Source organism: Erythrolamprus reginae, chromosome 4 (genome assembly GCF_031021105.1).
Source record: "Erythrolamprus reginae isolate rEryReg1 chromosome 4, rEryReg1.hap1, whole genome shotgun sequence".
Lineage (NCBI taxonomy): Eukaryota > Metazoa > Chordata > Lepidosauria > Squamata > Dipsadidae > Erythrolamprus > Erythrolamprus reginae.
Genome location: NC_091953.1, coordinates 103,968,813 through 104,028,176, shown reverse-complemented (window position 1 = coordinate 104,028,176; position 59,364 = coordinate 103,968,813). Strand labels below are relative to the sequence as shown.

Here is a 59,364-nt window from a genome sequence, read left to right as displayed (position 1 = left end):
ACAGCAGGAACAAATTTCTTAGTTCAAGCTCTGTTTTGTTATTTTAAAATTATTACTATTTTGGTGTTTACTATAGTAGAGAGCATCAATATTGGAGAATATTTGCAGCTCCAAATTGAAATGTGGTGTCTGAGCTTGGTTGTTTTCTTGTAGATGTTTCATTACCCAAACAAGGAGACATTATCAGTGCTAGTAAGCACTGATAATGCTTACTAGCATTATCAGTGCTTACTTGTCGGAAGAGCTGCTTTTCTACTGTTCTGATTCCTATATTTCCTGCTTCCTGAGGAATTCTAATCTAACCTCAAGGAATCCCTGCATTGATGGCTGGTTTCGTAAGTCCTCACTACTGAAGCACCTGTCTGGATGGAGAGCTTTTTGGAATTGTAAGAATTATATGTCAGGGGAGCAGGGTTTTAGAGAAGCTTAGGTGGGGCATGGCCAAAAAATGGTTGGGAACCACTGATCTAGACCATGAGTGTTTGCATAAGGTAGAGCAGATTGTTTTAAATTCATGAAGCTTTCACAAGAGTTTTTTGTGTCACTAAATGGAAATCCTTTGAAGTTTTGCTCAGAAATAAGTATTCAGTCCCCACAATTGTAGATCTGCCATGTTTTTACTCTTCACTTGTAGCTGAATTAGAAAATCTTACACAGCACAGCATAAATTGTGTTCCTCTCTCTTTTTATACTCATCTCATAAATATTTTCTGAACAGCCTAGTACAGTGATGGCGAATCTATGGCACGGGTGCTGCAGGTGGCACGTAGAGCCATATCTGCTGGCACACAGACCGTTGCCCTAGCTCAGCTCCAAAGTGCATGTGTGTGCTGGCCAGCTGATTTTTGGCTCACACAGAAGCTCTGGGAGGGCGTTTTTGGCTTTCAGAGAGTCTCTGGAGAGATGGGGGAAGCTGTTTTCACCCTTCCCAGGCATTGAATTATGGGTGTGGGCACTCATGCATGCGTGATAGTGCACACGCATGATCTTTCGGCACCCGAAGAAAAAAGGGTTTGTCATCACTGGCCCAGCATATCTCTCTCCTCGACCATTCTGTCTGATTTCAGTCTGGAACTTTCTTATTCCCCTAAAACTAAAATCCTTGGAACCACAGAGTTTTGCCAGCTTTTAGAGAATCTATATAGAACAATTCTCACCCTCCCCTACCCCACTTTTACAAAATGTATTATAATCTTTTGCTCAGGTTAAATATTAGAACACTGCCTACAGTGATAATGTTTTCACTTAGGAACATGGAGCAAGCGAGTAGTTATATTGTTGAAAGGTTGATTGAATTACAAATCTTAACTAGGTTGATCTCGATGAATGCAAGATGACAATGCATTTTAAAACAATCAGAACAAGGAAGTCTTTTGTGCCTTTGCCTTGAACAGAGAAGAAAATAATCAATTTTAAGGGTTGTTTGGTCTTTAAGGTATAGATAAGTCAAAACTTGCTGCAGCTGGGCAGCCAACTCACAAGCCTTTGGTTATCCCAGTTATCTTTGCCTCCTGAGTTAGATAGAAAACTCCTGGTTTTATTAAAAACAGGTTGACAAAACTGAACAAATGTTTCAGTATTAAAGTCATGTGAAACAAGATGTTTAATGAACAAAAGAAATACACTCATAGCCTTCTTGCTACACAGCGAAATAACAACAAGCATTTCCAGTAAACATTTTATCTTATTAAAAAAAGGAAACTAATCTGGTTTAAGGTACACAGAAAATGTTGTTCAGAATTGTCAACTTGATTAGTAATCAGGCAAGCCTTTTCAAAACCAGCTTTGAGCCAGTCACTCTCTCTTTCAGCCCAAATGATCTGAGTTGTAGAGAAAATAGTATTATGTATATTTGCCACCTTGAGTTATTATGTAGTAATAAAGGCAGGTTTTTTAAAAATGGGTTTCATTACTCATTACCCTATATGGAGAAATACAGAGGGGTGCTTAAAATTTGTGAACCTTTTTGAAATTTTCAGTGCTTTTTAAATATGACCTAAATACAGTATGTTGTGTTTTTCTACTAAGCACTAAAGAAAACCCAATTAAACAAGTCAAAATATTATATTTGTTCATTTCTTTACTGGTGAAAATGATGCAGAGGTTCATGTATAATGTTCAATAATCCGCTTCATGAACCACTGTCTGAAGCATCTTTAACCAAAGTCCACCGTGGTTTCAAAAATTCTGATCAAACTACAATTTGGAATTAAAATGATATAAACAGTATTCTCACGATGTAAATATCTGACAGAGAGAAATCAGTGAGACTGTGTGATTGGGTGCACAAAAAGTACGTGGCCCTAGAATGCATTGAATATTTAATGGGACAGAATTAACATTGTTATTTTTAAATGTTAACTTTCTAAATTGTATTCTTAATCAGATTAACCAGCCAAGGGTAATTACATAGAAAACCATAGTAGCTGAACTTTCTAATTCAAGGTATACATTAGTGGTTTTTAAAAACCATATGAAGTGAATTAAATTGCCCTATTCCACAAAACTTGCTTTATGAGATTTCATGTGACACACACCACAGAATACTCTAGTTTTCCTTTAAGAGTTATGCATTTTTAACGTGTTTAAATGTTTTATAGCCTGAAAACATATGTGAAAATCACATCCATCTTCTTATTCCTCCCGTTTACAGAACTAGAGCTATGTGAAGTCTTTGCAATAGCTTCCCTTCTACATGTTTAGATAGGCTTACCTATGCAAACAACTAATTTAATCGTTTTTGTCATACCAAAATGGTAGCCAGCTGACTATGATCACTTGATTCTAATGAGGTTTCAGCTAGTTAAGCCTTCATGGGAAAGTTGTAATACAATTTTTTTAAAAAATCAACGATTTGTTTGGGGTTTTTTTGCATTCAACATCACAGTGTAATGAAGTTGTAAAAGTGTTCTAGTTACTTTTTGTTGAAACACATCCTGTATTCTACTTTAGAAGCTTGAGAGTTATCAATTATATCCTGTGTTAACGTTCTCTCAGGTCTTGCCAAAACTTTCAAAATTAAGCATGATCATCATGAAATCAGTTAGGTCAAAATATAATACATATTTGTATAAAGCAGATTCAGCAGTACAATTGCTAGTAATCTAATATTGTTAGTATTTCTGCCCAGTCTTTAAAGAAATTGGGCGGTACCATTAATCCCAATAATTAATAAATTTTATAATAGTATAGCAATCAAGATTATGGTTCATTGAGTACTTAGATTTTCCTAATTATCAAACTCAATTTCTAGGTACATAATTTGTAGAAAAAAATGTACTAATAAATATTAACTACTAATAAATAATCCATTCATTTCTGAGCAGCTCACACTCCAACAGCAGCCTGTAAAGCAGCTGTAAGAAAACAAATCACATTTTGCCCCGTAACATTTAAGAGGGCGGGAGAGCAGTTCACAAAGGGTCAAGGCTTGGTTAGTGTCACCAGCCTCTCAAACGGCTTTGCAAGAATTGCAGGCCTCTCCAAAACAGTAATTGCAAGAACAAATAATGCAATATTTTTTTTAAAAAAAACCCTTCATCTTTCCGCCTGACTCAGGTAAAAGCTGCCAAAAGCTATTAAAAAAACTTTTTGAAATTGGTAGAAATTATCCTATAAATTATCCTATAATTGGTAGAAATTATCCTATAAATTATCCTATAATTTCTACCAATTAATCCTTTAATCCTATATTATGTTATATTATAATCCTATATTATAACCCTAGAATTGTTTGACAAATATAAATTAAAAAAATAAAAAATCCCAGAGGACAAAACTAGATTTATATTTTCCTTTTTTCTCTTTTAGAAGCAATACTTTCAGTGAAATGTACCTGGAATTATGTGTCATATATAAAGAATTTACGAAGGATTAATTAAAATGTATAATCGTGTATTTTATTGTAATATGGTAATATCTGAAGGTATATTATTTATTTATTTATTCATTTGTCAAACAAGTACTGTATAGTATTATAGTACATATTAACATATGTAGAACGTAGTAATAGATAGGATAATAAGACAGTAGGACAGGGACATTAGGCACATAAGTGCAATTATACTTGGGTATGGATCGACGGAGAAAAAAATAAACCTTTTGCCTTGATATATTTTACTTTGAGGGTATCCTCTATAACCTTATTTATTTGGACAAAATAAATAAATAAAATACCCCCCCTCCCCCAAATCCCTCGAGATTCTAGTCAGCACAACTAAAGCATCACGTGAAAAAGCAGCAACGCCAACCAACCGATAAGCACGGGGGCGGCAGAACGGACTCTCCCCCGGTTTTTTTTGCTTTCCACGGCGCTCTCGCGATAGCTTGCTGTCTCGCGCCGAACCCTCCCCCGCCCCCCGCCCCCACTCCTTTAAAATAAATAAAGGAGGCGGGTTCTTAATTGGAATCAGGTGACAAGCAAGGGCCATAACGACGGCAAGGCCGGGGGTGGGGCCCGAAATCCCGGGTCATGTGACCGCGCCCCCTGTGGACGTTTTCTTCAAGTGCTGCGTGTGGCTGCTTGGCTCTCCCGTGTCCCCTGTTAGCGGCTTCGTTTTGACGGCGCTCCTCTTTTTTTTTTTTTTTCCCCTCGCGTCCTCTCTTCTCGCTCCGTCATGGCGGGCCGAAGCGCGGTGGGTTTCCTTTTGGCGGCTGCCCTGCTCGGTGAGTGTTGACCGTGTGTGGGGGGAGGGAGCGGTTTCTCCTCTCCCTCAGCCCCCCCTCCCCTCAGGGTTATTATATTTATTAATTTATTATTTACTAATTGGGCTTGTATGCCGCCCGTCTCCGAGGACTCCGTTTGTCTTCCCTCACGGTCTTCCCTTGTATGCCGCCCGTCTCCGAGGGCCGTTTGTCTTCCCTCACGGCCTGCAGGCAACGGCACCCGGCTTCCTACGTTAGCCCTGGGCTCGCCTGGCCCTTCCCGTGAGGGAACCGGGCCGCCTCACAAACACACACCCTACCCGGGGGGTTCGGTTTTGCACAAAGGTAGGGCGGCCTTTCCCCGGTCGGCCGCCCGCCTCCCTCCCTTTGCACGACGAGGCGGTTCGGTCGGCCGCCTTTTTGGAGAGAAGGTGAAAAAAGGGATGACGGAGGAGAAAGCGGTTTCCTTTTCTCCCCGCTTGCTCTCCCCCTTCTCTCCCCCCTCCACCCGGTTCACATCCGCCGCTTCTGCTCGACGTCGCTCCGGGTTGATTTCAAAGAGTCTCCGAACCCGAGCGGCTGTTTGTTTTTTAAACGGCCCGTTAAAACAGTGTTTCCCAACCGTGGCAACTTGAAGATATCTGGACTTCAACTCCCAGAATTCCCCAGCCAGCATTCGCTGGCTGGGGAATTCTGGGAGTTGAAGTCCAAATATCTTCAAGTGGCCAAGGTTGGGAAACACTGAGTTAAAACAATTGCGTGATGAGGAGAACGGGAGCGGCTCTTTGTAGGCAGCCTCGGCTTCCTTTTTTTTTTTTCCCCTTTTCCCCGTCCTGGGGTTATTTTGCAACTGCTCGGAAGTAGTGAAATCAGTGCTTTTCCTTTTCTTCTCCTTCTCCTTCCTGAAATTTTATCCGAGCGCTTTGGATTTCTCAGCCTCTAGTGAGCATTTGGAAGAAGTGACTAACTGCTTTCTCTTTCTCTCTCTCTCTTTTTTTTGCCCTTTCAGGGCACTGTAATGTAAAATAGGCTGCTCTTCCACCTTCCATTATTGCTGGAAAATTTAGACAATTTTCCTTTTCTTCTTCCTTTTCCTGAAATTTTACCCCAGCCCTTTGGATTTCTCAGCCTCTACGGTAGTAAGCATTAACTAACTGCTTTCTCTGTCCCACCCCACTTTTGCCCTTTTGGGGCACTGTAATGTAAAATAGGCTGCTCTTCCACCTTCCATTATTGCTGGATAATTGGGAAAATTTTAAAGCTGTAGGCCTCGATTCCTCCCCCCCCTCCCGTTTTTAAAATGGGTTGCTGCCTTCTCCCAATTACAATGTGCTGCTTATATGTTCTGCTCTCCAGTACACTGCTCAAAAAACAAAGCGAACACTCAAAGAATACACCCTAGATCTGAATAAATGAAATATTCTCATTGAATACTTTGTTCTGTACAAAGTTGAATATGCTGACAACAAAATGAAATTGATTGTCAATCAGTGTTGCTCCCTAAGTGGACAGTTTGATTTCACAGAAGTTTGATTTACTTGGAGTTATATTCTGTTGTTTAAGTGTTCCCTTTATTTTTTGAGCAGTATACAGTATTTGACTTTGTATTTCTTGCAACTCCCAAGGTAGATCTGGGATATAGGTGTTAACTTAATGCTGGCTCAATGTTGTTTCAAAGCTTGCACTAAGGGAAATAAGAGGTGATGATGCTAAATCCTTCCCAACCATATTCAGAGAGGGGGAAAATATCTAGTTCCTTTTACTCATTAGAGGGAATAATAGCTCAAGGCAGCAGTTTTGTACCAGGAGGTTGTAACTTCTCCCAGCTCAAAGGGCAACAAACTGTTGGTGTTATGCAACTACCGCCAGGTTCACAGATTTATGTAGACAGCAATAGCATTTAGCATTTAGACTTATATACAGCTTCACAGCCCTCTCTAAGCTGTTTACAGAATCAGCATATTGCCTCCAACCATCTGGGTCTTAATTTTACCCACCTTGGAAAGTTTTTCTAAGTAAAACAAACCATTTAAAAATATTTGGCTGTGTCACTTAAACATGGTTTATTTAGCATATGACAGAAGAACTCTTGTTCCTCACAAATTCTTTTCCCCCTCCTTTTGGAAGTTTGTGGATTTGTGCTTTCCTCTTAAATGTTCTGTCTTTATGATCATTTAAAGAACCCAAATTTTTCACTAGGTGTGATTCTTTGTAGACTCATGTAATATGCTACCGTTGATCCAAATTACAGTATTTATTTTTACCTATGTCAGTATTTGTTTCCAGTATAATTACTATGAATCTGCAATGTTAATGATGGTACGGTAGGTTCCTATACAAACTTGAGTAAATATTATTGAACTCTATGAACTATTTACCCTAATCTCAAACTGTGCAGTGTTGTGACCTTGGAAAGTGTATAAATCGGCATACAAATCTAATTAATAATAATAATAATAATAATAATAATAATAATAATAATAATAATAATTGCCCTGTATGAATAAAAATAATGAGTTCATTTTGTTTACTTTTGTGAGAAATAAATCATATACATTTAATAAATTGTTAATCTGTAGAGCAGCAATTGTAAATATTCCTGACCTTGTCAAATTGCCAGGGCAAAAGAGGAGCATGTAATGAAAGCAATCCACACTTTGACTTCACAAGCAATGAAAGCTTTGTGTTGACAAGTCAGTAGTTGGCTTGTCCAGGCAAAACAAGTAGTGCTTCTGATAGAGCTTCTGCTTTGTGGGTGTAAGTCTTTAGGCTTGTGTATATTTAGGTCTGAAGCTTGACATATTGAGGCTTGACTCTAGCTGTAGTTGGCCAAGCTGAAGAAAATTCTGTAGTAATCCAGGCTTGCATGTTCTTCCTCAGACTGGCCTATAGTAGTCTAGACTCTAGATAATACATAATTTCTTAGCTTGTAAGTAAAATATAAAAGAATACCCATAAAAACTATTGATTTAATAGTGGCTGGTTTCATTGTGGTTCTATAAATGAGATGGATTAAAAAAACCTCTAGAAAATTCCACACAGATCAATTGTTACTTCATTCTTTCTTGCTTTGAAAATATGTCATTTCATTTTATGATTTATGTTTTCAAGAATTTTCACATGCAGGAAAAAAGCCCAACGAAGTCAATATCTTTTTGAGCTTAAATATTTCATAAATATAGCTTTCCAATGCCAACATTCCTTTACTTTATCTGAGTTGAATCCACAAATAATTTGGTTTACAATGTTTTAGTGACATTGAAACAGATTAGGAAAACAAAAGGACATTGTTTAATTAGTGAAGTCAGTCTTCCCTGTTTATCATCGGCAAAGATGAAAATGTTCTCACTTGTTATCTATGTGGTTAGGCATTGCAAAACTAGAAATTTGAAATATGAACTCATAAACATGACTCTGAATTTTGTTTTGTATTTGATACTTTGTTTGAAAGCCAATTTGCTACTTATTATGCCTTATAGAAATAAAATATATACCTTCTTTAAAATCATGCAAATAAAATTCTCTTTTAGAATTCCTTTTGACTTTTAAAAATGTTAATCCAGCATGAAATTTGAACTAGAACACTATGGCTGGAAATTGCAATTTATTGCCATGATATGTGACTTTCATAGCCACAAAAGTTAAAAAATTAAAATTCTAATCCAATGTTATTCTCTATAGAAATGTATTAATTTATGCAGTTTACTTCCCAATCCAGTTTGATTCCAGGAAATATAAAGATATTATTAATCAAAGACAAACATAGAATAATAAATAGAATATAAAGCCCTACATGGCATCGGACCAGAATATCTCCGGGATCGTCTTCTGCCGCACAAATCCCAGCGGCCGATAAGGTCCCACAGAGTTGGCCTTCTCCGGGTCTCATCGACTAAATGTTGTCTGGCGGGCCCCAGGGGAAGAGCCTTCTCTGTGGTGGCCCTGGCCTTCTGGAATCAACTCCCCCCCAGAGATCAGAACTACCCTCCTTGCCTTTCGTAAATTGCTCAAGACCCTCCTATATCGCCAGGCATGGGGGAATTGCGACATCTACCCTGAGCTTATATAGTTTATGTATGGTGTGCTTGTGTTGTATGGTTTTTAAATGGCGGATTTTTAGATACTTTTTAAATATTAGATTTGTTACATTGTATACTGTTGTTGTTGCTACTGTTGTGAGCCGCCCTGAGTCTGCAGAGAGGGGTGGCATACAAATCTAAATAATAATAATAATAATAATAATAATAATAATAATAATAATAATACATTATAGTCAGTTGCAATTTTTCCATATAAAAATTGCAACTGACTGCTCTGTATGCAACTAGGTAAGGTTTTTTTAAATTCTACTTTGAAAGTGACACAGTTTTTATATGGGAAATAGTTGTTTAGTTGACCTGATTTAGAATAAATAAAGGACTGGATTCTCCACCATTTGTAATAAGGTCTTTGCATCTTCCTTTGTATCTCCCTATGAGCTCACTGATGAGGCAACTTAAAATGAGACACACAGAGAGAACAAAGAATTGAAGGATATTAATATACCTTTAGCTATTATGATTTATGTATGGTTTGTTTGGGCTGTATGATTATTTTTATAAGGGTTTTAAACTGTTTTTTAATCATTGGATTTGTATACCTGTACTATGTATTGTTTTGTTGTGATCCGCTCTGGGTCCTCAGAGAGGGGCGGCATACAAATCTAATAAATTATTATTATTATTATTATTATTATTATTATTATTATTATTATTATTATTATTATGGAATAAAGTGGCTTGATATTTAAGAAAACTATAGACATTACACGAGAAATGCCTATTTTTTGTTTTAACTTCCCATATATTTTTGTGCTTACATGAACTATTCTCAAGACACATTTGACACCCCCCCACACACACAAAATACTTTACATTTTGATGGAACCAGGACAGAATTATATAGACATGACAATAAAATACAATTATATGATTTAATTAGGAGTAGAACTAAGTTACAACTTTACTCTTCTGCTCTTTTGGGAACAGTTACATAGTTTCTCCCTAATTTTAATTTTTCAGTATCTTTATAATATTAGTCATTAAATAATGACAATGGATGTTGTATCCCATTAAAGTGACTTCAATTTTCCAGTAAATGAAATAGGATACTTGAAGATAAATATCATTTTTTTAAGGTTGCATACTCTAATGTGGTTGGGATCTACTTGAACAACATTTCAGCATTATATTTTATACTGCTTATGCTGAGAACTATGGAAGACTGGATTTGGTCAATAGGCAGCATCCAGCTCAACACTTATTCAGTGAACTGAGGTCTGGAGTTAGAACTTATTTGATTTCATTTGAAACCTTATCCAGTACTGTGGTAATACAATTTTTCCTGGGCTTCATGTGGTATGCACCTTCCCTCAGTGAGGAAAGATGTGACAGATAACTAGCATTCAGTTTTGTTTGCCTCCTGCCATTCCACCTTTATAGGAAGAAGTAAGTATGAGCAAGGAATAGAACTTTGGTAGAAGGTAAGGTGTGTATCAAAACTGCTTCATCCTGGATTTAATCCATGTTAGCATGCAAGATTGATACATTTTAAAACATAAACAAAGCCAATATCATTTTCATTAATCTATCCCAAATAATTTAGCTATTTTACAATAGTGGTCTGGTTTGCCCTACAAACCCTGCATGGCCAACTATGAAGATGGAAGAATTATCTGCATTTGATATCCTAAATGTCAGGTTTCACTATTGTAAATATCTTGTCTCTAAATCTTTTTAAAATTCATATTCGTTTTGTAAGAAACTAGCCTTCTCTCTTCTTCCATTTTTAATAGTGAACAAAATCATAACAGAAATCAACATATTTGGAGTATTCAGAAGATGCTGAGATGCAGTGTGTATCTTTTCTAATAGGAAGCATGTTACTTGCTGCCCTATAAAATGTAGTTTTGATTAGATATAGAGTTGATGGTATGTACATCCAAAAGCAGAAGGGCAGAGGTGATAATAATACTTCTACTGTAATTTGGATAGAAACATAGAAGAGCGACGGCAGAAAAAGACCTTGTGGTCCATCTAGTCTGCCCTTATACTATTTCCTGTATTTTATCTTAGGATGGATATATGTTTATCCCAGGCATGTTTAAATTCAGTTACTGTGGATTTACCATGTCTGCTGGAAGTTTGTTCCAAGGATCTACTACTCTTTCAGTAAAATAATATTTTCTCATGTTGCTTTTGATCTTTCCCCCAACTAACTTCAGATTGTGTCCCCTTGTCCTTGTGTTCACTTTCCTATTAAAAACACTTCTCTCCTTAACCTTATTTAACCCTTTAACATATTTAAATGGATCTAAGTGGCACACATTTTACCTCTTCCATGGGCTACATGCATTGGAATAGCATCTATATTTAGATGCTACAAACTCAGTTAATTTGGACAAAGGGACAAGGACTTTAAAAAGGGTATAATAAATCCTGTATATAATCTGATGTCAGACTTTTTTAATGTTAGGAAAATCTTATTGGTGCAGTGGCAAGAGTGCAGTACTGCAAGCTATTTCTGCTGATCACCGGCTGCAAGCAGTTTAGCAGAGAGAATCTCAGTAGGCTCAAGGTTGACTCAGCCTTCCATCCTCCCAAGGTCGGTAAAATGAGGACCCAGATTGTTGGGGGCAATATGCTTACCGCTTAAAGAGGACTGTAAAGCACTATGAAGCAATATATAAGTCTAAATGCAATTGCTATAATGCTATTTGGTAGCACTATAAAGTTATTAGTAGCCACTCTTAAAAAAGAAAAAAGGGTGCTACATTATATGCAAATTTGTATAGTATCTAGAAGCTAGACCTAAAAAAGGAGAAGTGCCAGTACAAATAATGGCAATTAAAACAGTTACTGCTGATTTATGATTGTAAAACATTTCGTTTTACAATCTTTTTTTAAAGTAACTAGCATATCAACTTAAGTTCAAAAGTAAGTCTTCATAAGTAAGTTTTCATATAGATGGATGCCAAAAGTTGTGCAATATTATGATTCCAAGTGGGAGAAGAGGGAAGCCTTCTTTTAGACTGTATGCAATATTCACCAGGCCCTTCTGAGTAATTTTTTAAAAATGAGACAATCCTCACTTGTAGTATTTGCACCATTCAGCACCTCAGTTTGCAATTATATAAGTCAGTGTTTTGCTTTGTTTGCAATAGCAGCTGTTCCTAGCTGGGAGTGTTAGAAAATTTCAGTTCACAACTAAATTATTTATAGAGAAGGAAACTTAATCAGGTAAATATTTTTCCCTCTCTCCCCAAGTACAGAGGTCAGACTAAGAAATACCCTGCTGTATAATCCTAGTATTGAAACTAGTACTGACCCCTGTAAAAACAACCGTGTGGTTATAGCTATTTGTAGGTAGTCTGAAGAGTTGATCTAAATGGCATGAGCAGATTAATTAATCTCCCAAAAATCTTGTTTTGACCTACCAGTTCTCCCTAGGGAAAAGCAGTTTTCAAATGCAAAACTTGTTCTAATTGAGTTAACATCTAAATGCTGAAAATGCACTTTTTTTCCTTTCCTAAATATACTCCATAGCCTTCCATCCTAATCCTCATGTTCATTAGTTTTTCAAATTGAAGGAAATCCCATTTGTAAAAAAAGCTATAAGGACAATACTGCCAGAAAATTCTACAATATTCTAAAGTGCTGTATTGTTAGTGGCACATATATAATCTGTTCTGTTTGTACCCTTTTAAATAACCAGTGTTGGTATTCATTATGCATCGTGTATTGACACAGAAGAGCTTTTGCCACTCTCTCTCTGTGTGTGTGTGTGTGTGTGTGTGTGTGTGTGTGTGTGTGTGTGTGTGTGAAGGACTATTTCTCAAGTAGGAATAATGTAGAAAAAAAATAATGTAGAAGAAAAATGCAGCTATATTGTGATAGTAATTTCAAACTTACTTTGGCATATCCTATACTGTTGAAAAATATATATGGTTGTGTATACAAAATTACTAATTGTAAGTTTGGTAGGGAAATGATTTTACAGGGAAGTTGTCTCTTGAGAATTCAGTGCACAAGAGGAGTACAACATTTTAATAATTCAGGTCTTTGAAGAATTGACATATATACAAATTGCCATGTGCTATCACTGAGTAAATCATTAGCTCTTATGGGTGATAATTTGTACAGTTGCTTTTGACAACAGCTTGTAGTGTAATAACAGGAATCATGTTAATGAAGTGTAGCTAAAAGATGAAGCTAATATTACCTGCTTTTAAAACTTTGCCTTCTGCCAAGACAGAAATAATATGCACAATTTTGTAAGTTAGTGTTTCTGACACCAAGAAAAAAAATCCCAAGAATTAATGCTATTTCATTTTTTTTAATCTGAAGGATCATTAACAGGGAAGGGGGGATAGTGTATATTGGATAATTTTGAAATAGTATTTTAACCAGTATGTTAAGAGTTTTCCATACAAATTATGCTTCAGAAATTTTGTTGACAAAAAGAAATCAACTACTCTAAAAGTAATCATCCTGCTTTGATTCTTATAGCCTCCTCAGTATGTTTATCTTTGTGAACTTGTTCCAATACAATACAATAAAAGAGGTATAATTAATATTGAACTGAGATTATTCTTAAATACTAGGCTTTGTAAGTCAATTGTATGTAAACAGGGTAGGATAAATGCATTCGTTTTTAAATCATTTGCTATCTACATAAGAGTTCTATAAAAGTTAGAATCCTGACTAGGTTTTTCTATGTACATAATAAAGGGATTGGATCGCTTGTATAAACTTTATAAAGCACGAAGATCTTCTGAATGTATTTATATTATATTGAATCTCAAGCTACATACAGCTCTTTAAATAATTGTAATCCATTGCTTTGTTTTCCTTTTTTTATATATTTATAGGTTTTTTACAAACAGCGGCATCATTTCAAGTAACAGATCAAAAGGGAAAACTATGCCTATCAGCCAATTTCTCTATGAGGTTCACAGTGGAGTTCGAGACAAAGAGTAGTAAAAAACAGGTAAAACTACTGAAATTTAAAGGGATTCTAACAGAGAATGCATGTCGTTGGAACACTCTGTCTCAGTACAGGTAGTCCTCAACTTACAACCACAGATGGAATGAAAGAGCTGCCTGATGGAAGCTTTCAAGTCTGATCCTGCAACCTGCCAAAGGATTTCCCCCATGCATACAGGGGAATTTTTCAGGGGACTTCAGAAATGGTCATGCAGCCCACGAAAGAATTTTAGTTCTCCATGCATAGAGCTCCACGCGCTCCTTCCTTAGTTCCATTGAGTTTTTCAATACCCCTCCGCCCCCTCCCCTGGCAGCCTTCTCTTCCAGGTTCCCTAATGAATTTTGGGGGAAACTGACAGAGAATTGCAAATGGTTATGACATGATTCTGGGACAGTTGGCAACTGGTGATGAATGTGAGACAATTGCCAAGTGCATGAGATGTGGTCATGTGATTGCAACCTGCAGAAATGCTTTACAAGCTCTAAACCCCCCCCCCCCCCTTTCTGAGGCTGTTGTAACTTTGAACCTTAAATGGTCGTGAATGGAGGACTACCTGTACTAACCCTCTTCTGCTTTTTAGATTATGTGAAAGCAAACTTTGTGAATCAAGTACTTTATATGTAAAAACCAGTTTGATATAATAGTTGGCCCAACATCAACCAGTGACTTCATGTCTAGAGTGAACCTAGAACTCCCAGTTTCTAACCTGGTTCTTGTAGTCCCGCTTAGGCATGAAATCATTTGGTTAAGGCAGTCATTCTTTTAGCCCTAGAAGAAGGATGCAATGACAAGCCACTTCCAAAAATATATATGGGGAAGAGCAGTATGGTCCTGGATTTTCTCCTCTAATACGGGCAATTAACATGGGCAATTCAATTTGCAACTTAACAGTTGCAAAACAGCAAAGTGGGTGATAATAAGAAACATAGTTTGAGATTGCACACAGATTATAGCTCAATCCTCCAAATTGCCAATATTTTTGAAAACCATCTAAATGTATGGCCAACACTGGATCTGATGGTAGCAAATTATGATTTCAAATATGCATAAAGAAATACTTTTTATTGCCCTGACTTTCCCAACATTTTGTTTCAGTGGATACCTTTGAATTCTGTTGTGCCTGTATTTGGGAATTGAGGATTGGGCAGGGTATACTTTCATCTACATTTTCCAAGTCTTCTCTTAAAGATACTGTTTATAAACTAAAACAAACATTACATTTTTGTAGAGAAGCTACTTTGATACTTACCCTTTTTGTTGTCTTATCTATATACAAAACATGTTTTAGTAATCTTATTGAAGGTGGCAGTTAAAGCAGTTACTTCAAATAGGTGTGTGCACAATAGCTTTATTAGATTTGTGACTACTGTATTGGCAGTGTTATTTTCAAGCCATTTATTATTGAGTCCTTGGAATTCTTTTGAAGGAATTTGGTTCTACAGTATTTCATTTTAGTCACACAGAAATTGCAAAGGAAGAAAGTTGGTCTAAAGCGAATTAAATGAGGATTTTATTGTGAATTTTTCCTATCTTAGTTTCAAGCATAAAGTATCTATACTGTTGACATTATTTTCAAATGGCTACAGGGCTCTGAAACATTTTATTAACCTGTTTCCCCCAAAATAAGACATTCCCTGTTAATAAGGCCAATCGGGCTTTTGAGTGCATGGCAATAAGGCCAAGCGCTTATTTAAGGGTTTAAAAAAATATAAGAGAAGGTCTTATTTTCAGGAAAACATTGTAATATAAATCCTACCTATCCAAGATGTTGCATATCGCTCTTTTATTATTTGTACAATAATAAATACACTTTTCCTTGACTAGAAATCCATTCACATTTTATTATGACTTAAACTTGCTTGTAATTCTGTTACATTCCTTAATAACCAAAGCAAACATCATTATTATAAATAGCAAATATTATGTGATGTGACCAGCTACATTATGTATTTAGAAAAATATATACTAGTAACATTAGATAATTCTTTTTTAATATTAATTTTATTAAAAATTACAATTGTAAAGATAAAAGATGCAAATGAAAAAGACAGTGAAAAGTAAGAAAAATAAATAGCTCAGTAAATGGAAAAATGTATAAAGAAACAACATTCTGCTTTATAACACATATAAACAGTTTTAGTAATTACCACCTCTTATTTCAGTTCTTATTAGTAAAAGTCCATTGAGGACTTTCCATTAAAAGGCCAGCGATAATATCTATTTTGACCTTGATAAAATATGTTGTATTCCTTTTTATTTTTAACAATCTTAATCTTTAGTCCCTTTAAATAATGTCCCAAAACTATTTTTTAAAATGTTTTCTTTATAAACATTCTCACAAGCCTCTTTTTAAAGTCACTGTTGGAAAATTATCCAGTTACTCTCTTGGTACATTATATCCCTTTTAATTACCATGTTTCCCTCAAAATAAGGTGTCTTACATTTTTTTAACCCTGAAATAAGCATTTGGCCTTATTTTGGGAGGGGGATCTTTATTATTGGGTATGTGGAACAAGAGGGAGCTCCTTTTGCTGTCTTACCTAATTTCCAGCTCTGTCTCCCTAACTCTAACCAGAGGAAATGGCGAGGATTGGCTGTGCATGTATTTAAATATTTTTGGGGTAAGGCTTATTTTAAGAGGAGAGTTTATTTCGGGGGGGGGAGGGCTTATCTGGGGAGGGTTTATACTTCTGGGCACTCCAGGTAGATTGTTGTTCTCAAATATGACAGTACTGGAAGATAATGGGTTCCTGGTAGTTTCATGTTAGAAATCTGTGGCAATTAAGGTGTGTCTTTTTTTATCAACACATTTCTTGCAACTCTGTTAACTATTTGCAACAAAACATTTGACAGTTCTGTGATCAGGCCACAATATCTTAGCAATTTCAAGAGTGCTGCATCCCTCTGAAAGACTTTTTACAATTTTTGACTTTTCAGAGTCAGTTAAATCTCGTTTAGCCCATTTTGCCTGAGGAATAGAAGCTACCTAATAATTATGTACGTCTTGATATAAAGTGTTGATCTCCTTAGACTACACCCTCCCTCATTACACAAATACACGTCACCTGACATGGTTATGCCAATTAAGCATTCAAGTTTATACAGCTTGGAGGTGGAAAATATTCATACAAAGGATGATATGGTCAAAATACTCATTTGTTTAATAATTGGGCACACAAAGCCCAAAAAAGCTCTTTAGAAGAGCTTTTTAGAGTATAAAATTAAAATTAAATGATAAGTGGTTGAAAAGTTTTGCTCAAGAGCCATCTCAATTCTGTGTATATCTAGAATGGATGTGTATGTCAAGGCTGCTGTAAATACGTGGGCATGTGTTAATCTTGTATGTTGAAGGAATTACATGTTTGAAGTGCTCATTATACTGGTCATATAAAAATTAATTATCAAAAATTGATTTACTAGTTTGAGATTGGGCAGATTTGTGTATAAATCCATATTCACCCATGATATTCTCACAAGATGAGAGAAAATATAGGCAGGAGGTGGGGTAGGTATGTTTGCCAACTTGAGTTATGTGTAAAAATAATAAAGAAGGGATACAAAATAAACACATATTTTTGGATCAGCTTTTATAAATTATTTGTTGCCTTCCCACTCAAATGAATATGTAATAATCTGTTATATACTACTGTGGGCTTGTTGATTGCATGTTAAATCTACAGATGTTAAATATAAATAATTCTCTTATGTCTGCTAGAATGCAACCTTCTTACTTCCATCTGGGGCTGATGTACTAAATGTTAGCACCTGTGGCACCGCGAAACTGCCTGAAGAAATTCTTGCACTTGGATTTGGCAATGGACATTCATTAAATATGACATTTGATAAAAAAGATGGGTCTCACTATGTGATCAGTGTTTTGGCATTCAAATTCAACTTGGGTGATTCTTCCATTTTCACCAATTCATCTGGTGGTGGTAAGTGAAGATGTTTTATTTTTAAGGTTTTCCACTGCACAGGGTGGTGTAATTTGTAACGGAGTTCAATGACGAACAGAAAGTTTGGGGTACTGATCCATCATGAGCTTCAAACACTCCCTGGGTGGTTTTGGGCTAGTCTTTTACAATCTTGGCCCAACCTCTGTATAATGGGGAGAAAAATAGGAGGAGACAGCACTGTATATAGGGACTTGAGCCCCTGAATGGAAGATGACATGGATGGAATGGAAGATGAGGTATAATGTCTAATAAATGTTTAATAAATAATAGTGTCGGCTTCCACTTGTATAGAATTATCTGAAGAATCTTAAACTACTGTCTGTTTCTTGCTACAGAACTTAATGCAACAAAAAAGGGAACTGATATTCAAGCAGAGTTAAATACAAAATATATGTGCCATAGCAACCAGGCAATAACTGCGGAAAAAGTGTCTGTTGTTCTTAGTAATGTTGCAATTGAAGCATATGTTACAAATGGCACCCTCAGCACGAAAAGTAAGTACTTCTAAAGAGTAACCCTACACTAAGTTAAGTCACTGAATGTATCCACTTTCATCTGAGACTATTTGATAGTTTTGTAATTGTTTTAGTAACACTGACTTCTAAGAAAATAACGTATTGCAGGCTTAGTAGAATGCTGAATTTCACTGAATCATCATGTAACTTTAAAACTTACTTTAAAAGCAATTACTATTGGGGCAGATGCACTTGGGAGTTATATGTGAGTGGCATATTTAGGTGGATGTGTTTAAAGAAAAAATCAGATTTTCCTTTTCTGTCACATATTTAAAATTCCAGTTTGGTAATTGTTGTTGAAGGAGCTGTGTGGTTCCATCCATTGTTTTGGGGCATTTAAACATCTAGTAATGTCTAAGTAGGAATTTTTCCTGGCTATTGGAAGTAAACAAGTTCTAGCCTTTTGATTTGTACTTGTTTTTTAGCAACAATTTGTCATGAAGACAAAAGTTCTACTGTTAGTCCCGTAACCACTGCCCACCTATCATCAAGTCACATACCTTCAACTACTGTCGCTACAACTACCAGTGCACCACCCTCATTAAAACCAGAAGTTGGACATTACAATGTGAATGGTTCATCTGGGATGTGCTTACTTGCTTCTATGGGTTTGCAACTTAATCTCACCTACACTGCACAAAATAAGGTATATAAATTGTTAATATACTTTTATACTTTCCAAAAGATGAGATCCTTGCAACTACTAGAGCACCTTTTTAGTCTCATCACTCTAAGTAGTAGTTCTAGCTATAGTTCCTCTCTATACATGTTCAACATTTTTCCATAACTCATTTCCATTTACTTTTATTAAATTTTAAAACTTTCCATCTCATACAGCAATACTGTATACTGCTGTATCGGTGTATGTGTGTGTTTGTGTTACATATAGTATACCTTAAGATAGCTTTGAAAAGTTTATTTTCAACTTTAAAATATTCTTTTAATCATACAAAAGGGTTGAAACAACTGCTTTCAACTGTGAATATTTTAAAAACCTTTACTCAGACTAGTCTATTGTTATAAATAATTGTGACGTATAACAGTTCTTTATTATTTGGATAAATACAGTTAAACTAAAATAGTACATAACAATAATAGCTACTTTTTCTTCTGTGTGAAACTTAAACTTTATATCACAATGTTTTTTTTAAAGACTGTTCTTTCAAAAGTGTTGAATATTCCACCAAATGCAGTTTCTTCTGGGAAGTGTGATAACAACACAGTTAATTTAAACGTAACTTCTGGGAGCACCAAAATTTCTTTCAATTTTGCACAGGTAAGTCTAATTCAATGTACAGCACATTAATTAAGTCCATGACTTTAACCTACAACTTCCTGCCTGCTTCTGATATGCAAAGTTAATGGGGAAGCCGGCAGGAAGTCATAAGTCCTGGGAAGCTTGCAAGTAGACCAATTAAGAAGTTACGTTCACTGAGTGCAACTATATGGGAGATGGCTGCAGTGGTCTGGTATGCATAAGCACTGCTAGTGGGGGGGGGGGCTGCTGCAGAGGGAAACTGTACAGGAAATGTTGGAGGGAGCAGGTTCAACCTGTTCTGTCAGCTTTCCCATTGATTTTGCTTGTGGGAAACTGGCAAGGAAGGTTGCAAATGATAATAGCAGGATGCAGCAATCATCACAAGTGTGAGCCAGTAGCCAAATTCTTGGATTGTGATCAGATGATTGATTGAGGGTGCTGCAATGGCTGGTATTTGGAGGAACAGTTGTAAGTACCATTTATTCTGCATCATGATAACTTTGAACAGTCGCTTAACTAGTGAACTTTTACCAAAGATTATCTGAAAAGTAAAATTTCAAGTCTGTCTACAGATAACTAGAGGTTCTTAATCTGCCCATTGTATATTTCTAAAAGGTTTTAGTTAGTGCTACTAGACATTTGCATATAATTTTTCAAACTTCACATATTAGGCATGTGTCCTCTGAATTAAAAACTGGAAATTATTTGAACTGTAAACTTTTAAGTAGCTTTTGTTAAAGAAAAATGAATTAATAAGTCATTAAAATTTGTCTTTTTAAGAATTCAAGTACTGAGAAGTACTTTCTGCGTGGCATTTTTATGAGTGCAGAGCTTCCTTCTGAAGCTACAGGTAATAAATTCCTTTATAAAATGTTAATATTCTAAAGGTTTAAAAATACATAGTGTGTTTTAAAAGTTAAACTTCTCAATTAAATTCCTTTCACATTTCCTAAATTAGCACTAATGTACATTATTTATTCCTTTTCTCCAAATAGTCTTAACAAAGCCTTTAAGAAAACCAAATATTTAAGCTGCAGACCCTTTGATCAAATTGTCAATCATGATTTGATTGTTTCTAACTAAATTAAACATGACTTTTGAACTAATTGTTTGATTGAGGGAAGAACATCAGCAGCAATGGTTGACTGTTCACTTTTAGTTCACTTCTACATCCTGCTCTCACTAGTTTTTAAACCAAGTTTTTAAACTAGTTTTTAAACCAATTCTAACTTGGATTGTTTCTGTAAATCTTTTGCAGAAAAAAGTATCAATGTTGCCAACAATAGCCTAAGTGCTCTAAAAGCCACAATTGGAAAATCTTACAAGTGTGTGGCAGAAGAGATAATTCAGGTTTCAGACAAAGCTGCTCTCAATATATATAATGTTCAAGTTCAGGCTTTCAAGATTGCAGGATACAAATTTGGAGCAGGTAAGGTTTATGGATACAGATTTAAAACATAGCTTATTGCAAATATGCATTCCTAAGAAGCAATTGAAATGTTTAAATGTATTTTTAAGCAATTTAGACCTATGTTATTTCAAAACAGTGTTGAAAAAAGTGTTCTAAGAATCAACACTGCAATTCATGTGGTATGTAGACAAATTCTACACTTTAAAAAATAAAACAGAATGGGGAATTGAAATTAATAGCCCTTTGATCTTTCTCTTAAGAATTGGCACATGTTTATGGTAAATATCTCTCTGCCATTTCAAATTAGAAACTAACTCTGTGCCTGGTTTCTTCTGGAAGATAGAATCTATAGCCGGGCAGAAAACTTCAATTTTTGAAAATCAAAATAAATTTTATGTGGCAGAACTGCCTAAAGCCAAGATAAGGACTTCTACCACTAAGATCATTAGAAAATTATAAATTTTATTTGATCATTGGCAAGTGAAGTGTCAAATTGCATTTCTTTAATTTGAACAGAAATGACTTTTTTCCAAACAGATAACTCCTAGGTTGGTTTTGCACATTGTTTTAAGGTATATAATCTATTTGTCCTAATATTATGAGAATGCTATTTTATTCAGTGATTATAACCAATCATATTCTAGTCTACAGTATGAGAATCCAGTCTATTTGTAATCTTAAAGTGTGTAAATCTATAGATTTTTACACCACTGTATTCTAAGTGATATAAACACAGTTCTCGCAGATGATAATTTTTACACCTAGTGTAATAAATAGTTTTGTAGTTTGGTGTTCAGTTAGATGCTTTGACAAATTATAATATTTCTTTTGAAAGAATTACATTGTATTTGCCTTGCTCTTTTATCTATTTAAAATTGAATTAAATTTATTTATTTTTCTTTCAGTGGAAGAATGTCAGCTGGATGAAAATAATATGTTGATTCCTATTGTAGTTGGTGCAGCCCTTGCTGGACTTGTCCTCATAGTGTTGATTGCATATTTAATTGGCCGAAAGCGTAGCCATGCTGGTTATCAAACCATTTAATGATTTGCACTGAATTAAGCCAGCATGGAAGAACAGCAGTTGCAAGAAGCAGAAAATTGATTCCCCTCCCCCATCTTCTCCTCAGTTAGATTTATGAGGGAGCACAATCTTTTCCTTAAAACTGTTTCTTGCAGTGTCTGCTTTACTAAATGTGAAATCCATCTTGTGGCATTTAAGGATGCACAAAGGATAACTTTAGTTCTGTTTAATTTTGCTAATGGGTTAAATATTTGCCCATCTAGAAACAGGCTGAAATTTTATGAATGCTTTTCTGAATTGGCATGGTTTATAATGTCAACTACTTAAATGAGGATGATATAGTTACTTCATATGCCACTTAAATTCAGATTAATTGTATTTAACAAAGGGAAATTTCCACTTTCTGGTACTACCAACCCATGCTGACCTACGTTTTACTGCATTTACAGTAATGATTGACCAACCAACCTCTGCTATTCCCACTTTGCCTCTACCTAGGTGTGTATCATTAATCTTTAAATGCTAAGCTTGGTATATGCAAAGTGTGAAAATAAAATGTGGCTAACTCTTGATATATTTTTGGTCTGTCAGCTTAGTAGGAGCTGGCCCTTTTTTACATGAAAATGGGTGTTACTTTATTTTTGGTAAAGTGAATTTCAGTCTCTTTTGTTGGAAGTTCAAAGGAGATCCTGTTTCTGCACATGTGTACAATAAATTTCAATCTGCTAATTCTTGCTTTGATTCTGGCTGGGACTGTACACTGCAAGGATCAGTTATGAATGCATTGCCTGTAACAATGCTAATAAAGACTTTTCTGTATGTTCTCAGTGTTCTTTTAAGCATTTACAAAGCTGCTTTGATTTTGAAGTTAATTTGTTTGTAAAGTTTGGAGGGTAACTCTTACCTCAGATTCTTAGTTGTAAAGTGTAAACCTAAAATATTAATCCATGTTTTGTATTTCAAATGATCTGCCTTCAGTCCTTGCATAGTTGATTTTTTTCCCTTTGGAGATGGGGGGAGGGAATTTACCATTAAACAAGTGGGTCTGTTTTTATAGAATTTCCTTGTCACGCTGGAACTAAGTTCTTGTGTTTGCTATAGATTTATCCATAGAGATTCTCCCACAAATGCCATAGCAAGCTAAAATGTTACAAAGTAGTAGATTAAATAAGAAAAATAACCCACAACTTGGTTATTCCTTGATAGAATAAATTCTCATTCACAGCACATGGGATTACATAGGAGACTGCAGCTGTTGTACAACTGATTCTGGGATGAAGCAGGTTATTCAGGGCATAGCTTCACATTAAACATTGCTCACTACAGTTGCATGCTGAAATGTAGAAAGAAACATAAAAAAAATATTTTCTAATTTGTAAGGGGTAACGCCTAGTGTTTTTTATTCTATCGAAGTTCACTATTCAGAATGTAAGTGTGTGCGTGCACATATAAATTAATCTCATGTATCAGAGCCAGACAACAGGAAAAGGTAGATATGCTGTTCTTAAAAAATTGAGATTAAGTGGAGCGCTCGTTTTCTAAACAAGGATTGCTACTTAAAGTCCAGAGCCTTAACATGGTTGCAATTCAAAAAAGGATAGCTTCAAATATACTTTATTATATAGTTTTGTATTCTGTTATTACAAAAATGTCTGAAAATATATAGTCCATTTGTTGAAAAGGGATTACATCTACATTACATTTTATTTACATAATTAAAGTGTTTGTGCTTTTTTTTAATAATAAAAAAATCCCATTGAACACATGAAGGTCTGGGGCTAATTAGTGAAGTGTCAATGGCCGCCTGAGACAAATTGTATCTGAGCAAGTGAAGGAATGTTCCTTTATATTGAAGCAGTCAAATTTGCTCTACATGTATCTCGTAGTTTGGTTATCGTAGCCATTCCCAGACTTCCAGGTTCCGTAAATATTTTCTAGAATTGAAAATTAAAGTATTAGCATATACGACAATGCAAAGAAATATCTGAATGTGTGCTTCATGATACAAAACGAGCAGAATCGCACTGATCAGAAAATACAGTCAAGTCCCTCTTTTCTAGAATGGGATATATGAATTATTAAATAATTATAAATGATTAAACTTACAATTGTTTGTAAGATTGTTAGACATGAGTATTAAGAAATACTAAAGATTCACTTGCAGTATATTGGAACATGAAAACTAGTGGATCTTGTACTAATTTGGTCAGATAAATATAAGGCTAATTTTCCTCCATAGCTAATTTTCCATATTTAGAAGTAGTCCACTTCTAAATGCCAGTTAAACTTATGAGTTAAACTTATGCTGCAATTGTAACTTTCTCAAGGTAATCAGGCTGACCAAAATTTAGATGGGTCTTAGAACCAACCTCATCCAAAGTTTAGAGAATTTATATCTGACCCCAGAGATTTTTAATTGACTCAAAATAAGAAGGAATTGTGTTTGGGATTAATACTAGGTTACATTTAAAAATAGTTTCCAAAAAACCCCTATAAAACCTATTAAAACCTATAATTAAGTGTTGTACCACATGATTCTTGACAAATGTATCTTTCTCTTTTATGTACACACAACATATGCACCAAGACAAATTTCTTGTCTGTCCAATCACACTTGGCCAATAAAGAATTCTATTGTATTCTATTCTGTCTAAAAAACACAAAGCAATTTTACACATGAAAACTCCTAGCTTTCAGAATAAAAATTGATAAATGTGACATTATCAATATCCAAAAAAATATATCCATAAAATCCCCTCAGAATGAATGACCTTGGGGATATTAACTAAAATTAAAGGGAGATTCAAGATTTAAAGACGTTCATTTGCACAGCATATTGTTTGCTGACATCAGTTGCAATGGCCATCAAAAATCATTGTAGAAGGGAAATTAGACAAATTTATACAAATCAGTCTGTTGGTAATTACTAAGCTGGATGGTTGCATCTTGACTCAAAAAGCAGCATGTTGGCTGATAAAACTGTTCCTCACTTGTTCTTGTTTGGAGATTTAATTTGCCACAGTGAGGTAGGATGGGAAACTAAAGAGATCTTTGAGATACTCCAAGGCTCTAAAGCTTGATGAAAAGGAGGATATATCTCAGTTTTCTAGAGATTTAATATTATTCAGTATTTATTTATGAAATATAGGGCTGTCCCTCATCTGTGAAACATCATATGGCTGTTCACATTGTGTGAAGCTAATGAAACTAAGCTGACACTTAACCCTAGAGAAAAATCATGAATATAAATGAATGTTAAGCTTTACTAAAGCAAAGTGACTTTTCAAAAGTAAGGGCTCTTGTAGGCTTAATAAACAATTCCAGAAGTTCTATAGAAAGAATACCAATAAGAGTTAAATGGGATTACAGGTATCTGTATATCCTTAGCTGTTTGGTTATGCAGAGATGAGAGAAACTAGGTGATTCTATAATGCTGTGAATCATTTCCAACACGATCTGTGCCCACTGCCAAGAGTTTGATCCTAATTGGCTCAAGGTTGATTCACTTTCCATCCTTCTGAGGTCAGCAAAATAATGATCCCAGATCGTTGGGGGCAATATGCTGACACTGAAAACCACCTGAAGTGCTATAAAGTACTATGAAGTGGTATATAAGTCTACTTGCTATTCTAATATTTGGGGCAGGGTGATAGTTGAGCCCATTGGATGGAGCTGTTTGGTTTTACATATTTCATGATCTTTATTTTTTGTTTTTATTTGTGAGCCTCCCAGAGTTGTTGGGCATTGTGCAGCCTACACATTGTATGACTAGATGCAACATATTTTAAAAATGATGATTTCATAAAGCCTGATTAAACAATCTTATGAACAATAATATCAATATACGATTTTATAGATTTATAGTTTTCTACAGTGACACCCACCTGCATAAATATGTGACACTCGGTTACGAATGGTCCTGTAGTAATCTGCTTAAATTTTTCACAGATTTCAGGAAAATTTGTAGCTTCTAAAATGAAATCTTGATGTTGCTTAATTAATGTTAAGGCCACACGAAATATTATTTTTGATCCTTCATAAAATAAACAGTCCCAAATTCGAAGCACAGTCTGTAGAAGAATGAAATCAGTTACTGAGTGTATGAAACACATGCACTAGAATTTGTATAATTATATAAAAGGCAATTCAAGTTGGTATCAGTTCTCACTTGCCTCTACTGGAAGAATGTCAATGAATAAACATATAAACCAACGGGATGCCACCAAAGTCCACAAGTTGCCATGTTTTTCCATTAATTCTGCCACAGCTGGAATCTTCATTTTCACAAGGAGTCCAAGAACATCTTGATCTATTTTCAGACCCATCATTTCGGGACTATAGTAATCTTCAGAAAGATGAAATGAAAACTTATGTCATTGTTTTAAATGTATATATCTATCTTCTGTAAGATATATCTAGCAGTAAGAAGGATATCTCCTTCCAAAGCTAATTTGCATCTTGTTTGGTCAATGGTGGTCCTGTGAAATTATATAAATTCTACTAGGACAGCCGAAAAATAGTATTACAAATTTCGTCTGAGGACAATTTGCAGGAAAAATACACTCGTTTCCTCTCTTCACAGACATGGACAGAGAAGAATGGCTAGCAAGAATAGATGATACTGGAAATAAGTTGTTTTTTTATTACCACTAGCTGGATCTCAACCAGCATAAAATGAATTTCCAGTGCTACAAATTTTGAAAAGTTATAGATGTTGACTTTCCATAAAACTACAGACAATTTTACTGTATATCTTCAAGAAAGTTTGTTCTATATTGAAGAATACACTGGCATGACACATCTACAGGTAGTTTCAAGGAGGACACACACAAAAGCATTCCATCATAAGTCATTTTCCCCCATAATGTATGAGAAAGTAAAATGGTCACTCCAATTCTTAATAAAGACACCAGGTGGCGCTACATAACTTGGCATTCTTTGCCATGCTGTAAATTCCAAGTTTGTAATCTTTCCAGGATCAGTGGAAAAAGAACAGTTGCTGCTTTCAATCACCAAAAGCAGAGCAAAACCACAGACCAGAGTTATTTGCATGAATAATGAGGCATTATTCCAAACCACTAGAAATGCTACAAGATCAAGGTTGGACCTGCCACTACTTTGCTTTCTTGATTGTACAATAAGCCAACTCCAAGAGAAGAATACTTTTTTGTTTCTTCAAAGCATTTATATAGTCATCCATCTTCTAACCGATTCTGGATGGTTTCCAATCAAGAAGTTAAAACAACATATACAATCATGTTAAAATTATAAAACTAAACACATTAAAAACAACAACAATCTGGTGCCAAATCAAGCTTCTCGTGCTGTCGTTCAAATGTGATTCCAGCGCTGGAGAGAAGCGCGAGAGCTACAAAACTTTATAAACGGCTCTGTTCCACGGGGCAGGGGCTGCTGCAGGAAAGGCACACTTCCTAGTTCCTATCAGATAGCATATTCAGGGAAGGGATTAGAAGTTGACCTGGTAAGATGGGTAGCTGTCCTTCAGATAATCTCGCTCTGCGCCATATGGAGCTTTAAAGGTGATGACCAGCACCTTGAAGTGCACACGGAAAAAAACCTGGACGTCAATGCAGCTTATACAACTGAGGTGGGCAAACCTGGGGGGGGGGAGGCATTACTCTGTGTAGTGCTGCAGTCTGGGTGGTCCTCAAAATTGAAAATTATAAAAAGAAAAACATTACAAGATTTCATTCTACAACACTGTAAGGCAGTAATGGCAAACCTATGGCATGGGTGGCACACAGAGCCATATTTGCTGGCATGCAAGCCTTTGCCCTAGCTCAGCGCCAACGTGCATGTGTATGTCAGCCAGCTGATTTTTGGATCATACAGAGGTTCTGGGACGTTGTTTTTGGCTTCCAGAGAGCCTTCAGGGAGATGGTGGAGGGTATTTTTACCCTCGCTCAGCTCTAGGGAAGCCTTTGGAGCCTAGGGAAGGTGAAACATGAGCCTACTGGGCCCACCAGAAGTTGGGAAGCAGGCAATTTTTGACCTCCAGGGGATTGGGGAAGCTGTTTGATTATGCGTGTGGGCACTTGCGCCTGCACGATAGTATATGCGCATGCTCTTTCGGTACCTGTGGGGAAAAAGGTTCGCTCTATATAAATGACCTTTGCAATCACATTACATGCGACTGCATTTTTTTCACTGATTATGTGAAACTCTTCAACACCACTGACAACACGGCTACCCTCAAAAAAGACCTTGATTCTGTGTCTGAGTGGTCAAACATCTGGCAACTCCAAATCTCAACCAACAAATGTGTCTTGCACATGGGCAAAAAGAATAAGAACATCAAATACAAGCTGAATAAACAAGACCTTGCAGATGACCCTCACTCTGTCAAAGATCTTGGAATACCCATATCAAATGAACTAAGTGCCAAAGCCCACTGCAACAACATCTGCAAAACAGCATCAGGAGTAGTGATGGGTGAACCGAACTCGCACAATTCAGGTCCGTACCGAATTTTGCGGTGTTCGGTATGCTGAACACAAACCCGAAATTTTTTCAAAGTTCGGGGTCGCGTTCAGCGTTCGGTTGTCTCGGCTGGCCAGGAAGTTACGTCTCCGTGATGTCAAAGCCCTGCCCCCAGAATCCCATTGTGGGGAGGCTGGAAGAGTGGGGGTGGGAGATTCCCTTCTGCCTGCCACCGCCCCCCTCCCCTTTGACGTCCGAAGGAGGATGGGCGCACGTGGTGTGTGTGGGGAGCCTTTCTCCATTGGGAAAGTAAGATGATGGCAAGTTTCTCGGTGCGTTAAAGCCACCAACGAGGTGGTCCCCGCCGAGAAACTTGCCACCGTCTTACTTTCCCATATCAAATGAACAAAGTGGCAAAGCCCACTGCAACAAAATGACACTCTAAGACACTCTCCTCTCTTTTACCATCCCTGTCTCCCCCCCTTGTGTGTGTGTGTTCTGCAATATCTATATTCCATTTCATGTTTACTTTAAATGGAATAGATTTACAGTATATAGAAAAATAGATTCCATCTACTTTTTCGCATTCGCTCCAAGCTGATTCATGCAAACACCTACCTCATGAACTTTAGGAGTAGATTAGATTCTAAGGATGAAATATATCATTTTGGCAGTGTATCAATCCTCATCCTGTTGACATTTTTAACTAAGTCATAAAATATTTTATGTCTTCCATCTGAAAGACATCAGATAACTTATCCAAACACTACTTCATGCTGCCATCCCAAAAAACTCCTCCTTACTTTGACAGTACTATAGAAATTAATTTATAATAAGAAAAGCAGCATCAGTTTATCAGATATATATACAAGCAGATTACGGGGCCTATGCTAACACCCTATAAAACTTTCTTATACTGTGTTTCAAAAAGCTGTAGTGTGCAATAGTTTTCCACAATCTTAAACAACTTTTATGCCTGTGGATATCAACTTCATAATTCCAAGTAGTGGCCAGGTTAGCAGTGGAATTCTGGGAGTAAAATACCCATGTCTGATGTAGAGCAACAAGGGTCGTATTCCAAATTAAAAGACTTCAAGTCAAGCCAATGATCTTTCTCAGGGATGTTTTTTTGCAAACAGGCCAATATAATCTCTCAAAATTGGCTATTTTAATAGACCATTGGCTCCCACTCATTGTTTTTAGTAGTTAAGCTACCGTCCTCAATATACTGTATTTAGATCATATAATCAGTGGTGGGATTAAAAAAATTTTACTACAGTGTTCCCCCCAAAATAAGACATGTCCTGATGATAAGGCCGACAGGATTTTTCAGGACATGTGTTGAAATAAGCCCTCCCCCAAAATAAGCTCTTACTTTTCAGGGAAAGGTGGGGGGAACATGCCAGGAGTCACTCTTTTTGTGGTGGGCACTTTTTGGGCCATGAAAGTGAAGGAAAGCCAGAGGCAGATGCATGCACACCCTGCGGGACTAGCTCGGCACCTCTGGGCTCTGCCTAGGGCAGTTTGAAAGGTGCTCCTATCTGTGAAGAAGAAGGGGAAAGCATTGATCTCTGCCTCACTGTGTCCTCGCAGGCAGGAGCGTGTTTGAAAATGCTGCTGGAGTTGGCCCAGAGCAGCTGAGCCAATCCCACGAGATGTGTGCGTTATCTGCCTCTCGCTTGCGCTCGCTCGCTTTCTCTCTCTCTCCCAAAAGAACGGCTTCCAGCTAAAGGAAGCAAGAGGCGGGTGCCCAGACATTCCGCGGGACTAGCTCAGCTCCTCTGGACTCATAGAAACCTAGAAACATAGAAGACTGACGGCAGAAAAAGACCTCATGGTCCATCTAGTCTGCCCTTATACTATTTCCTGTATTTTATCTTAGGATGGATATATGTTTGTCCCAGGCATGTTTAAATTCAGTTACTGTGGATTTATCTACCACGTCTGCTGGAAGTTTATTCCAAGGATCTACTACTCTTTCAGTAAAATAATATTTTCTCATATTGCTTTTGATCTTTCCCCCAACTAACTTCAGATTGTGCCCCCTTGTTCTTGTGTTCACTTTTCTATTAAAAACGCTTCCCTCCTGAACCTTATTTAACCCTTTAACATATTTAAATGTTTTGATCATGTCCCCCCTTTTCCTTCTGTCCTCCAGACTATACAGATTGAGTTCATTAAGTCTTTCCTGATACGTTTTATGCTTAAGACCTTCCACCATTCTTGTAGCCCGTCTTTGGACCCGTTCAATTTTGTCAATATCTTTTTGTAGGTGAGGTCTCCAGAGCTGAACACACTATTCCAAATGTGGTCTCATCAGTGCTCTATACAGCGGGATCATAATCTCCCTCTTCCTGCTTGCTATACCTCTAGCTATGCAGCCAAGCATCCTACTTGCTTTCCCTACCGTCTGACTCTGCCTACGGCAAGTTGAAACACGCTCCTGCCTGCAAGGAGGCAGTGAGGCCGGTCGGGTACAGTAAGCCCACAAGCACAGAGCTTGAGCAGCAGACATCTATGTCGCCTCCCCTTCAGCTCTGCCTCCCACCGCTGCCTCCTACACTTGCCAGCTCAGGCATCTCATCCTCCATCTGCCCTTCCTGCATCCTGCAGATGGGGGATGCACGCAAGGGCAGTGTGTGGGAATCCCCTGCAGGAACAGCCACTTGTTCCCTGGTGCTGTATCCACTGATCTTCCCCTGCCTTTGGCTCTCAAGCAAAGCGGGAAGAAGAAGAAACTCTTGCGGGCTGTCTAAGGAAGCCAAACTTCTAGCCAAACTTCTAGCCAAGCTCAGTGGTGCTTCCTTGTCTTTTCCAAATGTGCCCCTCTCTTGGGAGGGACAAGGGCAGGGGAAGAATGAGAAACATGCAACCAAAAGTTTCCTTCTCCTGGTGCTGTGTCTTACCTGCACTCTTTCTCCACCCCTGTCAAAAGATAGAGGAATGCGTTTGGAAGAGACCAGGAAGTGCGTCTGAACTTAGCCATAAGTTTGCTCTCAATTCGGCTTCCTTAGGCAGCCCGCGAGAGCTTTTTCCCCTTCCCGCTTCACTTGAGAGCCGGAGGCAGGGGAGAATCAACACCAAAGAATGCGATGGAGCTACAATTGTCAGGTAGGATGCAATTGGAGGGTGGTAGATCAGGCAGGGCAGGCTGCGAGACATCCATCTTTAATGGAATTTGGCAGCTCCATGGTTTCTCTAAGCTGGTCTATTTAGGGAGGAAGCCTTGCATAGTACAGAAATTCTTTACATGGATTTGCAACTTTACGACTATTCCTATTTACACTGGAAACAGTCACTTAAAAAAACATGCAAACATCATATTTATTTTGTATATAGGTAAACATAAACCTAAGGAGCACATGCAGTAATTTGCAGTTTCTAACATGAATGTGCTATTTGTATAAAATGAATAAATTCTCGGTGCATTACTGATGGTACATCAAATACATTTAGACTTCTGGAATTCAAAATGTGTCTACCAGATCAGCAAAGTTAGTTCTATCTATTAAACACACTTAAAGGAAAGAAATGTAGGAAATGAATTGTGATGTGAAATTCAAACATACCAGGTAATATTCGGCCAATGAGTGCATCTAATAACCAAAACGACTCCTCTTCATTCCTTGTAATAAGAATCAGGTATCCAGCTATGAAATTCATGCCCTGAAATAAATATGAATTTCCTATTTATTTCATGTCAAAAGAGGGACTCAAAAGAACAAAAAAAGAGAGAGAAAAGCAAAACATTTTTTCATGTTTAATGTTACACTTAAAAGTCTTTCATTAGTTAAGCAGTATAGGAATTCTTTCTACTTTTTTTTTCTCACATATCCAACAGAAGCGGGTGGTAGTGGTGGTGTTCCAAGACTTTGATGGAAAATAGTTATGGGGTAGTTAATCTGACATAACGAGAGGAAAAACTCATCTCTTTGGGATCTGGGACAATTTAAAAAATGGCTCTGCTGTCAGTTAAAATTTGTCTTTGTCCTATTGAGCTTATAGATTGGTGACTATGCCAATAGATAGTTTCTATATACTTAAAAAATTTTTACAAATCAAAAATTACTTTGCAACAAAGTTGAGTAGTGCTGTAACTTTTTAAAGTGTTAACTGTGTGAGCTGTACGTTTTAAAATATTCAGGAAGAGAAGTATCGTTTAGATACTACTTTCATTCATTTAGATTTAATATTTAATGCACCTCCAATTTCTTGTCTTTTTAAATTCTCCTAGCTGTTATTTCACTAATTGTTCTTGATCTTTCCAGTCAATCTAAAACAGAGAGATTACACTTTTCAAAATTTTGTTTTATAAACAATGCCAGCTTAGATTCAAACAAGACACAAAAATATATCAAAGTGGCAATATTATTTTATGGAACATTTCAGGCCATTCAAACAGAATCATCTGTTTTCCTAAGTTTTCAAGTTTCTTAAGAATTATCTGTTGACATTGGTTTTCTTCAAACAGCGGCTCCTTTTCGCAGCCTCCCCATCTCCTCTTTCTAATCTATGAAAAGCCAACAGCCAGTATAAAAAGTGTTCTATGGGGCTGGGATATTTTGTCCTCCTACTTTGCTGCTAGTTTGCTTGATAATAGCAACCATGGTGACTATTTGGCATTTGATTGCTGGAACTACAAAGGTCTACCCCTCAGAGGGTGTTTGAAGAGCAAGTGCATTTATTAAGCATGCACACCAGTACAAAGCTCTATTAGTACTGTTGCAGAAAACAGCAAACCAAGCTTGTCCAATTCTTTTAAAGGAATGCTCACTGCAGGATTTCCTGAAATAGGTTAGGTGTCACTCACATTAACATTTCTGCACTGGGAACTAATTAAAAATTCCTTAAACATAATCTTAAATTACAGAGAATCACATATACAGTGGTACCTCAAGATACGAACCCCTCGTCTTACGAACAACTCGTGATACGAACCCGGGGTTCAGAAAAATTTTGCCTCTTCTTACGAACTTTTTTGAAGTTACGAACCGGCGTTCGGAGACTGCTGGGAAGCCGCGCGGCTGTTTTAAAAGGTGACAGCCGGGCGGCTGGGCTTCCCAGAAGCCTCCCGAACGCCGGTTCGTAACTCAAACAAAGTTCGTAAGAAGAGGCAAAATTTTTCTGAACCCCGGGTTCGGTTCGGGCGGTTGCTGGGAAGCCCCCCAGCCCGGCTGTCACCTTTTAAAACAGCCGCGCGGCTTCCCAGCTGTCTCCCGAAGCCGAACGCGGAAGTTCAGCTTTGGCGTTCGGCTTCGGGAGACAGCTGGGAAGCAGCGCGGCTGTTTTAAAAGGTCGCAGCCGGCCTGGGGGGCTTCCCAGCACCCCCCGAACCCAGGTTCAGGGTTCGGGGGGTGCTGGGAAGCCCCCCAGGCCGGCTGTCACCTTTTAAAACAGCCGCGCGGCTTCCCAGCAGTCGCCAAAAGCCGTTCTTTTGCGGGGGTTTTTTTGGTTGCACGGATTAATTGACTTTACATTGTTTCCTATGGGAAACAATGTTTCGTCTTACGAACCTTTCGTCTTACGAACCTCCTCCTTGCACCAATTAAGTTCGTATCATGAGGTATTACTGTACTCTATTGCTCCTGAAAGGTCTACATTTACGGCTGCCTGCAAAGTTCAACATATTTTATCCAGTTGAAAAAGCTTCAACTTCTCTAAAGAATTCCTCTACCTGATGCACTGATTTGCCAAGTATTTTGGAAAACAGTGGCTCTATTTTGAAGAATATAGTAGCAGCATGTTCGAGAGCTAAAGTCACCGTCTACTGAAATTATATGATGGTAAAATGAATTAATGATGATTATTCTAGGACAGGGATAGTAGTTTTCCATTAATGAGCCTAATTTGGACTACCAGGCCCGCTCACCTGGACAGTATGGCTTTAAGACAAATCCATCCTTCTTTGGATACTCCTTTTTTTTCATATTCTCTGCCTTTCCTTTGAGGAAAATGTAAGGCAATCAAGAATTGTCCGTCATTCATGCAAGTATTCCACTTACAATCCCTATCAGCACTTTCTTAATAGGGGAACATTCAGGCCAACTAGTTACTTGGTGCGGAGAATTGTCTTCCTGTTGCATCCTGAACAGAGAAAATGTTTCAAGTTGGTTCTCTACCTCAACTGGTTTGCTAAGTGTTCTGTCTGGGTTCCCCCAGACGTCAACACCAACTAAAAAGAGTATCCAGACCCGCTGGTAAAAAGCAAAGTCCCTTTATATCTTTGAAAACAAACACAGATAACAAAAACTGTTCTTACAAACTGGAATGCTGTGAAGCTTCACAGAAGAGTCACGACAGCCAGACAATACAACAGGCTTCTTGCTGGCACACACACCACTGTAGATAATAAAACCCACGCCTCCCCCAAGTTTTCAGCCTTCGAGGCCACAAGCCAGAATCAGAGACGCCAAGGATCGAAGCAAGGTCACAGGACTCCCAAAAGATAACTCTCCACAATACAGGAAGGGCAGGCCTGCCTTTTCAACCTTTCTGAGGAGAACCACACCCAAACCCAGCTGTTGCCTATTAGGGATGGAAATACCTGTCTAATTGTCCCCTTCTTTGTGCTGCCCTTCTCTGCCTCATATCTATGATGGCTTGTGCGTTCTCATCTAATGACTCCAAGCTACTCGCTGGGGAGAGCTCCCCCCCGGGGGTCTCAGGCTGTTCCCCCTCCTCCTCGTCCTGACATTCCTCTTCCCCGTCTGCCTGGTCCTCCTCCTCCTCCTGTTCCTCGTCCTCCCCCTCTGAGCATGGAGCCGGCAGAGTTCCAGCCGTTCCCTGAGGAGCCTCAGACTGAATCACAACACCAAGCCTCTACTGCAGGAAAGAACACTGATTGTCTCTCATATCCTCCTTCAGAGAAAATGTATGTTAGTAATGGGGCATTTTGGAAAAGAGGAAGACATTAAGTGTCACCAAGGAGAGAGGGAGGAATGGCTCACCTGGGCAGGTGGAGAACCTAGATCAGTGATGGTGAACCTTATTTTCCGCAGGTGCTGAAATAGTACATGTGCATGCTATTGCATGCATGAGTGTGTATCCACCCATATTCAATACCCCTCCATGTTCCCACAATCCCCCATTTCCTGAAATGCGGGATCGTGGTGCATATGCTGTCAGTGTACATAAAATAAAATATAGATTTGTCAAGAAACATGTGGTACAACACTTAATTGTCATAGGGGTCAAATAAGCAATGAAGAAACAATCAATATTAATAAAAAATCTTAGGATGCAAGCCACAAGTTACAGTCATACAGTCCTAAATGGGAGGAAAAGGATGATAGGAACGATGAGAAAAACTAGTAGAAATAGAAGTGCAGAGTTAGTAAAAAGTTTGACAGTGTTGAGGGAATTATTTGTTTAGCAGAGTGATGGCATTCAGGGGAAAACTGTTCTTGTCTCTAGTTGTCTTGGTGTGCAGTGCTCTGTAATGACTTGATGACTTTCAGTGGGCTTGGTAGGCCCATTTTCAGGCTCCAGAGGCTTTCATGGACCTTGGGGATGGCACAAATGCCCTCTCCTGCCCCCCGGAGGCCCTCCAGAGGCCAAAAAGACCCTCCCAGAGCATCCGTGTGAGCCATAAATCAGCTGGCAGATGCCCACATGTGCACTGGAGCTGAGCTAGGGCAACAGCTTGTGTGCCAGCAGATATGACTCCGCGTGTCACTTGTGGCATGCGTGCCAAAGGCTCGCCATCACGGACCAAAATCTATCTTTTGCTTTACTAATTGCTGTCAGATGAACTGATATTCCAATTGACAATATTGGCTAGGAATCCTCGACCATCATAGCCACAACTTACATGACGCCAATTGAGAAACTAAAACTATTTTTAGCCAGATTCTTTTCTACTGTATCAACCAGGAAGCAACTCTGTTGGCACAAGGAACGTAAGTATGTGAAGTCATATTAGTCATATGACTGATTCCATTCAACAGCCTTACAATTATCAAATGGTACAGTATAAGTCTCCCATGCCCCTCATCAATAATATTTATAAGCTCTTAAAATCCTTTTGATTGATTAACCACAATGGTTCCTGTTTACAGAATCTAAATTTTTAGAGAAGAAATAGGGATTTACTTGCTACATCAAAATGAGGGAGATGCTATTGAAATGCTGAGACCCAAAACACCATTCATTCATTCATTAATTCATTTCATTCATATTTTGCATTTATTGTTTCCCCAAATAAATCAATGTGGCAAACATATCCAACACATCTTCCTTCTTCTATTTTCTCCACAACAACTTTGTGAGATTAGTTGGGCTTACAGAAAGTTACTGGTCCAAGGTCACCAGTTGGTTTTCATAGCTAAGATAGGACTCAAACTCACAGTCTCTTGCTTTGTAGCTTGGTGCCTTGACATTATATCAAACTGGCTCTCATCCTAATCTTTAAAAGGTTTTGGTTTAAACTTAAAGTCTAGTTTGCAATCTTGATTTGACAATGTCCATTGTCAAATATATTTAATTATAATATGCTTGATCTTGTTTGTCTTAGCACATTGTACTCTCAATGTTTGTGGGTTAGTCCAGTGATTTTCAACCTTTTTTGAGCCGCGGCACATTTTTTACATTTACAAAATCCTGGGGCACACCACCAACCAAAATGACACAAAATGACACCCTAAGACACTCTCCTCTCTTTTCCCATCCCTGTCTCCTCCCCACCCTTGTGTGTGTGTGTGTGTGTGTGTGTACTGTATACACACTCTTGAACCATTTCCAAAAACAGGTGAGGGCTGGGGGGTTTTCTCTCTTATTCTTTGGGTGCTTTTTATCATATGCTTTAAATCAAGAGTCACTTCGCTCTCTCTTTTGTTTCTCTCTCTTTCCTCTCATTCTCTGTCTCAATCATTTTCTCATTTCTTTTTTCCTCCCCTTTTTGCTCATTTCTCTTTCTCCCTTCCTCTCCTTTTCTCTCTTTCTCTCTCTTGCTTTCTTTCTCTCTCTCTCTCTTGCCTTCTTTATCTCTCACTCTTGCTTTCTCTCTCTTTCTCTCTTGCTTTCTCTCTCTCTCTCTTTCTCTCTCTCTTGCTTTCTTTCTCTCTCTTTCTCTCTTTCTTTCTTTCTCTCTTTCTCACTCTCACTCTCTCAGCAAAAAGTTGCGAGACCGGAACCTGAGCTTCCTTCTTCGCGGCACACCTGACCTTGTCTCGCGGCACACTAGTGTGCCACGGCACACTGGTTGAAAAACACTGGGTTAGTCGATGTTTGTAGGTTAATAACAATCATGGTTTGTTATTTAGGACAAGGTATGAACTTAACCAATAAGACTTGTTTCAAATGATTCAGTTTAGCTCAAATATGATCAAAAGTGATAAAAAATAGGAGGCAAAACTTAGAATACATTCTCAATGACATGCTGACGCAGTGCCCTTCTTTTTTGCACATTCCTACTGGTCCACTATCACTTGTAAAAAGAGAGAGAGATAGAGATTATAGATCCTGAGACATATGTGGCTGGCATGACTTCTTAAACCAAGTTCCAGCACTGGATGGGTGATCCTCAATCTCAAATGTAATTCCAAAGAGATTCAGACTGGAAAACAACTGCATGTCTTAAGCTATTGAAATATAAGTAGCATTCAAGACACTATAGGATAAAATTATAGGGTCAAATTTAATGACATGAAGTTTGTTTGCTATTATTTTCTACCTCAAAAGTGTTGTGGTTCATCCTGAGGCAGATCAAAGGCCAGCTGCGTCTCTGCTGGCTCCATGCCCGGAGGAGGCTGACAGCGAAGAGGAGGGGGCTGAGCAGTTGAACGGGGGAGGGTCCAGTCAGGAATGTGACGAGGAAGAACAGCATGGGAGCCCCGTGGAGGGGCTCTCCCCTGCCAGTAGCTTGGAGTCATTAGGTGACGAGGCACAAGCTGTCATTGACACGCGACAGAGACGTTTAGATCAAATGAAGGAGCAATTGAGGAACTATTATCAGCATTGAATAAGGAACACCAGGGCTTGGGTGTGGTCCTCATTAACAGGGAAGGGTTTATAAGGCAGGCAAGCTATTGAAGCCATGTGGAGTGTTATCAGTTTGGAGTTCCTGTAACCTGCATTGTTTCTCGGCGTCTCTGTTCCTGGCTTGTGGCCCAGCAGTCTTGAAGAACCGTGGGAGGTGTATGTCTGTTATCTACAGCCTCGTCTTGGCAGCAAGAATCCTATATTGATGCATGGACAATTGCCTTCGTGTATATATTTGGAGTTCCAGTGTTTTCCTGCTTTGTAAGGACATTTTCTGTTAGCTTCGTTTTCCTTGAACATTATAAAACTGTATTTGAATTTTACGGTGTGTCTGGCTTATCTTTTTGGGTTGGTTATAGCTTCTGGACTGACCCGGACAGAACAAAAAGTAACATTTTTTTAGTATTACATACCTGACAATATCCCACAGAAGGATTATGGTGCCCATATGCTACTAATACATTGTACAGTGTTTTCTGTAAACAAGGAACAGCAGATTTGCGGAACTTTATATTATCTGGAAATGTTCTATTTATATCTATGAAAAAGGAAACATGTTAAAAATTAATCCATGGAACAAAGTTTTGGGAATTGAATCAAATTGAGCCTCCAACTTATGCATTGATTTATGATTAAAGAAATGATACGACAGATAATATTTTGATCAAAATTAAAAACCTATACAGTATAAAATATTTTAGAAAAATTCTGTTTTTCTTTTATCCTACAAAATACATCAATTCTCTCCAGACTGCACTTCTAGATATGTCCTAATGAATAATTCTTAGAGGGAATTATATATACATTTGTCAAGAATTATGAGGTACAATACTTATGATTGTCATATGGTACAAATAAGCAACCAGGAAACAATTAATATAAATCGTAAGGATACAAGCAACAAGTTGCAGTCATACAATCATAAGTGGGAGGAGATGGGTTTAGGAACTATGAGAAAATTAATAGTAATAGTAATGCAGCCTTAGTGAAGAGTTTGACAGTGGTGGGAGAATTATTTGTTTAGCAGAGTGATGGCATTCTGGAAAAAACTGTTCTTGTGTCTAGTTGTCTTTGTATGCAGTGCTCTATAGCGTCGTTTTAAGGGTAGGAGTTGAAACTACAGTGATACCTCATCTTAAAAAAGCCTCATCATACAAACTTTTTGAGATACAAACCTGGGGTTTAAGATTTTTTGCCTCTTCTTACAAACTATTTTCACCTTACAAACCTACCACCACCACTGGGATGCCCCACCTCCGGACTTCTGTTGTCAGCGAAGCACCTGTTTTTGCGCTGCTGGGATTCCCCTGAGGCTCCCCTCCATGGACTTTCGTGTTTTTGTGATGCTGCAGGGGAATCCCAGCAGGGGATTCCCCAGCAGCGCAAAAACAGGCGCTTCACTGGCAACAGAAGTCTGGAGATGGGGTTTCCCAGCAAGGGGAGCCTCAGTGAAATCGCAGCATCGCAAAAACACAGAGGTCCGGAGGTGGGGTTTTGAGGACTTAGGTGTTTTTGCGATGCTGCGATTTCACAGATGCTCCCTTTGCTGGGAAACCCCACCTCTGGACTTCGGTTGCCAGCGAAGTGCTTATTTTTGCGATGCTGGGATTCCCCTGCAGCATCGCAAAAACACAGAAGTCTTGAGGTGGGGTTTCCCATGGAGGGGAGCCTGAGGAGCATCCCAGCAGCACAAAAATGGGCGCCTCAGCTGGCGAAAGGGGTGAATTTTGAGCTTGCACACATTAATCACTTTTCCATTGAGTCCTAAGGGAAACATTGTTTCGTCTTACAAACTTTTCACCTTAAGAACCTCGTCCCGGAACCGATTAGGTTTGTAAGACAAGGTATCACTGTATTTATGTCCAAGATGTGAATTTTGAATTTGAATTTTGAATTTGAATTTAATTTTGAATGGTCACTAAATGAACTGTTGTAAGACAAGGATTGCCTGCTTTTTATAACCTTAAGCAACTTTACATATTACTCAATATACAGTGGAACCCCGACATAAGAGCTGCTCTACTTAAGAGCAACTCGAGATAAGAGCTGGGAGGGGAGAGATATTTTTGTTCTACTTACAAGCCCAAATTCGAGATACAAGCGCCAAGGAGCTGTCTCCTGAAGCCAAATGCTAACTTCCGCGTTCGGCTTCAGGAGACAGCTGCGAAGCGTCGCGCGTGTTTTAAAAGGTTGCAGCCGGCCTGGGGGGCTCGGGGGGGTGCTTGCAGCTTTCTTTCTTGCTCTTTTTTTTTCTCTCTTTTACCTTCCCTTCCTCTATTTCTTCTTTTCTTTCTCCTTCCCACCTTCTTCCCTCACTCCCTCCCTTCACTCATTCCTCTCTTACTCTCCCCTTTCATAAGTTTCCTTGCTTCCTTCCTCTGTTCCTGTCCCTTCCCCCTTTCTTTCTTTCTTTCTTTCTTTCTTTCTTTCTTTCTTTCTTTCTTTCTTTCTTTCTTGCTCTTTTTCTTTCTCTCTTTTACCTTCCCTTCCTCTATTTCTTCTTTTCTTTCTCCTTCCCACCTTCTTCCCTCCCTCCCTTCACTCATTCCTCTCTTACTCTCCCCTTTCATAAGTTTCCTTGCTTCCTTCCTCTGTTCCTGTCCCTTCCCTCTTTCCTTCCTTCCTTCCCACCCTCCGTCCATTCATTCACCCATTCCTCTCTTGATCGCTTAAAGCCGGTCCCTGGTGCAAAAAGGGTTGGGGACCTCTGTCCTACAGGATTGGGTGGCAGAGAAGTTGAACATATGTAAATTTAAAAGTTTAAGAAAGTTTACAAGTTAAGTGAAAGAAACTTCATTATTCATTTATATGTACATGTACATTTCTTCATTAAAAACATGTCTTTCTGCATAATTTAGACTAACTTTGTGAGTTTTTTGAGGGCTGGAACCAATTAAAATTATTTACATTAATTCCTATGGGGACATTGAGGCAGGAGAAGACTTCTGTATGAGCTTTCCCATCTCTTTCAACTTGAAATATCTGGGTTTTTTTCGTCCACTTCCTTTATACTCAGGTAGATACTATGTAATATTTCAGAATAATCATTTTGGGGAGAAACCTAACTTTGTTTACTGCCCTTCAAATTTTCTAACAAAATTCTTCATTCATTCATTCATTCATTTATTTAGAAACATAGAAGACTGACGGGAGAAAAAGACCTCATGGTCCATCTAGTCTGCCCTTATACTATTTCCTGTATTTTATCTTACAATAGATATATGTTTATCCCAGGCATGTTTAAATTCAGTTACTGTGGATTTACCAACCACGTCTGCTGGAAGTTTGTTCCAAGGATCTACTACTCTTTCAGTAAAATAATATTTTCTCATGTTGCCTTTGATCTTTCCCCCAACTAACTTCAGATTGTGCCCCCTTGTTCTTGTGTTCACTTTCCTATTAAAAACACTTCCCTCCTGAACCTTATTTAACCCTTTAACATATTTAAATGTTTCAATCATGTCCCCCCTTTTCCTTCTGTCCTCCAGACTATACAGATTTGATTTGTATGCTGCCCCTCTCCGTAGACTCGGGGCGGCTTCATTTACTTTCATTTACTTTCTCCACCAGTTCATTGTATCTTGCCCTTTTTATTGACAAAATGTCTTCTCCTTGGGATATCAAACTCTCATGCAATATCTGTTTAGGCTTTTTTCTTACAGGTACTACTTGACCTACTACAACAATTGAGGCCAAAAATTATGTTGTCAAGTGAGACATTCATATTGTCCCATTTTATGGCTTTTCTCGACACATTTTCTGGTTACTGCAACCATCATAAGTATGAGTCAGTTGCTTGCCAAGTGTCTGAATCTTGATCACATGACCAAAGGGAAGCTGCAATGGTCGTAAGTGTGAAAAATTGTCACAAGTTACTTTCTTCAGTGCCATTTTAACTTTGAATGGTCACTAAATGAACTGTTGTAACTCAAGGGCTACCTGTAGTATTTTTTCTTGCTTCTGAGCCTGTTGGTACATTTCCAGGAACCTGATATTTATTCCATAGGCTGCATGTGACTTTTTATATTCTAGACCCAGGATGGCACGTGGCACATGGAGCCATATATGAGGGCATGGAGGGCATTGAAAAGTGTTCGGAAACTTCAGGTCATGCAGAATGCAGCTGCGAGAGCAATCATGGGCTTTCCCAAATATGCCCATGTTACACCAACACTCCGCAGTCTGCATTGGTTGCCGATCAGTTTCCGGTCACAATTCAAAGTGTTGGTTATGACCTATAAAGCCCTTCATGGCACCGGACCAGACTATCTCCGGGACCGCCTTCTGCCGCATGAATCCCAGCGACCAGTTAGGTCCCACAGAGTGGGTCTTCTCTGGGTCCCGTCAACTAAACAATGTCGCTTGGCGGGACCCAGGGGAAGAGCCTTCTCTGTGGTGGCCCCGATCCTCTGGAACTAACTCCCCTCAGAGATTAGAATTGCTCCCACCCTCCTTGCCTGTCGTAAGCTTCTTAAAACCCATCTCTACCGCCAGGCATGGGGGAATTGAGATACCCTTTCCCCCTAGGCCTTTACAATTTTATGCAGGGTATGTCTGTATGTATGTTGGTTTTACAATAGGGGTTTTTAACTGTTTATATTGGATTGTCATATGCTGTTTACTACTGTTGTTAGCTGCCCCAAGTCTACGGAGAGGGGCGGCATACAAATCCAATAAAATCCAATAAAATCAATCAATCAAATTGCCCAATGCCAGCTCCAGCGAGCCCATTTTCCGGGTTCCAGAGGGTAGGGAGAGGCCATTTTTACCCTCCCCAGGTTTCGGGAAAGCTTCCGGAGCCTGTGGATGCTAAAAAATGGACACAACAGGCCTACCGGAAGTTCATTAAAAAAACCCTACGGATGGGCTGTTTTTTGTCCTCCCCAGGTTTCATGAAGCTTTCCTGAAGCCTCAGGAGGGTGAAAACGGCTTCCCCCACACCCAATGGGCCTACTGGAAGTCTGGAAGCTTCAGTGAGGGCTGTGCGCATTTGTGAGGTGAGGGCATTGCATTATGGTCGTAGGCATGCGTGTGTGTGCTCTTAATTATTTCTTGAGGATACTTGCTTTATAAACAGAAAATAGTTTTACATTACTGCCATTGCATCAATTTGCTTTTGTCAATTAACATTTATCACATTCAGACAAATATATTACTTTATAACTCTAATTGCTTTTTTCTTTCCTATATAATTCCAAAAAGACTACCAGTATAGTAGCTGTTGTTTTTTAAAATAGTAATTTAACTTTCAAGCTAAAACAGCAGCAACAAAAATATTATAAAATATTTCAGCATTCGGTTTTAGTGTTCCAAAACCTGATGACCTTCAGAGCTTAAAAATTCCACCAGCTGAACTGGGTCAGAGGCTGCAGCCCAAAATAGCCATGTACATAGGGTGGAGAATGATATAAAGGCAGTTGTAGAAAAGCAGCTTCACTTGTTTAAAACATAGTGTTGTCTAGATGTATTAGACTTTTATACGGTGGACATTTTTAGAACTAAAATCCAAGTACAACTGTGGTAAAAGCTAGCGTAGAACTGTCCTGTCATTATTTAGTTACCTCTAGGACCCTGGTTCCCAAAGTGGGGCCTGTGCCCCACAAGGGGGCAATTTGATTTTTAATACAGGCAATTGGAACCTTGTTTAAACCAAGTTAATGGCCTTTTAGGCTTCCTCCACATAAGTAGGAGTTCACTTTTTGAATAGTAAGAATTATATGTCACGGGTGGGGGGCATCAGGATTTTAGAGGTGCTTAGGTGAGGCATAGGCAAAACAAGGTTGGGAACCACTGCTCTAGGACTATCTCTCATCTTCCCATACCTACTGTAATTTCAAAAAATTAAGTTGCAGCAAGTAAATGGAAAAGTTATCACAGAATTATAAACTTGCAGGAACTAAAACGTAAGAGAAAGCAAGGGAAAGATAGTAGAATGCTTGGCTGCATAGCTAGAACTATAACTATCAGGAAGAGGGAGATTGCGATCCCGCTGTATAGAGCGCTAGTGAGACCACATTTGGAATACTGTGTTCAGTTCTGGGGACCTCACCTACAAAAAGATATTGCTAAAATTGAACGGGTCCAAAGATGGGCTACAAAAATGGTGGAAGATCTTAAGCATAAAACTTATCAGGAAAGACTTAATGAACTCAATCTGTATAGTCTGGAGGACAGAAGGGAAAGCGGGGACTTGATCGAAACATTTAAATATGTTAAAGGGTTAAATAAGGTTCAGGAGGGAAGTGTTTTTAATAGGAAAGTGAACACAAGAACAAGGGGGCACAATCTGAGGTTAGTTGGGGGGAGGGAATTAGAAGCAACATGAGAAAATATTATTTTACTGAAAGAGTAGTAGATGCTTGGAACAAACTTCCAGCAGATGTGGTTGGTAAATCCACAGTAATTGAATCAAACATGCCTGGGATAAACATATATCCATCCTAAGATAAAATACAAGAAATAGTATAAGGGCAGACTAGATGGACCTTGATGTCTTTTTCTGCCGTCAATCTTCTATGTTTCTAAGAGCTTTTTATTAGAATGAGTACTAAATTAAAAGCAACATATCTGCCCATTTTTATTACAGATAGTGAGAGACAAGGAAAAATAATTCAGTGATTTAAGATGTTTTAATAGATATAAAAACATGCTTCTGTGCAAAACAATAATTATCTATTTTATGCACTTCCATAATTCAAGGGAAATGTGGGCAACAAAATCCTAATACACACATACACAAAATAATATATAGACATTTATTTTGAAGCTAACCTGTCATAACAGTTTCCACAAGTTTGCTGTTTTGGTCTCCTTCCAATAATTTCTGGTAGTAGCCTGGGTTGTGGTCCATGTAAGATTTAGCACCGCTCACTACCATCCAGACTTTGGCACGGTGCTCATTTGGAATGCCTTTTCTGATATAGCGTTTAACTGCAATAAATTAATTAAAACATATGTTTGGGCATGTAAAATGGTGCCCTAATGAAACCCAACAGTTAAAGCTATATATAATTTAAATATATTAAATAATATTAACAGTGGAAATACAGGACCATCCTGCACTGTCATACGTCAAGGTGAATTCAATGTTGTTAATGTTTCATTCCAACATTACAATTTCATATTGTCCTGCATGATGAGACATACGAATAACCACATTAATTTTGGAGTCACTTCAGGCCTCTTGCATTAACTGTAAGAAGCTGCCTAAAACCTACCAGATGGTGAAGAGGATAAGCTTCCCATGAGACTAACTTGGAAAATAGAAAGGATTTTGGCTAGGCTATCATAGTGCCTTGTCTACAGAAGTTAATCAGCTCAAACTACTGCCACATTGCCAGTCTGTATCATAACATGTTTATATGAAGAAGGAAACTTTTAACTAGTATGCTAAGTGTCCCAAGGAAAGTGTCCCAGTTAATCATTTAAGGGATTTGTCAAGAAAGGATGTTCCATTATTCTGACTTTTTTTTCCAATTTTTCTGCTTCTCAGAAAAACAGAGAACCTAATTTCCATTATAAATTAAAACTCTTTTTCAACAGGTTCCCTGGAAGGTTTGTAATTTAATACAGTGGAACCCCGACATAAGAGCTGCTCTACTTAAGAGCAACTCGAGATAAGAGCTGGGAGGGGAGAGATATTTTTGTTCTACTTACAAGCCCAAATTCGAGATACAAGCGCCAAGGAGCTGTCTCCTGAAGCCAAACGCTAACTTCCGCGTTCGGCTTCAGGAGACAGCTGCGAAGCGGCGCGCGTGTTTTAAAAGGTTGCAGCCGGCCTGGGGGGCTCGGGGGGGGTGCTTGCAGCTTTCTTTCTTGCTCTTTTTCTTTCTCTCTTTTACCTTCCCTTCCTCTATTTCTTCTTTTCTTTCTCCTTCCCACCTTCTTCCCTCCCTCCCTCCCTTCACTCATTCCTCTCTTACTCTCCCCTTTCATAAGTTTCCTTGCTTCCTTCCTCTGTTCCTGTCCCTTCCCCCTTTCTTTCTTGCTTTCTTTCTTGCTCTTTTTCTTTCTCTCTTTTACCTTCCCTTCCTCTATTTCTTCTTTTCTTTCTCCTTCCCACCTTCTTCCCTCCCTCCCTCCCTTCACTCATTCCTCTCTTACTCTCCCCTTTCATAAGTTTCCTTGCTTCCTTCCTCTGTTCCTGTCCCTTCCCTCTTTCCTTCCTTCCTTCCCACCCTCCGTCCATTCATTCACCCATTCCTCTCTTGATCGTTTAAAGCCGGCCCCTGGTGCAAAAAGGGTTGGGGACCTCTGTCCTACAGGATTGGGTGGCAGAGAAGTTGAACATATGTAAATTTAAAAGTTTAAGAAAGTTTACAAGTTAAGTGAAAGAAACTTCATTATTCACTTATATGTACATGTACATTTCTTCATTAAAAACATGTCTTTCTGCATAATTTAGACTAACTTTGTGAGTTTTTTGGGGGCTGGAACCAATTAAAATTATTTACATTAATTCCTATGGGGAAAAGTCGTTCGAGATAAGAGCTGCTCGACTTAAGAGCCCAGGTCCGGAACGAATTAAACTCGTATCTCGAGGTACCACTGTATTGATTATTCAGAAATCAGTGTCTTTTAATAATATTTTGAGGCCCATTACAATTTACAATCACCATGACTATGTAATTATATGAATATATACAAAGGAAGAACTTAAACAGGTAAATATGCTACAATCCCCACTTATACAGAAAGAATATGACTAATGCCTCTATTCATTCAATACACCGGTAATACTAAATTGCATTTTTAAAATAATGGTTTAGTAAACCAGTGATTTTCAACCTTTTTTGAGCCGCGGCACATTTTTTACATTTACGAAACCCTGGGGCACATTGAGCGGGGGGGGGGGGGGGAGTGGCTAAAAAAAGTTAGGACAAAAAAAATTCTCTCTCTCTCTCTTCCTCCCCTTCACTCTATTTCTTTCTCCTTCCCTCTTTCTCTCCCTTCCTTCCTTCCTCTTTCTTTCTCTCTCTCTCCATCCCTCTTTCTTTCTCTTCCTTCCTTTCTCTCTTTTTTGCTCTTTTTCTCTCTCCCTCCCTACCTCCCTCTATGTCTTTCTCTCTCTCTCCTTCCCTCCCTCTTTCTCTCTCTCTCTTGCTTTTTCTCTCTCTCTCTCTCTCTCTTTCTTTCACTTGTTTTCTCTCTCTCTTTTGCTTTCTTTCTCTCTCTCTTGTTCTCTTTCTCTCTCGCTCTCTCTTTCTCTCTCTTTCTTTCTTTCTCACTCTCTTGTTCTCTTTCTTTCTCTCTTTCTTTCTCTCTCTCTTTCTTTCTTTCTCTCTTTCTTTCTCTCTCTCTTGCTTTCTTTCTCTCTGAGCTTCGCGGCACACCTGACCATGTCTCGCGGCACACTAGTGTGCCACGGCACACTGGTTGAAAAACACTGTAGTAAACTACCATGACTAGATTATATAAAACTAAATGGGGAAAAATGGAAGAAAAAACAAATGGCTTAGGTGAACGTCCAAAAATAGCACCCATTTTAAAATGCACAAATTTAGATAGCAGTATATACTCCTGCTACCCAATAAATTGGATTTTTCTCTGAGATATTTATACCGACAAGAAAATAGTATATCTGAATGTATTGGTCTTCTCTTTTTCTTTGTTACTGACTCTGTCCTGGCATAGCTACTGATTCTCAAATAAGGCATCATTCTGTAAAGAACAGGGGAGGGGATATTGGGGCTACATACACACCCACCCATTATTCTCAAATGCTGCTGTATTTTTGAAAGAGAGCCCAGATTTCAAATGAGAGAAAGCCACTTTGAGTTCTTGAGACTATGAAGCCATTTTTTTCTCTGCCTGAAGTATAAAATAAAACTACCAAAGGAGACTTTTACAGCACAATGAATATCTGGAAGCACTAAAAAATATATTGTTTTGTTTGACTGTAAATTGAAAGGTTGTTAAGAAAGAAATAACTCTGTATTTTCATAAGTATAGAGATTTTCAGTTTAAATGTTTAAATGTTAGTCAAGCTTGTTGAGAGAGAGAAAGAAAGAGGGAAGGTAGGAGGGAAGGAGGGAGAGAGAAAGGCTTAAGCAAAATAAAAAAAATAGAAAAAAGGAAAAAAGAAAAGGAAAACAAGAGAGCAATGTCAAAAAATTAAATAGAACAGGGGTGTTAAACTCAACGATGCTTAGATCTGGCCCATGGGGCCACCTTGGAAACAGCGGACAGGCCTGCTGTGCTTCTGCCAGCAAAAATGGAGCTTAGCAGGACCACATGCAACCCTACCAGGCTCCATTTTTGGCCAGGACAGCCTCCCGCAGCCCTCTGACAGCAAAAATGGGTTGCAGAAGACTGTCCCAGTTGAAAACTGAGCTTGGGAGCCTATTTTCTCTGGCAGAATGTTTGGGCCATTAGGCACCCTCCAACAGAAGTGATGTCAAACTGGCCACACCCAGTCTAGCCACGCTGAGCCTGAGGTCAAACACAGCTTTGATGTGGCCCTCAATGACATTGAGTTTGACAACCCTGATAAAGAGTATGTTGGGACTCCTTCTCATAGGTGTTTCAATAAAGGCATCCTTATTTGTGATCTTCCATTCATAATGTATTTGTAAATAGCTCCTTCTTAATTTCCCAGAAAAGATTCTGTCTTCAATCCATTGAGAAATGGGGACCATACTTAGATTTATGTTTCTAGTATTGAAGGGTTATTCTATTAAGCACAAGGAGTCGTTACCAGAATGTCTTTCTGGAATTTTGAAATCTGGGTATGGGCAAGGGTAAGATGTGCTGAATCAAATCTTATTTAAATATTAATTACACACGTGCAGCTTAGTCCAACAAATCCTTTCACCATAGTAACGTTAGTAGTGTGCAGCAATGTGATTCAGAAAAAAGATTATATAGTGCACGCAGGGATGCACACGTGATAACTATCAGCATATACTTAAATGTGTCTTTTCCTGGTTTAATAGGCAGCAGCCACAGTTGCAGAAAGGATTGTAATATGTGCGCCCCATATGAGCTACAAATCAGGATTTGTATTGTATTGTACAATTCAGGATTTCTCTGTATAATAAGATAGTAGGTTTGGTCTAGCGCAGTAATGGGGAACCTTTTTCCATCAGGTGACAAAAGCAAAAATGCCTTTCCCCATCTCTGAAAGCCTAAAATGACCTCTCAGAGCCTCCGGGCATGATAAAAATCAGCTGGCCGGTACAGACATGCACATTGAAACTGAGCTAGGGTAACAGCTCACGTGCCAGCAGATATTGCTCCGCTTGCCATAGGTTCGCCATCACTGGTCTAGCATATGTTGAAGGACCCCACTTGAACAAAGGCCAAATATCAGGGGTAGTGATTTCTGACAGTCTCAAAATGGGTGAACAGTGCAGTCAGGCGGTAGGGAAAGCAAGTAGGATGCTTGGCTGCATAGCTAGAGGTATAACAAGCAGGAAGAGGGAGATTATGATCCCACTATATAGAATGCTGGTGAGACCACATTTGGAATACTGTGTTCAGTTCTGGAGACCTCACCTACAAAAAAATATTGACAAAATTGAACGGGTCTAAAGACGGGCTACAAGAATGGTGGAAGGTCTTAAGCATAAAACGTATCAGGAAAGACTTCATGAACTCAATCTGTATAGTCTGGAGGACAGAAGGAAAAGGGGGGACATGATCGAAACATTTAAATATATTAAAGGGTTAAATAAGGTCCAGGAGGGAAGTGTTTTTAATAGGAAAGTGAACACAAGAACAAGGGGACACAATCTGAAGTTAGTTGGGGGAAAGATCAAAAGCAACATGAGAAAATATTATTTTACTGAAAGAGTAGTAGATCCTTGGAACAAACTTCCAGCAGATATGGTAGATAAAACCACAGTAACTGAATTTAAACATGCCTGGGATAAACATATATCCATCCTAAGATAAAATACAGAAAATAGTATAAGGGCAGATTAGATGGACCATGAGGTCTTTTTATGCCGTCAGACTTCTATGTTTCTATCACTTCCCTTTGGAACTCTTATCAATATCTCATTTGCTAATCTAATTGACAATCTAATCAGCTCATCTATTGGCCGTACTGCTTTTATAAAATACAGTTAATTTTATAATTGCGCATTAGCATTCAAATAGTATCCATAAAGGCAGTTAAGTAAATAATGTCATGCTGGATTTAAAATCTTGTCTGTGAAAACATTTTAAGCAGAGAAATATTTTCCTGTATATTTATTTATTTTTCTTCTTGCTTCAGGTATATCAGTAGGAGACTTTTATAAAGTACAGGTGTACATATAACCTACTGTTTAAATAGCTATGTCAAATTAACCTCATTCTCAGAATGATCAAACCTTGTCCTGTACATCTCTCTTAAATGTTTTAGCTTATTGGTTTAGACTTCATTTTTTGAGGAATCATTCAGATTGTAAAATTGTGTTTTTACACTTTTCTTTTCTGCTGCATTTTTCAATAGTCCTTGAAAATCTACCAACAAGTGTTAGGGAAGCTTGGAATGTGATTTTGAGATCACTGTGGCAAAAACAAAAGTTCAGAGAGTCTCTTGTGATTGCAGAAGCAGAACTGATGGAAACAAATATACAAAGAAGTTCAAAGTATGATTTGCTACCAAAACTATTATTATACTCTTTATGTATTTATGATTTATTGAATTTATTTGCCATCTATCTCATAACAAATGACTCTGGGTCACTCTTTAAAAATAAATTATACACATTTGTTCAATATTTATATTTGCCTGTTTAATAACTTGCATTTATAAATCTGTCTTTTAAAAAGTATTAGAAGACTGTGAGAAAAATTGTTTTTTGTCCACAGATGACAACTCATTGTTCCAGTTTTGCAACAAATAATTACTGTTAACAAATGTTTATTCCAATAAACAGATTAAATTAACCTCTTGCAGGGACAGAATCTACACAGACCAATTTGTAGTGATGAACCACAGAACCTAGTCCTAAACATTATTGTGCTTTTGTTAACTTAATTTTGTTTGTTTGGTTATTATTTGCCAAATTTCTATATAATTTTCGGAGGAAATAATGACAAGCAAGAACTCTGAACTAAGAAACACAGGTTCTCCCAAACAATGGTTCTACAATGTTATCTCCGGGACCGCCTACTGCCGCACGAATCCCAGCGACCGGTTAGGTTCCACAGAGTTGGCCTTCTCTGGGTCCCATCGACTAAACAATGTCATTTGGCAGGACCCAGGAGAAGAGCCTTCTCTGTGGCGGCCCCGACCCTCTGGAACCAGCTCCCCCCAGATATCAGAGTTGCCCCCACCCTCCTTGCCTTTCGCAAGCTCCTTAAAACCCACCTCTGTTGTCAGGCATGGGGGAATTGAAAATTTTTTCTCCCTTCCCCCTAGGCTTATAGAATTTATACATGGTATGTTTGTTGGTATGATTGGTCTCTTAAATTGGGGTTTTTTAGATTACTTTTTAATATTAGATTTGTTACATTGTTTTTTATTGTTGTTAGCCGCCCCGAGTCTTCGGAGAGGGGCGGCATACAAATCTAAATAAACTAAACTAAACTATAAAATACCTTTTGAAAGAGATAAAAGTTTGCACATTTAAATGAAAACTATTTGTCCTTATTTCATATCCAAACATGGTAAAGTCTTACCTTTTATGTTTTTCTGCACCCTTGTGTTTCCCTTTAAAAGTTTGGACCACTTAATTGCTCTTTGAGTGAGTACCACTAAGTATCTAGAAAAGAATTCCTCATAGGTTGCGTAGTCAAAGTCGGTTGGTCTTTCAAAACCATATGGATCCACACTATTTCAAAAGAAAGATTATTACAGAGACATTAAAAACATGCAGTTAAGTGAGAGTTATTCATTAACCCAAACTTAAAACAGAAGGAGAAAATAAAGTACAAATGTAGTGCCAAACAGATTTCTCAATTCCAAGATATCTAGCTAACAGCAGATGTCTCTTAGGACAACAGAACCATTTCATACAAACTACGAAAACAGCCAGAGACCACTGATACACTTCTAATGCACCCTGTTTCTGGATCTATTCGAAAAAAGGAAAAAAAGATGCTTAAAACTTCCATTTCTGTGTCATTTGAACTAGAGGCTATTGAAAAAAGCTACAGTTACTTTAAGCAAACTGGTTTCAGAAACAATGAAGCAAACAGAGCTCATTTTAGTTTACATTAACTACTTTATCAGCCTGGATAATATCAGAAAGCTAATGTTTATTGTATTCTATTGCTTTTATAATGTATGAGATAGGTTTTGCTGGCCATTGATACCTATAACTATAAAGTTGCTCATAATTTCTGTTGACTACACAGTCACAACTGGTCACATTTCTGGGAAACAATATGGAAATGAGTTGCTGTTGCCTTTTTATTATTGTTTTTAAAAACTTTCCAGTCAATTCTACAATCCTGTTAGTCCCTGGTTATCTGACCAACTATAGTGAGTATACAAAATGGCCTTGAAGATCTGCTACCAAGACAACAATAAGATAGATGAGACCTGAGCTCAGAACAGCAAAGTGGTTTATGAAAAGGCCTCAGATAACCTCCCTGCTTAATTCACAAGACGATAGAAGACAAAGAAAGAAATCACATTCAGATCTGCTAGATTTTATTACTAAGACTAGTCTAATAAAAATACTGTATCTTTAAAACTATTTTTAAAAAACCATGCTAAAAATATCTGAAATGTCTACATTTCTCCCACGAGAAATTTAAATGAGAATGTCAAACTTTGCAAGGTATCACATGAGAAAATGAATATTTTATAACATTTTGAACAATTCAATTTTTAAGGATTTTTGAATGTTGTGGTTCTATGCATCTGGGAATCGTACAGACAACTTGTCATTCATGAATGCTATGCATTAATGTGCTTGTAAGATTTCCAGGAGATACAATTCAATGTATTGCTTCTTTCAAAGAACATGAGTATAGAAACATAGAAACATAGAAGACTGACGGCAGAAAAAGAGCTCATGGTCCATTTTGGTTACTTGGTAACCATGTCACCTTTAAAGCCAGTTGCAACGATCTGTGGCTATGTATAGTTTTTTGGGCCTTTTCGGCAAATTTCTGGCAAAAACACCAAAATAAATGTATTGATCTAGCCATCAGAGTGTTCAGTTAACAACTGGCACAAAAATATTTGTAAAATCAGATCAATCATGTAGATTTCTCGACTTAGAACCCTCATAACTTACAACAGAAACTCTGAGTTCCATTGTGATCAAATTCAAGATTTTGACCATTATGGTCAAAATCTACCAGAATAAAGGCAGATTTACTGACCTATATCAATATTATTTTTAAAAAACTTTTCATGCATCAAGTGTACCTTTAATTTGTGTCTAGGAGAAATTCTTAAACATTTGACCCTAATTTTCCATATTGCACTAGGATTTGGTATAAAGGATAGTTATGTAAACTTTTCAACGAGGATTACTACTAAGTGATAGAAGTACAACAATGATTCCTTTAAAATAAAAAAAGTCTAATTCCTGAGATAAGCCCCCAAAACTAGTTATTAGAATTCCACTGCCACATAAGATAAACAATTTGTTTACACTACTGTTTCTCTAGCCACGCAAATAGCACATCAATCAAAAGTATTTTCTGTTCTTTTATTTTTAATTACTTGAACTCATACCTTTCTAACCAAAAATGGAACATTGTAACATACCAAATTTTAATGTAAAAATATCTCATAACATCTAGAACAGGTAAATTTGCCTTTAGCATCTCCTGACTTCAGTATTTAATTAATCTCTGTCTGTCTGTCTGTCTGTCTGTCTGTCTCTCTCTCTCTCTGTCTCTCTCTCTGTGCTAGACACAAAGCCAACTTGGGCCAGTCATTCTCAGTCAGCTCTAGGAAGCAGGTGATGCCAAACCTGAAAAACTTTGCCATGAGATGCAGAGACTTGTCCAGGTGAATTCTGAGAATTGGACAGGATTGAATGAGAAGGGGAAAAAATATGCAGAAGATTTCTCAAAGAAGAATACAAAGGAAGTTTAGGAAGTTATATACCAGAATATCTTCGGGACCGCCTCCTGCCACACGAATCCCAGCGACCGGTTAGGTCCCACAGAGTCGGCCTTCTTCGGGTCCCGTCAACTAAACAATGTCATCTGGCGGGACCCAGGGGAAGAGCCTTCTCTGTGGGGGCCCCGACCCTCTGGAATCAGCTCCCCCCTGAGATTAGGATTGCCCCCACCCTCCCTGCCTTTCGTAAACTCCTTAAGACCCACCTTTGCCGTCAGGCATGGGGGAACTAAAACATCTCCCCCTTGCCCATGTTGTTTTGCCATTTGATTGATTGACTGTGTGCCTGTTTTTTATATATATATATATATTGGGATTGTTTTATGAAATTACTAATTTTAAATTGTAATTAGATTGGTGGGCATTGGATTTGTTATTATGTACTGTTTTTTATTATTGTTGTGAGCCGCCCCGAGTTTGCTGAGAGGGGCGGCATATAAATCCAATAAATCTAAATCTAATCTAATCTAATCTAAATCTAATCTAAGTTCCAATTAGAACAATGTATTCTCAAATGTATTTGCTTTGTATTGTATATTCCTTCTACGTCATCATTCTACAAATAATGATTTTCAATTTATGCATGCATGACAGAATCGTAAACTAGTAAAACATTAAGGTGAAAACTTCAACTAACCATGTTTTGTCTTTCAAGTTTGCTTGCAAGGAATGACAAAAACATGCCAATATCTATTAGCAATCTGAAGGGCTGCCCCCAAAATGGGAGAACAAAAAAAATGAACTTCTTTTGATGTGCAACAGAGGAATTAATAAGTGTTGGACAGTGGATGCTATTTTGTTCTGAAGAAAATATTAATCATTCCTGATGTCTCATCCATCACTCTGTCAGTTTCATTCCGAAAACAAGTCTTTCCGCCTGCAGAAAACCTAAGCAATTTAGCCTCTTCATATTCTCCAGTAACTATCATCTTCTGCATACTGTTTAATATATTCTTGTCTGTGCCTAGAGCTTTTCTTCAATTAAACCTTAAAATAACAAAATGAAATTGTTCAACATTCATTCAGGACAACTGTGAACAGCAGATTTGAGAAGAACATCTACCTAAATATCTTCTCCTCCTGCTTTTTAAAAGCCCTTCATGCTAACTGCCAACAAAAGGAAGAAAATTTCCCCGAATCCTACATAAAAAGTACAGTATTTCCAAAATAAGGACCCCTCACTTATTTCACTGTTTTATAAATTTAACTCCCCTGTGGACAGTAAAATAAATTTGTTGTTATTTCTTCTCAAATAAAGTAGAAAATTAGATTATCCAAGAGTTTTAAAAAGTGTTAGCCTTACAATTTAGATCAATATTGTTTCCCGATTGCTTATTTGAACCCGATGACAATCATTAAGTGTTGCACCTCATGAAGGAGAGCATATGCAACAAAGGCAAATTCCTTGTGTGTCCAATCAGACTCAGCTATTTGTTTGTTTGTTTGATTGATTGATTTATATGCCGCCCCTCTCCAAAGATTTATATAAAGTCCTCGGAGAGGGGACTTTATTTAAGTCCTTGGAGAGAGGCGGCATATCAATCAATCAATCAATCAATCAATCAATCAAATAAATAAATAAATAAATAGATAGATAAATAAATAAATAAATAAATGTGAATGAATGAATTATCTATCTATCTATCTATCTATCTATCTATCTATCTATCTATCTATCTATCTATCTATCTATCTATCCCTATTCTTAGGAAATATGCATTCAGCCAACAACAAATTAAATCCAACCAATTAAATTTGTTGGATTTAATTTGGGAATTTGGATTAAAATACTGTTGATTATTTGCGGCTGAGCCCATTGCGGAAATAACAGCCACCAGCCATAAAATCCTTAAAAAACAGGTTTCGGCCCAGGCAAACAAAACACCCTCGGTACACCGGATCTCCAAGCCAAATTACACCTGGCTCTCCCAGATAAACTTGTTGCCATTTTTTTTTAAAAGCCAGGCGCACAAAAAGGTCCTTGAATGACAGGTCGGCTGCTCCACCGTTGAAAATACTTCAGAGAAGTTCAGCCCTCAGAGGGGCTCGAGAATTCACCACCCCCTCGCGCCCCCCCCCCCCCCATTTTTTTTTTGCCCGCGATTCTACCAATGCCCTTCTTCCTTCGTTTCCTGTTACACCTGACGGGGCCACACACACACCGCGCCAAGTTGACCCGCGCGCCTCCTTCCTCGAAAACCGCGGAGGAGGGAGAGAGAGAGAGGCGCGCCCGGCGTTACCAATGGACGCTGCTTTCCCGGCTCCTTTGCTTGGCTCGTCGCGCTTCCTCGCCCTCCATGGGAAGGGCTCGCTCGGGATTCCTCCAGCACTGAATGGTCGGAGGGTTTCCACCCACCAGCCACCCACCCACTCAACTCCACTGCGGGCGCCTCTCTAGCTGTCGGCGGCGGAGCCCAAAGCCCAGCGCGGCGTCGGCGAGGGTGGCTTCGGCTTCCTGACTCGGGCGCCGCTGGGGCTCCTTTCCCGGCTCCCGGTGGCTTTAGCAAGCGAAGTATTCCCCCCCCCCTCAGGAGGTAAGAAGGAGCCGGTTCAGAAGACCACCCGGCTTCCAAGTTCAGGAGCAAGCTCGGTCCCTTCAGAAAAAGCCAAAGGCGCGCAGCGGCAGCAGCAGCAGCGCCTTTCCCGTATCCCTTCCTGTCCCCCCCTACCTGCTTTTTAAACCCTACCTCCGCCGTACGGAAGCGCCGTATAATGGCGCCGCCTTAAGGACGAAGCCGGCCTAGCCGCTTCTTGAGGTAAGAAAAAGGAGCCGCTGAGGGAAAGGAGCCCCTTCCCCCCAGGACGGGGATTGGGAAGGTGGGGGGCTTCCCTCCCACCTGCCTCAGCAACCTGCGCGCGCACCCTCGCGTGGTGGAGCCGAACACTCCAAAAGTGAAGTGGGGGGGGGGGCTATTCTACCAGCGGTGAGGAGGAACGCTCTGTCCATTCCTCTGGGGGTAGAAACACCCCCTCCGCACGAACCCGTTTTCGGGTTAAGTGCGGTAACGAAGAACGTGCGCTTCAAGCCGTGACATTCGTGGTCCCCTCGGCTTTGATTGACACGAGATTAACTCAATGGTTTGAGGTTGATGCCGAGACGCGATGCTTAAACCGCGCTGGATGGATGCGCTTTAGAATAGAATAGATCAGGAGTAGGCAAAGTTGGGTCTTCTTCTATGACTTGCGGACTTCAGTTCCCAGAGTTCCCGAGCCAATCATGCAAGCTCAGGAATTCTGGGAGTTGAAGTCCATAAGTCATAGAAGAGCCAACTTTGTCTATCCCTGGAATAGATAGAATTCTTTATTGGGCAAATGTGATTGGACACACAAGGACTTTGTCTTTGGTGCATATGCTCTCAGTGTACATAAAAGGAAAACATACATTTGACAAGAACCATGAGATACAACACTTAATTATTGTCATAGGGGTCAAATAAGCAATGAGGAAACAATAATAAACATCTTAAGGATACAAGCAACAAGTTACAGTCATACAGTCGTAAGTGGGAGGAAATGGGTGATAGCATTGATGGGGAAAAACTAGTAGTAATGGTAGTGCAGACTTAGTAAAGACTGAGTGCAGACTGAGTCGCCTTGAGAAGGGCAGCATAGAAATAAATCAATCAAACAAGCAAACAAATAGTTTGAGTGTTGAGGGAATTATTAGAAACCAAGCTACACATTTTTTAAAGCCTTGCACAGTATCCTAGTGCAACCCGTGGGCTTTAGGATCACTACTGCAGACTCTCTGCATGCCTGGATTCTTCTCCTTAGCACAGTGGGTCTCAACCTAGGGATCAGGACTCCTTTGGGGATCCAACAACCATTCACAGGGGTTGCCTAAGACCGTGGGGAAAAATAATTTTCTCATGGTGTGAGGAACTAAAGCTTCTAATCTGGTGCCTTGGAACATATTTTTACAATCCGACCAATCAGGCGTTTACAGTGGGGGGGTGTCCCTCTGACCTTCCTGCCAATCAGCTTAAAGCTCTGTTGGGAGAATTGGCGCTAGACTTATGGTTGGGGGTCACCACAACATGAGGAATTATATTAAGGGGTTGCGGCATTAGAAAGGTTGAGAGCCACTGCCTTATCAGATTTAGGTATATTTTATTTTATTTTATTTTATTTATTGATGAGATTTCTGTGCCGCCCTTCTCAAGACGTCTCAGGGTGGCATACAACATTATAAATGCAACAATATATATAAATAAATCTAAATTGCTTTAAAAAGAATTATACAAAATTACTAAAAATGTTAGAAAACCCCATATACAGTCATATGCATTCATCCAATTCAATCATAATATCGGCCGGAGACAATCTCAACACTCACGGCCTCTATGCCCGCCAGCAGAGGTGGGTCTTCAAAGCTTTACGAAAGACCAGGAGGGAGGGGGCGGTACCTATGTCCGGAGGGAGTTCGTTCCAGAGGGCCTATGAGTGTGCTCCAATGCAGTGTTGCAAATCCCATGGAGGAGATAAGAGTGAAGGGGGATAAGTTAAAAGGAGGATCAATTTTAAGTAGCTTACGAATTCACTTTTCTGAAATAGGTGACCTCTGGATAATGGCATCTTACTGAGGTCACAAGTAGCATTCTTAAGCTGATGGGACATTTTATTTATTTATTTATTTGGATTTATATGCTGCCCAACTCCCGAAGGAGTTGTTAAGCCCTCAAACACTGTGGGCTTTTCCAAAAGTGCTTTTTTCCAAAACAGAGAGGGTGGGAGAAGGTGGTTAGTAAATGAATTGACTGCTGGTCTTCTGGATTGCCATACTATGCTCATTCTACTTTTGATTATTGTTTTTCTCTTGTTTGGTGTTTTAACATTTTTCTTAGCTTCCCAGAGTCACATATGTGAGATAGGCAGCCATATAAATTGATTTAAACAAATAACCAAATTTTATCTAGAATAACAGGATTTTTTTTTTTTGGTTTAGTATTGAAGTCCAAAATGGAATTTTTAGAAAAAGTACATGGGGTATGGTTTACTTTGTCTAATAACCAAAGAATGTCAGTTAAAAATACTTGCCTATTATAGATTTCTAATTTCCTTTTTTTGTAAGAATCTTAGCTTGATGTAACTG

General features: G+C 38.4%; 2 protein-coding genes across 2 annotated transcripts; one reads left to right on the top strand and one right to left on the bottom strand.

The window, feature by feature from the left end:
• The first annotated feature begins 4,366 nt into the window (after positions 1–4,366).
• On the top strand, positions 4,367–22,651 carry LAMP1 (lysosomal associated membrane protein 1). The gene is made up of 9 exons (XM_070751134.1): positions 4,367–4,665; positions 13,553–13,671; positions 17,384–17,603; positions 17,960–18,118; positions 18,565–18,785; positions 19,293–19,415; positions 20,178–20,247; positions 20,656–20,826; positions 21,714–22,651. The coding sequence occupies exons 1-9, from the start codon at positions 4,617–4,619 to the stop codon at positions 21,851–21,853; spliced, it is 1,272 nt and encodes a 423-aa protein (XP_070607235.1). The 5' UTR covers positions 4,367–4,616; the 3' UTR covers positions 21,854–22,651.
• Positions 22,652–23,430: 779 nt separating this feature from the next.
• GRTP1 (growth hormone regulated TBC protein 1) lies at positions 23,431–56,968 on the bottom strand. Its single transcript, XM_070751135.1, has 8 exons — positions 56,513–56,968; positions 51,866–52,017; positions 45,023–45,181; positions 38,665–38,789; positions 31,843–31,939; positions 26,005–26,177; positions 25,717–25,902; positions 23,431–23,766 (listed from the first exon to the last, which is right to left on the bottom strand). Exons 1-8 carry the CDS (start codon positions 56,569–56,571, stop codon positions 23,677–23,679), a joined length of 1,041 nt encoding a protein of 346 aa, XP_070607236.1. The 5' UTR covers positions 56,572–56,968; the 3' UTR covers positions 23,431–23,676.
• Positions 56,969–59,364: the final 2,396 nt, after the last annotated feature.

Bases quoted from the DNA above. Each gene is read 5' to 3' on its own strand.
- LAMP1 (XM_070751134.1), top strand. From the start codon at position 4,617: ATGGCGGGCCGAAGCGCGGTGGGTTTCCTTTTGGCGGCTGCCCTGCTC. The intron at 18,119-18,564 runs GTAAGTACTTCT...CTTGTTTTTTAG, and splicing joins TGGCACCCTCAGCACGAAAA to CAACAATTTGTCATGAAGAC. The intron at 20,827-21,713 runs GTAAGGTTTATG...TTTTTCTTTCAG, and splicing joins AGGATACAAATTTGGAGCAG to TGGAAGAATGTCAGCTGGAT.
- GRTP1 (XM_070751135.1), bottom strand. From the start codon at position 56,571: ATGGAGGGCGAGGAAGCGCGACGAGCCAAGCAAAGGAGCCGGGAAAGC. The intron at 52,018-56,512 runs GTAACGCCGGGC...CTTTTGAAATAG, and splicing joins CGGGAAAGCAGCGTCCATTG to TGTGGATCCATATGGTTTTG. The intron at 25,903-26,004 runs GCAAGTGAGAAC...ATTCTTCTACAG, and splicing joins TTGACATTCTTCCAGTAGAG to ACTGTGCTTCGAATTTGGGA.